The 71,707-nt window shown below is 46.7% G+C and overlaps 2 protein-coding genes across 3 annotated transcripts in view; one reads left to right on the top strand and one right to left on the bottom strand.

Moving 5' to 3' along the window:
- The first annotated feature begins 14,049 nt into the window (after positions 1-14,049).
- On the top strand, positions 14,050-24,837 carry rpl8 (ribosomal protein L8). 2 transcript variants are annotated; one of them, XM_086006660.1, is made up of 6 exons: positions 14,050-14,150; positions 14,783-14,929; positions 16,774-16,915; positions 19,168-19,386; positions 20,076-20,191; positions 24,622-24,837. In XM_086006660.1, exons 2-6 carry the CDS (start codon positions 14,792-14,794, stop codon positions 24,778-24,780), a joined length of 774 nt encoding a protein of 257 aa, XP_085862786.1. In that variant the 5' UTR covers positions 14,050-14,150; positions 14,783-14,791; the 3' UTR covers positions 24,781-24,837. The 2 variants fall into 2 exon arrangements, with proteins under 2 accessions (XP_085862786.1, XP_085862787.1); XM_086006661.1 differs by having other exon boundaries at positions 14,124-14,146.
- Positions 24,838-65,686: 40,849 nt separating this feature from the next.
- Positions 65,687-71,707, bottom strand: part of usp9 (ubiquitin specific peptidase 9) — a 244,275-nt gene continuing 238,254 nt past the window's right edge. The window contains exon 42 of the mRNA XM_086007397.1: positions 65,687-67,485. Coding sequence (XP_085863523.1) covers positions 67,351-67,485 — 135 coding nt within the window. The 3' untranslated portion in view covers positions 65,687-67,350. The remainder of the gene's footprint in view (positions 67,486-71,707) is intronic.

Raw genomic sequence — 71,707 nt, 5'->3', positions numbered from 1 at the left:
CGTCTTACCTTTTAATCTATTTTCCCAATCCGCTCGACTCAATTCCGCTCTCATACCTTCATAGTCTCCTTTATTCAAGCTTAGCATGCTTGTTTGAGATCCAACCTTCTCACCCTCTAATTGAATATGGAATTCAACCATGTTATGGTCACTCATTCCAAGGGAATCCTTTACTAGGACATTTTTAATTAATCCTGTCTCGTTACACAGGACCAGATCTAAGGTTGCTTGCCCCCTGGTCGGTTCAGTTACATACTGCTCAAGAAACCCATCCCTAATACACTCAATGAACTCATCCTCAAGGCAGCCCTGCCCAATTTGATTTGTCCAATTAATATGATAGTTAAAATCCCCCATAATTATAGATGTTCCCTTATTACAAGCCTCAACTATTTCCTGATTGATACTCCGTCCAACAGAGTTGCCACTGTTCGGAGGCCTATAGACTACGCCCACTAGTGTTTTTTTCCCCTTATTATTCCTTACCTCCACCCAAACTGTTTCATTATCCTGATCTTTTGACCCAATATAATTTCTCTGTATTACAGTGATTCCTTCCTTTATTAACATAGCCACCCCACCTCCCCTTCCTTCCTGCCTGTCCTTCCTGATCGTTAAATAACCTGGTATGTTTAATTCCCAGGCATTGTCACCCTGCAGCCATGTTTCTGTAATGGCCACAAGATCATACCCATATGTAGTTATTTGTGCCATTAACTCGTCTATTTTGTTACGAATGCTACGTGCATTCAGATAGAGAACTTTCAAATATGTTTTGTGACACTTAGTTCCTGCTTTTGCCCTTTTTATTACTTTACCTTTTACTCCATACCTTCTGCCCCTTCCTGACACGCTCTGGTTTTTAATTTCCCCACTGCTACCTAAGTCTATGACCTTCTCTGTTGTCATTTTTATTATTTGCTCTCTAGGAACCTCCCCCCCACTAGTTAGTTTAAAGCCCTCTCTACAGCCCTAGTTATATGATCCGCCAGGACTCTAGTCCCAGCACTGGCCAAGTGAAGCCCGTCCCAACGGAACAGCTCCCTCCTGCCCCAGTACTGGTGCCAGTGTCCCAGGAAGCAAAACCCATTTCTCCCACACCAGTCTTTGAGCCACGCATTTAACTCTCTAATTTTATTTGTCCTAGCCAAATTCGCTCGTGGCTCAGGTAATAATCCAGAGATTATTACCCTTGTGGTTCTGCTTTTTAATTTGGCCCCTAGCTGCTCAAACTCCCTCAGCAGAACCTCCTTCCTTGTCCTATCTATGTCGTTGGTACCAACATAGACCACGACAACTGGATCCTCCCCCTCCCACTCCAAGTTTCTCTCCAGTCCAGAGGAGATGTCCTTAACCCTGGCACCGGGCAGGCAACACAGCCTTCGGGACTCTCGCTCTCGGCTGCAAAGAACTCTATCTATCCCCCTAACGATACTATCCCCTACCACTACAACATTTCATTTAACTCCCCCCACTTGAATGGCCCCCTGCTCCACGGTGCTGTGGTCAGGTTGCTAATCCTCCCCGCAGTCCCTGTTCCCATCCTCACAGGGAGTAAGAGCCTCGAACCTGTTGGACAAGTGCAAGGGCTGCGGCTCCTCCAACACTACCTCCTGGATCCCCGTACCTGCCTCACTTCTAGTCACGCCATCCTGACCCTGGCCACGGACTACATCTGAATTAATTAATCTAATTGGTGTGAATACCTCGTGATACACAGAGCCCAGGTAACTCTCCCCCTCCCTGATGTGTCTCAGTGTTTGAAGCTCGGACTCCAGCTCTTCAACACGGAGCCGGAGTTCCTTGAGCAGCCAACACTTACTGCAAATGTGATCATCGTGAGCATCAATGGTGTTCACCAGCTCCCACATATTGCAGCAGCAACACATCACCTGATCTCCCATTCTATGTAATTAATTACATTTATTAATATTATTCTTAAATACCCTCTGCCCCGATTCTAGATGGTGACTATCACACCTTAGAAACTATAAACCAAAGAGATTTAAGCTTAAAAAGGGAGAAATACTTACCAACCAATCACTTACCCGCTTTCTGGTGACGTCACACTTGGATTACTTTTTACCTCTCTCCTTCCCTCTGAGTTCCGAGTTCGGAGACTGGTAAACCTTACCTGGTCTCTGGGACTTTTATAGCCCCGCTCTGCCGCTCGAGATTCCCGCCGACGCTGTGAGGCCTTACCTGGTCTCTGGGGCCTTTTATAGCCCCGCTCTGCCGCTCGAGATTCCCGCCGACGCTGTGAGGCCTTACCTGGTCTCTGGGGCCTTTTATAGCCCCGCTCTGCCGCTCGAGATTCCCGCCGACGCTGTGAGGCCTTACCTGGTCTCTGGGGCCTTTTATAGCCCCGCTCTGCCGCTCGAGATTCCCGCTGACGCTGTGAGGCCTTACCTGGTCTCTGGGGCCTTTTATAGCCCCGCTCTGCCGCTCGAGATTCCCACCGACGCTGGTGGTGAGCTGCCTTCTTGAACCGCTGCAGTCCATGTGGTGAAGGTACTCCCACAGTGCTGTTAGGTAGGGAGTTCCAGGATTTTGACCCAGCGACGATGAAGGATCGGCGATATACTTCTAAGTCAGGATGGTGTGTGACTTGGAGGGGAACTTGGTGGTGGTGGTGTTCCCATGCGCCTGCTGCCCTTGTCCTTCTAAGTGGAAGAGGTCGCGGGTTTGGGAAGTGCTGCCGAAGAAGCCTTGGTGAGTTGCTGCAGTGCATCTTGTAGATGGTACACACTGCAGCTATGGTACGCCGGTGGTGGAGGGAGTGAATGTTTAAGGTGGTGGATGGGGTGCCAATCAGGCGGGCTGCTTTGTCCTGGATGGTGTCGAGCTTCTTGAGTGTTGTTGGAGCTGCACTCATCCAGGCAAGTGGAGAGTATTCCATCACACTCCTTACTTGTGCCTTGTAGATGGTGGAAAGGCTTTGGGGAGTCAGGAGGTGAGACACTCACCGCAGAATACTTAGCCTCTGATCTGCTCTTGTTGCCATTGAATGTCAAAGTGATGTGGTTAGACTCTCGCTTGTTGGAGATAGTCATTGCCTGACACTTCTGTGGCGCGAATGTTACCTGCCACTTATCAGCCCAAGCCTGAACGTCCTCCAGGTCTTGTTGCATGCGGGCATGGACTGCTTCATTATCTGTGAAGTTGTGAATGGCACTGAACACTGTGCAGTCATCAGTGAACATCCCCATTTCTGACCTTATGTTGGAGTTAAGGTCATTGATGAAGCAGCTGAAGATGTTTGGGCCTAGGACACTGCCCTGAGGAACTCCTGCAGTGATGTCCTGGGGCTGTGATGATTGACCTTCAACCACCACAACCATCTTCCTTTGTGCTAGGTATGACTCCAGCCAGTGGAGTGTTTTCCCCCTGTTTCCCATTGACTTCAGTTTTACTGGGGCTCCTTGATGCTAGACTCGGTCAAATGCTGCATTGATGTCAAGGGCAGTCACTCTCACCTCACCTCTGGAATTCAGCTCCTTTGTCCATGTTTGGACCAAGGCTGTAATGAGGTCGGGAGCTGAGTGGTCTTGGCGGAACCCAAACTGGGCATCAGTGAGCAGGTTATTGGTGAGTAGGTGCCACTTGATAGCACTGTCGATGACACCTTCCATCACTTTGCTGAAGATTGAGAGTCGACTGATGGGGCGGTAATTGGCTGGGTTGGATTTGTCCTGCTTTTTGTGGACAGGACACAGCTGGGCAGTTTTCCACATTCTCGGACAGATGCCAGTGTTGTAGCTGTACTGGAACAGCTTGGCTAGAGGCGCGGCTAGTTCTGGAGCACATGTCTTCAGCACGATAGCTGGGATTTTGTCGGGGCCCAAAACCTTTGCTGTATCCAGTGTGCTCAACCGTTTCTTGATATCACGTGGAGTGAATCGAATTGGCTGAAGACTGGTGGGGACCTCGGGAGTAGGCCGATATGGATCATCCACTCGGCACTTCTGGCTGAAGTTGGTTGCAAACGCTTCAGCCTTGTCTATTGCACTCACGTGCTGGGCTCCACCATCATTGAGGATGGGAATATTCTTGGAGCCTCCTCCTCCCGTTAGTTGTTGAATGGTCCACCACCATTCACAACTGGATATGGCAGGACTGCAGAGCTTTGATCTGATCCGTTGATTGTGGGATCGCTTAGCCCTGTCTATAGCATGCTGCTTCTGCTTTTCAGCATGCATGCAGTCCTGTGTTGCAGCTTCCCCAGGTTGGCACCTCATTTTTAGGTACGCCTGGTGCTGCTCCTGGCATGCTCTTCTACACTCCTCATTGAACCAGGGTTGGTGGTAATGGGAGAGTAAGGGATATACCGGGCCATGAGGTTACAGATTGTGGTGGAATACAATTCTGCTGCTGCTGATGGCCCACAGCGCCTCATGGATGCCCAGTTTTGAGCTGCTAGATCTGTTCTGAACCTATCCCATTTAGCACGGTGGTGGTGCCGCACAACACGATGGAGGTTGTTCTCAGTGTGAAGACGGGACTTCGTCTCCACAATGACTGTGCGGTGGTCACTGCTGCCAATGCTGTCATGGACAGATGCATTTGCGACAGGTAGATTGGTGAGGACATAGAAACATACAAGATAGGAGCAGGAGTAGGCCATTCGGCCCCTCGAGCCTACTCCGCCATTCAATGAGATCATAGCTGATCATCCAAATTCAGTACCCGGTCCCTGCTTTCTCCCCATACCCCTTGATCCCTTTAGCCTTGAGAAATATATCCAACTCCTTCTTGAATATATTTAATGAATTTGCCTCTACTGCCTTCGGTGGTAGAGAATTCCACAGGTTCACCACTCTCTGGGTGAAGAAATTCCTCCTAATTTCTGTCCTAAATGGCTTACCCCTTATCCTTAGACTATGACCCCTGGTTCTGGACTCCGCGGCCATCGGGAACATCCTTCCTGCATCTAGTCTGTCCAGTCCTGTTAGAATTTTATAAGTTTCAATGAGATCCCCTCTCATTCTTCTAAACTCCAGCGAGTATAAGCGCAATCGACCGAATCTCTCCTCATACGTCATTCCTGCCATCCCAGGTATCAGTCTGGTGAATCTTCGCTGCACTCCCTCCATGGCAAGAACATCCTTCCTCAGATAAGGCAACCAAAACTGCACACAATACTCAAGATGTGGTCTCACCAAGGCTCTGTACAACTGCAGCAAGACATCCTTGTTCCTGTACTCGAACCATCTCGCTACGAAGGCCAACATACCATTTGCCTTCTTAACCGCCTGCTGCACCTGCATGCTAACCTTCAGCAACTGGTACACAAGGACACCCAGGTCTCGTTGCGCTTCCCCTTCTCCCAATCTATTGCCGTTCAGATAGTAATCTGCCTTCCTGTTTTTGCCACCAAAGTGGATAACCGCGCATTTATCCACATTATACTGCATCTGCCACGCTTCTGCCCAATCACCCAACCTGTCCAAATCATACTGGAGTTTCTCGGCATCCTCCTCACAGCATACACGCCCACCAAGCTTGGAGATATTACATCTAGTTCCCTCGTCTAGATCATTTATATATATTGTGAATAGCTGGGGTCCTAGGACCGATCCCTGCGGTACCCCACTAGTCACTGCCTGCCACTTGGAAAAAGACCCGTTTATTCCAACTCTTTGCTTCCTGTCCATCAACCAGTTCTCTATCCAAGTCAGTACCTTGCTCCCAATCCCAGGTGCCTTAACTTTACACGCTAATCTCTTATGCGGGACCTTATCGAAAGCCTTCTGAAAGTCCAAATACACCACATCCACTGGTTCTCCCTTATCTATTCTACCAGTTACATCCTCAAAAAATTCCAGTAGATTAGTCAAGCATGATTTACCTTTTGTAAATCCATGTTGACTTTGTCCGATCCTGTCACTGTTTTCCAAGTGCTCTGCTATTACATCTTTTATAATGGACTCTAGCATTTTCCCCACTACCGATGTCAGGTTTACCGGTCTATAATTCCCCGTTTTCTCTCTACCACCTTTTTTGAATAGTGGGGTAACATTAGCTACCCTCCAATCCATGGGAACTGTTCCAGAGTCTATCGAATTTTGGAAGATGACCAGCAATGCATCTACTATTTCTAGGGCCACTTCCTTAAGTACCCTAGGATGTAGATTATCAGGCCCTGGGGATTTATCGGCCTTCAATCCCGTCAATTTCCCTAACACCATTTCCCTACAAATACTGATTTTTTTCAGTTCCTCCCTCTCATTAGACCCTATGTTCCCCGACATCTCTGGGAGGTTATTTGTGTCCTCCTTTGTGAAGACAGAACCAAAGTATGTATTTATTTGGTCTGCCATTTCTTTGTTCCCCATTATAAATTCCCCTGATTCTGAGTGCAAGGAGCCTACGCTTGACTTCACCAATCTTTTTCTCTTCACCGATCTTTTTCTCTTCACATATCTATAAAAGCTTTTACAGTCAGTTTTTATGTTCCCTGCAAGCTTACTCTCATACTCTATTTTCCCCCTCTTAATTAATCCCTTTGTCCTCCTTTGCTGAATCCTAAACTGCTCTCAATCCTCAGGTTTACTGCTTTTTCTAGCCAATTTATATGTCCTCTCCTTGGATCTTATGCTATCCCTAATTTCCCTTGTTAGCCACAGTTAAGTCACCTTTTTTTGTTTTATTGTTACGCCATACAGGGATGAACAAATTCTGTAGTTCATCCATGCGATCTTTGAATGTTTGCCATTGCCTATCCACCGTCAACCCTTTGAGTAACTGATATACCTATCAATTCATCCAATGAAAAGCGACGAGTTAAGATAGTAACTATAGGTTTTTATTGGCTAAATGACAGAGCCCACCCTCGTGGGTGATCGGGTCCAACAAGGAGGAATACCAGCCAGTCGACCACCTTTATACCTGGGCAAGCAGGCGGAGCCATGGGCGGAGTCAGCTGTGGTCAGCCCAGGTATAACAGCGTGACAAGAGGTGACCTTGTGTAGTGATACAACAGTGTAAACAGTGATAACCATAGTGTAACGATAGTGAACGATAAAAGTGGTTTACCACATTCACCCCTTGTTTAGATTTGAGTCCGGCGGGGTGAAGTGTACTACCAGTTCAGGTATGTCAGTCTGTCCGGAGGCCTCGTAAGTCTTTCTGATTGGCGCAGCAGCGGTGGCGGTGATGCAGTATCCGATATTAATGCTGATGTCTGCGTGGTCGGCGAAGGCTCGTGGGGTTCCGGCATGCCGTCTACCTGGGCTGGATTTGGGGGGGTGGTGGGGGGTAACGATGGTGTCTCAGGGGTGCCCGAGGGTGCAAGGTCTCGTAAGGAGACTGTGTCCTCCCACCCGTCTGGGTATGCCACATAGGCGTACTGGGGGTTGGCGTGCAGGAGGTCCACCCTCTCGACCAGGGGGTCCATTTTATGGGCCCTCACGTGCTTTCGCAGCAAGACGGGCCCCGGAGAAGTCAGCCATGTTGGTAGCGAGGTTCCCGTAGTCGACTTCCTGGGGAAAACAAACATTCGTTCATGGGAGGTGGCGTTAATGGCCATGCAAAGCAGTGACCGGATGGAATGCAGCGCTGCCGGGAGGACTTCCTGCCAGCGAGAGGTTGGCAGGCCCTTAGACTTTAAGGCTAAGAGAACGGCCTTCCAGACAGTCGCGTTCTCTCTTTCCACCTGGCCGTTCCCTCGGGGGTTGTAGCTGGTGGTCCTGCTTGCAGCAATGCCTCTCGCTAGTAGGAACTGGCGAAGTTCCTCGCTCATGAAGGATGAGCCCCGGTCACTATGTATATAGTTCGGGAACCCGAACAAGGCGAAGAGGTCGTTCAGGCATTTGATGACCGTGGTACTGGTCATATCTGGGCAGGGGAAGGCAAAGGGGAAACGGGAATACTCATCAATGATGTTGAGGAAGTACACATTACGGTCAGAGGACGGGAGGGGCCCCTTAAAATCGATGCTCAAGCACTCGAAGGGGCGGCTGGCCTTGATCAGGCTTGCTCTGTCCGGCCTAAAGAAATGCGGTTTGCATTCGGCACAGGTTTGGCAGTTCCTGGTCATGGTCCTGACCTCCTCGATGGAGTACGGCAGGTTGCGGGCCTTAATGAAGTGGTAAAGTCTGGTGACCCCGGGGTGGCAGTGGTCATTGTGGAGGGTCTGCAGTCTATCAATTTGCGCGTTGGCGCATGTACTTCGTGATAGAGCATCTGGGGGTTCGTTCAGTTTACCAGGCCGGTACAAGATATCATAATCATAGGTGGAGAGCTCGATTCTCCACCTCAAGATCTTGTCGTTCTTGATTTTGCCCCTCAGCTTGTTATTAAACATAAAAGCGACCGAACGCTGGTCGTTGAGGAGGGTAAATCGTTTGCCTGCCAGGTAATGCCTCCAGCGTCATACTGCCTCCACGATCGCCTGGGCCTCCTTCTCGACCGAAGAGTGTCGGATCTCAGGGCCCTGGAGGGTCCTTGAGAAGAAGGCCACAGGTCTCCCTGCCTGGTTAAGGGTTGCAGCTAGGGCGAAGTCGGATACATCGCTCTCCACTTGGAAAGGGATAGACTCATCTACCGCGTGCATTGTGGCCCTAGCAATGTCTCCCTTTATGAGGGAGAAGGCTGCGCACGCTTCTGCCGTCAGGGGGAAGGAGGTGGACTTCATGAGGGGTCTGGCTTTGTCCGCATAATTCGGCACCCATTGGGCATAGTAAGCGAAGAGCCCCAGGGTTCTCTTCAGTGCCTTTGGACAGGGGGGAGGGGAAGCTCCATGAGGGGGCGCATTCTTTCGGGGTCAGGGCCGATGACTCCGTTCTCTACTACGCAGCCGAGGATGGCAAGACGCGAGGTGTTAAACACACATTTCTCCTTATTGTAAGTGAGGTTCAGCCGTTCGGCCGTACGGAGGAATTTCTCCAGATTAACATCGTGGTCCTGCCGGTCGCGGCCGCAGATGGTGACGTTATCTAGATAAGGGAACGTGGCCTGCAGCCCGTTCTGGTCAACCATCCGGTCCATCTCCCTTTGGAAGACCGAAACCCCGTTGGTGACGCCGAAGGGAACCCTAAGGAAGTGGTAGAGGCGGCTATTCGCCTCGAAGGCGGTATACTGGCGGTCCTCAGGGCGGATAGGGAGTTGGTGATAGGCCGGCTTAAGGTCGATGGTGGAGAATACCCGGTACTGTGCAATCTGATTGACCATATCAGATATGCGGGGAAGGGGGTATGCGTCCAGCTGGGTGTACCGTTTATGGTTTGGCTGTAGTCGATGACCAGGCGGTTTTTATTGCCGGTCTTAATGACTACGACCTGGGCACGCCAGGGGCTGTTGCTCCTCTCGATGATGCCCTCCTTCAGGAGACACTGCACCTCACAGCTAATAAAAGCTCTGTCCCCGGCGCTGTACCGCCTGCTCTTGGTGGCGATGGGTTTACAGTCGCGGGTGAGGTTAGCGAACAGGGAGGGGGGCGCGACCTTGAGGGTGGATAGACCGCAGGTGGTACGCGGTGGGCGGTTTAAAGGCTGCTGGTTGTCAACTGTGAGTGGGGGGAGGGGTCCACCGTATGCCAAAGTGACACTTTGAAGGTGGGATTGGAAGTCCAGCCCTAGTAGGACGGCAGCGCAGAGCTGGGGCAGGACGAGGAGTTTAAAATTTTTATACTCCGTGCCCCTAACCGACAGGGTCACAACACAGTAGCCGCTGATGTCTGTAGAATGGGACCTCGACGCCATCGAGATCCGGTTGCGCATTGGCCGGACAGTGAGGGAGTAGTGGCTCACCGTGTCTGGATGGATGAAACTCTCCGTGCTTCCGCTGTCAAACAGGCAGGTCGTGGCGTGGCCGTTTACTTTGATGTCCATCATGGACTTGGACAGGTGATGCGGGCAAGCTTAGTCCAGTGTGACGGAGGCTAGTGTATGGCTGAGCGAGCTGCTGTAGTCTGTGGGTGAGGCGGTGGTCGGGTCTGGAGACAAGGTGGCGGACGAGTGTGGTGGACAAAATGGCGGCGCCCACGACGTTGAATAAAATGGCGGAGAAGATGGCCGCCCCCACAACTCACATGAGGCCCTGCTGGCGTCAGTGGCCTTGATCAAAGATGGCCGCCCCACGACTCACACGAGGGGATACTGGCATCTGTGGCCTTGATAAAAGATGGCCGCCCCCACAACTCGCATGAGGCACTGCTGGCGTCTGTGGCTCTCCCCCTGCAGGCCTTCGCGAAGTGGCCTTTCTTGTGGCAATCGGAGCAGGTCGCGTTTCTTGCAGGGCAGCGCGTCCTCGGGTGTTTCGCCTGGCCACAGAAGAAGCAGCCGGCGGCCCGATCGCGGGGCTCCGATGTCGCAGCCGGTACCAGGGGTGGCGGTCCCGATCGGTTCTGGGACGCCGACGCTGAGGTAGGTCCCAGAGGCGGCGGTGCGAGGGGTATTGCGGCCGGGGTCGGGCCCGAGTCCCAGGGTCGCGCAGCACAGTACCTGGAATACGCCTCGAGGTCCCGATGGGCCACTTCCAGAGAGCGAGCGAGGGCTGCAGTTGTATTCAGGTTGAGGTCCTTTGATTCGAGCAGTCTTTGCCGTGAGTAGTCGGACCGAAGGCCTTTCACGAAGGCATCGCGGATATTCCCTTCAGTATTTTCTGCCGCCGTTACAGCTTTAAAGTCACAGTCCCTGCCGAGTGTTTGTAGCGCCCGTAAAAATTCATCTACAGACTCTCCTGGCTGTTGCGAGCGGGATCTTAGGAGATGTCTGGCATACATAGAATTTACTGGGCTCCGGTACTGCTCTTTCAGCAGATTGAGGGCGTCCTCGTATGTAGTAAGGTCCTGGATGAATGCAAATACTTTAGGGCTCACTTGGGCGGTCAGAACTCTTAGTTTGGATCCCGGAGGCACGCCGGATTCTCCCAGTTAGGATTCGAAACAGCTCAGCCAGTGTTTGAAGTCGAGGGCTGAGTTCGCTGCCTGTGGGTTTAGATCCAAGTACGGCGGTCGGAGGGCTCGCAGCCAGGCCGGCTGCTGTGGCTGTTGTAGCTGGCCGTTTGGCTGGTCGTTTGGCTGCTCCGGTCCACTCATTTCAAAATTTAGCCAATAAAATTGATATACCTATCAATTCATCCAATGAAAAGCGACGAGTTAAGATAGTAACTATAGGTTTTTATTGGCTAAATGACAGAGCCCGCCCTCGTGGGTGATCGGGTCCAACAAGGAGGAATACCAGCCAGTCGACCACCTTTATACCTGGGCAAGCAGGCGGAGCCATGGGCGGAGTCAGCTGTGGTCAGCCCAGGTATAACAGCGTGACAAGAGGTGACCTTGTGTAGTGATACAACAGTGTAAACAGTGATAACCATAGTGTAACGATAGTGAACGATGAAAGTGGTTTACCACAGTAACATTCCCCAATCAATCCTACCCAACTTGCGCCTCATACCATCGTAGTTTCCTTTATTTAAATTCAGGACCCTAGTCTCTGAGTCAACTACTTCACTCTCCATCTTAATGAAGAATTCTATCCTATTATGATCGCTCCGACCCAAGGTGAAGTAGATTTTTCCCTCATGTTGGTTCACTCACCAGCTGTCGCAGGCCCAGACTGGCAGCTATGTCCTTCAAGACTCGGCCAGCAGTGGTGCTACCGAGCCACTCTTGGTGATGGACATTGAAGTCCCCCACCCAGAGTACATTCTGTGCTTCAATATGGAGGAGTACTGATTCATCAGCTGAGGGAGGGTGGTAGGTGGTAATCAGCAGGCGGTTTCCTTGTCCATGCTTGACCTGAAGCCATGAGACTTCATAGGGCCTGGAGTCAATGTTGAGGACTCCCAGGGCCACTCCTTCCCGATTATATACCACTGTGCCACCACCCCTGGTGGGTCTGTCCTGCCGGTGGGACAGGGGATACTCAGGGATGGTGATGGAGGAGTTCGGGACATTGGCTGAAAGGTATGATTCTGTGAGTATGACTATGTCAGGCTGTTGCTTGACTAGCCTGTGGGATAGCTCTCCCAATTTTGGCACAAGTCCCCAGATGTTGGTGAGGAGGACTTTGCAGGGTTGACTGGACTGGGTGTGCCATTGCCATGTCCGTAGCCGGTGCCAGTGCCGAGGTCGATGCCGGGTGGTCCGTCCAGTTTCACTCTTATTATTTTATTTTGTAGTGGTTTGTAACAACTGAGTGACTTGCTAGGCCATTTCAGAGGGCAGTTAAGAATCAACCACATTGCTGTGGGTCTGGAGTTATATATAGGCCAGACCAGGTAAGGACGGCAGATTTCCTTTCCTAAAGGACATTAATGAACGAGATGGATTTTTACGACAATCCGATAGTTTCATGGTCACCATTACTGATACTAGCTTTTTATTCCAGATTTATTTAATTAACTGAATTTAAATTCCCCTGCCGTGGTGGGATTTGAAGTCACGTCTTCTGGATTATTAGTCCAGGCCTACTGGATTAGTAGTCCAGTGACATTACCACTACGCTACTGTTCCCTATTACAGAGATAGGGAGGGGCGAGGCCATGGAGGGATTTGAAAACAAGGATGAGAATTTTGAAATTGAGGTATTGCTTAACCGGGAGCCAATGTAGGCCAGCGAGCTCAGGGGTGATGGGTGAACAGGTGAAAATAAGATAAGGACTGTCGGCCTTGGCTCAGTGGCAGCACTCTTGTCCCAAAGTTAGAAGGTTGAGGGTTCAATTCCCACTCCAGAGACTTCCGGACTAAATATCGAGTTCAACAATTTCAGATCATAACCTTGGCCCCTATTACTTTTTTACTTATAATTTTTTCCACCCCTTTGTTTTGGGTCTTCCTTCCCCCCCCCCTTTCCTTTTGTTTCTCTCTCCCACCTGGCAGCTGTCTCCTATCCTGCCAGTACACTTCACACCTAATCTCAGCTGTTCTTTGTCTCCACTGGCCCATTACCATCTCGTCTGGTTTTGAATACCTTTTATTGTCTCTTTTACTTCTTTTGTTCGATCGCAGCCCTGCCTTCGATCTATTTTCTTTTCTTTCCAGTTTTGAAGAAGGGTTTCGACCCAAAACATCAACTCAAATTTCTCTCCACGGATGTTGCCTGACCTGCTGAGTTTTTCCAGCAATTTCTGTTGTTATTTCGGATTCCCAGCATCTGCAATATTTTGCTATAGTACTGAGGGAATGCTGCACAGTCGGAAGTATCATAAGTATAGGCACTATTCGATTATGATTGGTGTTAAGGGATAAATGTTGACCGAGAACTTCTTTGCGTGTTTTTACATAGTGCTATGAGATCTTTCACAGCGGATATCCCTTATCACCCAGTAGCCCCCCTCTGGTTTGTCGTGGTGGCTCAAAGACTGAGGGAACAGTGGACCAGTGCAGAATAAAAGCATCATGACTGCTGCCAGGATTCCAGGCATTCACCATCATGATGTGCTGAGCATGGTCGTACACCAACTGCACATTCAGCAAGTGGTAACTTTTGCGGTTGCGGTACATCTCAGCATTTAGATGGGGCGCCTGCAAAGTATGGGGAAGCCCACTATCCTGGCAAAGCCACGTGCAGATGGGACATCGATTTAATATCTCAGCTAAAAGACAGCACCTCAGACAATGCCACACTCCCTCAGTACTACCCTGAAGTCAGCCCAGTCTCTGGAGTGGGGCTGGAATAACTCAGAATTAGAGAAGTGCTACCACTGAGCTAAGGCTGACACATCAATACAGTTCTGAGAGAAAAGAAGTCTTAATTTCAAAAAAGTAGTTTATAAAATATTCATAATGCATGCCCTTAATAGCGGGAAGAAATTGATGCTTATTTGGTTAATGGAGCTCTTTAGCAGTAAATCTGGACCACCTGTGAAACGGGAATAGTTCGAAACAATGCTGCTGACTGACAGCTTGAAGGCCGCAGACCGCCTTCAGCACAAAGGCCGAAAGACTACATTTCCCATCATGCAGCGCCGAATCCACGTAACCGCGACGCCCCGTTAATTGCAAAACGCTTTTAATTTGGTTTTTTTTGACAAAGATTAGTGTTCATAATATTCAAAACTATTGCCGTTCATTTTTCGAGCATTATTTGTGGATAATATAATTGTGTTCAGAAAGAACAGTCCGTTCCGGTCCGGAACAGTGCACAGTCCGGAAGAAGTCGTCGCGTGAAGGCGAGGCTTTCCTTTTGCACAGACCCCGGCTGTAGGTAGGAAAATGGCGAGAGCGGTGGCAGTGATAATCCGACTGTAATCTGTCATTTAACCAGCCATCCGTCTCATATTTTCCCAAAATATGAATCCTTGTTTTGTAGACGCTGCTGCTGTGAATATAGTTTATCAAATATCCGCATTTATGGCAGTTTAAATTATCTTTCGATCGAGGTTCCTGCTCTAAGTAACACGGAGCCGCCTGTGCTACGACGCTGTAATAACGATGAACGGCTACTCATCGTTTTAGCTTCCCCCCCCTCGTTTGTACTTTATTTGCCACTTGCATGAATTGGGGGTTTAATTGACTCGTGTAGGAAAACGGGAGGGAGGCGGGAAGAAAGATAAATTGAATTCAGACTTCGATTTCTTGTAAAAAGCAGGCCTGGGTAATTGCGTTTATGTTACTGTTAATCTTTGAAAACATATTTATTGCACACACTTGTAGTTTTACGTTCAGGTGACTACATTTCAGTTTTGTTGAAAGACTATAATGCGAGTGGGAAACGCATATGTCATTTTAAATGGAAGCAAAATATTGACATTTTTGGAGTTTTGTGTACCAACCTGGTCGTTTTAACTTGTGCAACAGCTGTATAGCAAAAAATCACATTTTAAATTGTATTTACAGTAGTGTACAATGGGTCGTGTAATCAGAGGACAGAGAAAGGGTGCAGGCTCTGTCTTCAAAGCCCATGTGAAACACAGGAAAGGTCCTGCAAAGTTGAGAGCTGTGGACTTTGCTGAACGTCATGGTTACATCAAGGGTATTGTCAAGGCAAGTATTCTGTAAGAAGGAAAACTAACTTTGAATTTCCATTTTTTTTAGTTAATCTAGTTAAGTTAATCTTTTTATCTATGGAGTATTGTTAACGGTTCTCTCCTCCGGTACTGTCCCCCTTTTCCTCAAATCTGCTGTCATCACACCTCCCCTCAAAAAAACCAACGCTTGACCCCCTCTGTCCTTGCAAACTACCGCCACATCTCCAACCTCCCTTTCCTCTTGTCCTTAAACGTGTTGTCGCCTCCCAAGTCTGTGCCCATCTTTTCATAACTCCATGTTTGAATCCCTCCAATCAGGTTTCTGCCCATGCCACAGTATCGAAACAGCTCTCGTTAAAGTCACAAATAACATCCTTTGTGACTGTGACAGAGGTAAACTATCGCTTCTCGACTTGTCTGTAGGTTTTGACACGGTTGACCACTCCAACCTTCTCTAACGCCTCTCCACTGTCGTCCATTCTTATCTAATCGTAGCCAGAGAGTCACCTGCAGTGGCTTCTCTTCCTGCTCCCTCATCGTTACCTTTGCTGCCCCCCAAGGATCTATCCTTGGCCCCCTCCTATTTCTCCTCTACATGCTGCCCCTTGGCGACGTCATCCGTTAGTTTCCACATGTACTCTGACAACACCCAGCTCTACCTCACCACCACTTCTCTTGACCCTTCCACGGTCTCTAAATTGTCAGACTGCTTGTCTGATATCCAGTACTGGGTGAGCAGGAATTTTCTCCAATTAATATTGGGAAGACCAAAGCCATTGTTTACGGTTCACGCCATTGACTCCATCCCGCTCCATAACATCTGTCTGAGGCTGTACCACACTGTTCTCAACCTTGGTGTTATATTTGACCCTGAAATGAGCTTCCGACCACACATCCGTGACATAACTAAGACTGCCTATTTCCACCTCCGTAACATTGCCCATCTCCGCCCCTGCATCAGCTCATCCGCTGCTGAAACCCTCCTCTATGCCTTTGTTGCCTCTAGACTTGACTACTCCAACGCACTCCTGGCTGGCCTCCCATGTTCTACCCTACGTAAACTTGAGGTCATCCAAAACTCTGCTGCCCATGTCCTAACTCGCACCAAGTCCTGTTCACCCATCACCCCTGTGCTCACTGACCTACATTGGCTCCTGGTTAAGCAACGCCTCGATTTTAAAATTCTCATCCTTGTTTTCAAATCCCTTCATGGCCTCGCTCCTTTAGAATCATAGAATGGAAGAAGGCCATTTGGCCCGTCGAGCCTGTGCTGGCTCTCTGCAAGAGCACCTCAGCTAGTCCCACGCCCCCACCTTTTCCTTATAGACTTGCAAATTTTTTTCTTTCAGGTACCTATCCAACTCCCTTTAGAAAGCTGTGATTGAGTCTGCCTCCACCACCCTTTCCTTATCTCTGTAACCTTCTCCAGCCCCACAACCCCCCAAGATATCTGCGCTCCTCTAATTCTGCCCTCTTGAGTATCCCTGATTAGAATCGCTCAATCATTGGTGGCCGTGCCTTCAGCTGCCTAAGCTCTTGAATTCCCTCCTATACCTCTCCGCCTCTCTACCTTTCTTTCCTCCTTTTAAGACGCTCCTTAAAACCTACCTCTTCAACCAAACTTTTGGTCACCATCCCTAATTTTTCCTTATGTGGCTCAGTGTCAGATTGTTATATAACGCTCCTGTGAAGCGCCTTGGGATGTTTTGCTACGTTAAAGGCGCTTTATAAATACATGTTGCTTTTTTATAAGGATAAAAAGCATGGAACACTTCTCTAAAACCACAAACCGCGTCTTAAATGGGTAAATTCCTGGCAGAATTAATTAAAAAGTGATTATATTCCTGGTTTGTTTTGCAGGATATTATTCATGACCCTGGTCGTGGTGCTCCTCTAGCAAAGGTGGCGTTCCGTGATCCTTACAGGTTCAAAAGAAGGACTGAGCTGTTCATTGCAGCTGAAGGTATTCACACTGGTCAGTTTATCTACTGTGGCAAGAAGGGTAAGTTGAGAGAAAAATATATAATTACCCTTTTATTAAAAATAAGTGCTTTGTGCTCCTGAAAGTTTTGTGCGTTTATCTAGTAAATAGCTTAGTCGTGCAAACCAGGAAGGCCTTGGGTTAATCCCTGGTCTGTACTTAGTTAGCTGCCAAAAAAGAGTAATGAGCAAGAAAGGTGCTTAGACCGTAAAGAATGCATTTCAGATTGGCCCGGTACAGAGACAATGATTTTGAGTTTAAAATTTATTACGTGCTGGAATTGCAGCTCCTTACTGTGCATTTGCTGGATTTCATTTTAGTGGTTACAGAAAAGATATAAGCTGCTCCAGCCAACATATGATGGCAATCTGAAGAAAGAAAGCATTTTTTTCAACAACAAAAAAACTTAAATATGTGGCCATCAGTAACAGGTTAAGTACAGTATCTAATGCTCTATTTTGGAGGTGGCCAAAAAGTATATGATTAGACGATTCACTTGTCTTCAGAGGTTTAGCTATAACTTTGACTAATGCACCATAATGCTTATGTGTAAAGGAGAATCTTTTGTTTAAACTACTACCCTTTTTCATACAAAAAAGTGTTTTTAATGCCATTTTTACCCTTTGCCTGGAGACTCTCCAATAGGTTTAGTACCCTGGTGGATTGCTCTAGTATCACTTATAGAAAGTGTTCTGGAATGCCTTTACTTCCAACAGCAGGAGTGCAGTTTCAGACCAGCCTGAGAGTTGCCCTGGAACTGCTCAATCCTGGGAAGTCATACTGATTTCCAAAGATCTGGTGGCCTCCAAGCCATTCAGAAGTCACCTCTGTGTTTGTATTGGAGCTGATCTGGAATGTATGGCGTGGGTCCCTGTAATTGATGTAGTTAAAGCAGCGAGGAGAGCGGGAGCTCTTACTCCAGGATCTTGCGTGATGTTGCTAAAATAGATTTCTTTTAATAAAAAAAATGGAAGTATCTAGTAAGTCTTAGATTAAAAAGATGCGTCAACAAAATAAAGTTGTGAAAGACCTAAGTTTATGCATTCAGTTCCAAAACTTTGACTTAAGCTCTTATAAAATGTGTATAGGGGGCAGCACAAATCACACTTTGAAGCATAACATTTCCTGTAACGCTATTTCTGTCATGCCCGTCTTGCATTGTCCCAGTTGCAATGAAACTTATCGATCACGTTACATACCTCCTGAATCCTCTAAGCTTTGACTCCGAGAGATGATGCTGTGCTCCACCAGAGTTTGTAAAATCCGGCCTTTGGCCAGATGTCCAAGAGCTCGCCCCCCACCCCCCCCGAATGCCCTGAAGCCTTCACTCCAAAGTCCCCGAGCACCATCTCGACTGCCTTGCATTCCTTGCCGCTGCCAGCAACTGACTTGAAGTTCTTAGTGTTTGTGTTCTTAAAATTTTCCTTGCAGTTTTAAAAGTGCTTTTAAAACAGATTCTTGGAAATGACTCTTGGCACTGTAGGAGAGGTGGGTGGGATTCTGACAAGGATTTTCTTCTCTCGCTCTGTACCCAAGTACTCATACCTTGTCTGCCCCTGAGAAAACCCTCATCGCATTCTTCCCCCAACAGTGCACCCCTACAGTGCTCACAAGCTGACCCAACCTATGAGCAATGTTCCCTTTAAGCTGTGCGGCTGAGCCGCTCTCTGGACCTCCTGCGCAGCTGGCTTTTCAATGGGGAAAAACCGAGCATGCGCGATATTTTGAATGGGCCGCGCAGCCCCTTAAAGGGGGCACGCACCCAAAAAAAATAACAGGAACATTGCCTATGAGGCCTTGAAACCCCCTTCCCAGTGCTTATAAATACCTGGGTTGCCTGACCCGGTGTTCCCACATCTCAAACGTTCTCCTGGTTCACCCAGATCCTTGACGTCCTTTTCTCTCTTTCTCCAAGCCTACTACACATTTCTTGCATTGTACTTGGAGCATATAAACTTCTATCATCCCCCTGTATCTTCGGCTTTAAAAAAAGAGTCCTACTGTACTGCATTTCTTGAACTGGCTTCTGCTCAGCAGTGGAGTGGGAGCACTGCTGCATAGAAGAACAAACTGGCTACAAGAGGCTGGGCAATGGTGGCTGTCTTTGTGTACTTGTCCCATGCATATATTTATAGTTTTATATATAACTTTCATGATTGGTTCCTAATTGAGCATTGTAACTGTAAGCAGTGTAACTATGGAGAGTATTTGTTTGATATAATTGTGCCAAAACTGCAGACTCAAACTTGTATTAAAATCTTTCTTGCTTGCAGCTCAGTTGAACATTGGAAATGTCCTCCCTGTGGGCACTATGCCAGAAGGTACCATTGTGTGTTGCCTGGAGGAGAAGCCAGGTGACCGTGGTAAACTTGCCCGTGCCTCTGGTAATTATGCCACAGTCATCTCCCACAATCCTGAGACCAAGAAAAGTCGTGTCAAGTTGCCATCGGGTTCTAAGAAAGTTGTTTGCTCTGCTAACAGGGCCATTGTTGGTAAGATTTAATTTACTCCTATTTGTTAATTTTTAAAAAGTTAACCCTTCCAAAAACTTTAGAACTATAAAGATATTTATTGAAATCGTTCTTAGTTTATGTAACTTGTAGATGAACAAGAAGTTGAGCTATATCCAAAACTTGGAAAAGAAAACACTTTGGTTCAGGGTTAACATTTCCCGCAAATCAAAATAGCACTCCAACCAGAAATTGATGGGATCTAACTCTGCATTAGCATCTATAGTACTTCGATAACTTATCTGTATCTTTTGTCCATGTCAATTTTTCTAACTCTGATTGCCTGAGATGAGCTGCAACCAGGTGATACACAGAATACTTCTGTGTAAATATTTACACAAAAATGAAAATGGTTTAAAGTTGAAATGTTTAAACAAAATGCACTTTTATCATCTTTTAATACATTGAGTTTTTGCATGTTGTAAAGTTACTTGTATTTGCTTCTGATTTAATCAATGGTATGTGTAAAGACTTGTAATAAATTGAATTACAGTATCTCTAGTTATGTCGCAAGTGCTACAATAAAAGTAATGAGCAAGTAACTTTTTTGTATCTGGGACCCCTTTATTGAAGTGATTGCGGTAGTAACGTTAGAACGGGTAACCGAGGCTACTTATCGTACAAATCACTTTGTTGAATATTGCTAGCCGAATATTTTACTTTGATTGCAGGTGTTGTTGCTGGTGGTGGTCGTATTGACAAGCCCATACTGAAGGCAGGTCGGGCTTATCACAAATACAAGGCCAAGAGAAACTGCTGGCCACGTGTCCGTGGTGTGGCTATGAATGTAAGTTTAAATAGTAAAAGAGGACAATTGTTAAATGTTGCCACTGATGGTCCACCTCCTGCTCTCTCGGCCCAATTCTCACTAAACTGCTGACCACCCAACTTCCCGTCCTGCTTGCCGACACTGTAACTGGTTCCCTTTCCTCAGCTACTGTTTCCTCTCCCTTTCAAAGTCACAGTCATTACCCCTCCTCAAAAAAACCCACCCTCGACCCCTTTGTTCCTGCAAACTGCTGCTCCATCTCCAACCCCCTTTCCTCTCCCAAGTCTTTGAATGTGTTGTTGCCTCTCATCCGTTTCCCATTTTTCCTGCAACTCCATATTTGAACCTCTCCAATCCAGCTTTTTTTTCCCCTCTCAAGACACTAAAATGGCCCTAAACTAAGTTACAAATCACATTGTGTGTGACTATTGCACTATCCCTCCTTGTCCATCGTGGTTTCTCTGCAGCCCGTGCCGTGGTTGACCACATCATCTTCATCTAACAGCTCCTCCTCCATTGTCCAAAATTGGACTATCCTCACTTTGTTCCCCTCATCTATCCAATTGTAGCCAGAGAATCTCCAACAGTGGCTCTCTCCCCACTCTCTGCACCATTGCCTCTGGAGTCTACATCAATTTATCATGGCCCCCTCCTATTCCTCATCTACATGCTGTTCCATGGTAACACCATCCACAGACATGGCATCAAGTTCCACATGTACAACCCCCCTCCCTGACACACTTGGGTTGAAGCTGACTGTTTACAACCTTGGTGTCCCTCCAAGAACTCTGTGATCCTCCAATTCTGGTCTCATGCACCCCTACTCCCTTCGCCCCACCATTGGCGGCCGTACCTTCTGCCATCTACGTCCTTTGCTCTGCAATCCCCTCCTTAAACCTCCCGCCTCTCCACCCCCTCCTCATTTAAGACTCTCCTTGAAACCTACCCCTTTGACCAAGCTTTTAGTCACCCTTCCTAATCTCCTTTTTGGCTTGGTTACGCTGTTCTGAAGTGCTTCAGAACATTTTTCTACATTGGAGGAGTTGTATAAATACAAGCTGTTGTTAGTAACAAACTAATGTAAAACATCATGTGATTATAATCTTTGCTTAGTTGAGTTTTCCATGTCCATTTGCGTGCGTGCTTTGGCTGCCGCTCCGGGTCCGAGCCCATCACTTCTATTTCCCTGTCTCCTCCACCTTCAGCTCCAACAAGAAGTGTGAGGAGCTCATGGACTTCTTTGTCACTTAAGATTGAGACCATCTGTTCAGCTGCTTGCTTCCCTCTCTTTCCTCTAAGGTTCCCCCCCCCACCCCAGCCCTGAACTCGCATCTTTCTCTAGTTTTTCTCTCCTATCTCCCAAATGCCCTCCAAGCTCACCTTGTCCATGAAACCCACCTCATGCTCCCTCAACCCTAATCCCACTAAACTGCTGACCACCCAACTTCAATTCCTGGACCCCATGTTAGCTGATATTGTTAACGGTTCTCTCCACAGTTACTGTCCCCCTCTCCTTTAAATCTGCCGTCATCGCCCCTCTCAAAAAACCCACCCTTGACCCCTCTGTCCTTGCAAACTACCGCCCCATCTCCAATCTCCCTTTCCTCTCAAGTCCTCGAACATGTTGTTGCCTCCCAAATCCGTGCCCATCTTTCCATTAACTCCACGTTTGAATCCTTCCAATCAGGTTTCTGCCCTTGCCACAGTACCAAAACGACATCCTATGTGACTGTGACAATGGTAAACTATCCCCCTCGTCCTTCTTGACCTGTCAGTAGCCTTTAACATGGTTGACCATACCATCCTCCAACGCCTCTCCACCGTCATCTAGCTGGGTGGGACTTCACTCGCATTCTTTTCTATCTGAGAATCACCTGCAATGGCTTCTCTTCTCGCTCCTACACAGTTACCTCTGGTGTCCCCCCCATGGATCTATCCTTGGCACCCTCCTATTTCTCATGTGTGCTGACGACATCCAGCTCTACCTCACCACTCTCGGCCCCTCCACTGTTTCTAAATTGTCAGACTGCTTGTCAGACATCCAGTACTGGATAAGCAGAAATTTCCTCCAAATAAATATTGGGAAGTCCAAAGCCACTGTATTCAGTTCCCACTACAAACTCTCTTCCCCAGCCACCGACTTCATCCCTCTCCCTGACAACTCTCTGTGGCTGCACCAGACTGTTCACAACCTTGTTGTCGTATTTGACCCCGAGATGAGCTTCCGGCCACCAACGTTCCCTCAAAGCTGCGCGGCCACACAGTAATGGGAAGGGTCCCGTGCAGGCAGCTCACCGGCTTTTACCTTTAAATTTCCACGCATGCGCAGTACTTACAAGAGAGTGCACAGTAAAAGAAACAGGCCGCGCAGAACAAAGTGCAGCTTACAGGGAACATTGCCACCACAAATCTGCGCCATCACTAAAACCGCCTATTTCCACCTCCATAATATCGCCCGACTCCACCCCTGCCTCTGCTCTTCTGGTGCTGAAACCCTCGTCCATGCCTTTGTTACCTTTTAGACTTGACTATTCCAACGCACTACTGGCTGGCCTCCCATCTCCCACACTCCATGAACTTGGGGTCATCCAAAACTCTGCTGCCTGTGTCCTAACTCGCACCAAGTCCTGTTCACCCATCACCCCTGTGCTCGCTGTCCAACATTGGCTCCCAGTTAAGCAACGCCTCGATTTTAAAATTCTCATCCTTGTTTTCAAACCCCTCCACGGTCTTGCTCCTCCAGCCCCACAACCCTGCGAGATATCTGCGCTCGCCCAATTCTGGCCTCTTGAGCATCTCTGATTTTAATCACTCCAGCATTGGCAGCCGTGCCTTCAGTTGCCCCTAAGCTCTGGAATCCCCTCCCTAAACCTCTCCGCCTCTACTCTTTCCTCCTTTTAAGACGCTCCTTAAAACCTACCTTTGACCGAGCTTTTGGTCACCTGCCCTAATATCTCCTTATGTGGCTTGGTGTCAAATTTTGTTTGATAATCGGGCCTGTGAATCGCCTGGGGATGTTTTACTATGTTAAAGGCGCTATAAAATACAAGTTGTTGTTAGTGTAATTATAGTATTTGGTCCCCTGAATTAATTTTAACTGCTTTGATCAATAATTAATTATTTATTACAAGCGACGTTCCCCTTGAGCTACGCAGTAATCTGGAGGGCCCGCGCAGGCTGGCTCACCGGCTTTTAAATGAGAAAACCATGCATGCGCAGAAATTTGAATGGGCGACACAGCCTGTGAAAGGGGCTGTGCACCCAAAAAAAACTAGAGGGAACATTGATTACAATTATCTTTAATCTAAAATCTCTTATGGAATTTAGTGATGGATGATTAGGGAGAGTTCCAAACTTGCTCTGGTATAATTCTCTCGCTGGCAGTTGTCTCGTTTAAGCTTGTGAACCATTCACAATTGCTGCTGCTTTAACTGCGTGGAAAATTTTCATACTAAATTGTTTGACTGGAGGAGAAGTACACCGTCTTCGCCTTTGTGGTCTTAAGCATGGAAACAGCTATGCAATGCACAACTCTCTGAAGGCTTGAGAGACAATGCGAAGGGGGGAGAAATTCTTTTATGGTTACATTAAACTGGTTGATGTGGAAAAGCAGAGGGATTTGGGGATTCAGGCTCAAGACCTTAAAAGCAGCACCTCAAGTAGATAAGGCCATAAAAATGCTAACCTAATACTGTATTTAATGACGAGGTACAGAATATAAAAATCGACGTATTGGTGAATCTATATAAAATCTTAGTAAGACCACAGTTGGAGTAGAGAAGTAGTAGTCTGGACTCCACATTATAGGAAGGATGTTGAGACAATAGAGAGGGTACAGTGTGGATTCGCTATGATGCTGTTTCATTCGAAGAGATTAAAGTGCTGTATGATGGAGGTGTTTAAAATTATGAAGGAATCATGGAAATTTAGGCACAGAAGGAGCCCATTCGGCCCATCATGTCTGCCGGCTGAAAAAGAGCTATCCAGTGTCATCCCACTTTTCAGCTCTTGGTCCATAGCCTATAGAATCGTAGAAATTTATGGCACAGAAGGAGGCCATTCGGCCTATCGACACAGTAGATAAAAACTTTTCCAGTAATGTGAGGGCTAGAACAAGGTGACAGATATACAAGCAAAAGTAAGAGATTTAAGACGAGGAGCGGGAGAAGCAGCGTTGTGAGGCTGTGAAATGCATTACCAGAGTGATTAAAGACCATGTCAATATTTAAGTATAGGTGGGATAAGTGGTTGGGGAGGGTGGGGTAATGGAATATGGGAACAGGATGGGCAGTTGAATTAAGACTACTCGTGTGGAGAGTAAACACCAACATGGGCTGAGTGGTCTGTTTCCATGTTGTAATTTCTATGTAAGTATCGGTGTATATTGCATTCACCTACAAGAATTGTGCAGTCAGAGATTTGTTAACCCATCTTTTTTTCTTCCACAGCCTGTAGAACATCCTTTCGGTGGTGGTAACCATCAGCACATTGGGAAGCCGTCCACCATCAGGAGAGATGCTCCAGCTGGTCGCAAGGTCGGTCTCATTGCTGCTCGTCGTACCGGTAGACTGCGTGGTACCAAGACTGTCCAGGAGAAAGAGAATTAATTTCTTCACGTAATATATATGTGCATATTTGTCACAATAAAAATGATTTAAAATTCATTTTGTTTCTTGTGTAAAACTGGCTGTTCCTGTTAATGTTATTTACAAGTCATTTTTTTTTAAAGTTTGTCTAGATTTTTTAAAATATACCTTGACCATCTATATACATCCAGATTTCAAAACAAAAAAGCAAGTAAGCCATCCATCCAAAATGTAACATTCATAGTCTGCTACAATGTTAAGTGTCTTTAAAAATGACTGCTCTCCATGATTCAGCAAGTTTAGCCAGCGAGTAGCTGATTTATACAGACCAAATTAAAGCCTTGTTCTGTTATTCACTGATCTCAATGGGCATAACTGAGGGTTTCTTCAGCCTCAGTGCTCCTAGGTTAGGGAGAAGAAAAGTGGTGACACCCCCCCCCCCCCCCTGCTGAAAGAATTATTTGTGTAGAACGCAGCAAGGACACACAAAATAAGGGCAGCATTGGGCTCTGCTGCAAAGGTGAATGGCCCATGACACTCTCGGTCTAAGCTCACATGGCTGCTGGTGCAGATGGAACTACTAATCTAGCATGAAGAAGTGCTGGCAGAAATTTAGGGTGGTGAAGGAATTAAAAAATCTCAATTATAAAATTAGATTTCAGTTTGAGAAGGCATGGATTTATATAACATCTTGCTACAGCTCATGTCAAAGCATCTCCTATTGCTTTGAAGCGTAGTGACTTGTTCTGTAATCAAATATCAGTCATTTTGCATACAGCAAGATCCCACAAACAGCATTGAGATTTTTAACGGTCTTTATTGAGGAGGGAATGGTGGCCAGGACACTGGGAGAACTCTTCAAATAGTGCCATGGGATTTTTGTCTACCTGACACAGTAACAGGCAGACATGGTCTTGTATGACAACACTGACCAACATAACACCCTCACTGCATTGAAGTGTTATGCTAAATTATGTGCAGACTCATGGGTGAGTGTTACCAATTGAAGTATGCTGACATGGCTATAGTCACTGAATTTATAAATAGGCTTTATTGAAACTTTTTTGTAAGTAGCATATTCTTTGTGAGTCTGGTGAATGTTGACTGGCTATATTAATGACCTAGATGAAGGGACCGAGTGTACTGTATCCAGGTTTGCTGACGATACAAAGCTAGGTGGGACAGTAAGCTGTGAGGAGAACACAGTCTGCAAAGGGATATAGATAGACTGTGAGTGGGCAGTATGGTGGCAGATGGAGTGTAATATAGGGAAATGTGAGGTTATTCACTTTGGTAGGAAGAATTAAAAAACACTTTTTAAATGGTGAGAAACTTTCATGTGTTGTTCAGAGGGATTTGGGTGTTGTGCACGAAACACAAAGCTAGCATACAGGTACAGCAAGCAATAAGGAAGGCAAATGGCATATTGGCCTTTATTGCAAGGGGGTTGGCATATAAGAGTAAGGAAGTCTTGCTACAATTGTACAAGGCCCTGGTGAGACACCACCTGGAGTACTGTGTACAGTTTTGGTCTCCTTATCTAAGGAAGGATATACTTGCCTTGGAGGTAGTGCAACGAAGGTTCACTAGATTGATTACTGGGATGAGAGGGCTGTCCTGAGGAGAGATTGGAGAATGGGCCTATACTCTGGTTTAGAATGAGGTGATCTCATTGAAACATACAAGATTCTGCAGGGTACAGGGTAGATGCTGAGAGGTTGTTTCCCCTGGCTGTAGTGTATAGACTAGGGGGCATAGTCTCAAGATAAGGTGTAAGCCATTTAAGACTGATGAGGTGGAATTTCTTCACTCGGTTGTGAATCTTTGGAATTCTCTGCCCCAAAGGGCTGTGAATGCTGAGTCTTTGAGTATATTCAAGGCTGAGGTACAGCAGATAGATTTTTGGACTCTAGGGGAATCAAGGGATATGGAGATAGGGCGGGAAAGTGGAGTTGAGGTTGATGATCAGCTATGATCTTATTGAATGACGGAGCAAGCTCAAGGGGCCGTATGGCTCTTATTTCTTATGTTTTTATTTGACTGAGACTTCGCAGCAAAGCATAATCCTGTGTTCAGCTGATTCCTATACACATAGACTTTAGATTTAGAACAAGGCTCTGGATAGTAATTAAAGCAGGGACTGTTTGATATGCTCTTAAAATTAGCGCATTGATTTCTAACATTAAAATTTGAGTAGGTTAGATTTGATTGCATGTAATGGAGTAGCTGAGAAAGAAAGACTTGCATTTATATAGCGTTTATATTTCACAACTTCAAGATGTCCCAAAGCACTTACAGCCAATGAAGTAAGCTGAGGAGTTTAGAAGGAATCACACCAACACTTTGCACACGTGCTGTATAAAGAGTCTTTTGTATGTTCACCGATTTGCTTCGTAACTGAACAGCCACAACCTGTACCCAGCTCCACTATGAAATTGTCCTGTGTGATTGTTTCTGTACTTCACACCTCACATTCTTGTTGATCCAATTGCCGAGTAGGTATTTGTGAGAAATTCAACCTTGCAGTGCTGCATAACAGTACTCTAATGTGCTGTGTGACTGGGCTATCTTATGAACTCCAATTGCCACCCAATCTGTTGATCTTTGGTAGAATTTTATCTTAACAGGTCGAAGCATTTCTTGTGCTATTAAAAATGTAGAAAGTGGTAGTGAACAGTGTTAATAGTTCACTCAGCAATTGTCAGTATGCTAAAGGCTTCAAATACATTGCATACTGTGACAACTTTGCTTTTATAATTGTTTATATTATTCTTGTATATTTTATTCTCCATTTCCTTTATGTCGTGCACTATTCCTCAGCCAAGGGAGCAAGCACACCATCTGATTCCAGGTTGTTGCAAATGGTACCCTGTAACCCATTGCTATGAGATGCTTGATTGGTGGAAGTTGATTTACACACTGACTTTCTCACCTGTGGGGAAATACCTTGACTGACATTTCCCACTGAGGAGCTGGTCAAGAATGGGAACTTGCAGCGCAGTGAATGTGGATGAAAGCATATTCTAAGATGATTGTACTCTAGCTCTGTACCAACACTGCTGCTAATCAAATCACTGTAACCTGGGTATTGACCAAATCTTTTATCACCACTACAAAAGCAAAAACAGATTTCACACTGCAGTGATCAACCAAAATAGAACCCTTTGATTTGGATATGTGCCATTTCCTCCTGCAATAGGAAACAAGCCCAATGGATGCAGATTATGTTCCTAGTCATGTAGTCTTACGTTCCTAATATGCATTAGGTTATAATTAGCTACATTAATCTATATTGAACATCTATCTGCTTTTTCTTAGTCCGCTTGATTTTTTAGCCCTAACCAAAGGCATAAATGACATTCTCTGACTGCGACCATGGTGTATCACTGCAGCCTTTGACACAGCTGATCACATTGTCCACCTCCAACACCACTCCTGTTTTCTGTCTCAGGGAGACTGTCCTTGCTTTGTTCCACTCTTACCTATCACACTGTAGCCTTTGACACAGATGACATCCAGTCAGGGAATGAAATAAACATGGCTACATAGAGACCAGGATTTAAACTAAATATTGCTGGATATAACACATTTAGGAAGGAAAGGGAAGGAGGGGAGGTGGAGTAGCTGTACTAGTTGAAGCTAACATAATGGCGGTAGAAAAAAAGGATGCAACTAGCAGTAAGATACAGAATTCATAGGGACTGAGTTAAAAGGTAAGAAGGGATCCATCATCCTAATAGGAGTATACTATAGACCACCAAATAGTGGAAGGGAATTGGAGGAAGAACTATGTAGGCAAATCTATGAGGTTAGTAGCAGGCACAGAATAATAATCATGGGAGATTTCAACTACCCCCAAATAAACTGGCAGGAAGAAGTAGCGAAAGGAAAAATGGGAATCGAGTTTTTATAGTGTATACAGGATTCCTTTCTCATTCAGTACGTAAGAAATCCAACAAGAAAAGAATCACTGCTGGATCTTGTAATGGGTAATGAACCAGAACAGATAGGAGAAGTAAGAGTAGGAGATCATCTTAGTAGCGATCACAACATAGTAAGGTTCAAGATTAGGATCGAGAGTGACATAAGTAGGACACACACTAAAGTAATACATTGAAAAAGAGCAAAGTATGAGGAAATGAGGATGGAACTAAAGGTGGTAAACTGGGAGAAAAATCTTGAAAAACAGACAGAAAAACAGTGGGAAATCATTAAAAGGGTAAGAACATAAGAAATAGGAGCAGGAGTAGGCCATTTGGCCCTTCGAGCCTGTTCCGCCATTCAGTAAGATCATGGTTGATCTGCTACCTCAACTCCACCTTCCCGCACTATCCCCATATCCCTCGATTCCCTTAGTATCCAAAAATCTATCAATCTCTGCCTTGAATATACTCAATGACTGAGCATCCACAGCTCTCTGGGGTAGAGAATTCCAAAAGATTCACCACCCTCTGAGTGAAGAAATTTCTCCTCATCTCAGTCCTAAATGGCCAACCCCTTATTCTGAGACTGTGACCCCTAGACTCCCCAGCCAGGGGAAACATCCACCCAGCATTTACCCTGTCAAGCCTTTTAAGAATTATATATGTTATATGTTTCAATGAGATGTGACTGATGACACTCAGCTCTACCCCTACACTGCCTCTGTGTTGTCAGACTCTGATATTCAGTCTTGGATGAGCCACAATTTATTCCAGCTAAACATTGGAAAGACCAAAGCAATCGTCTTCAGCCACAGCCTGTAATTTGTAAAAACTCTGTACCCTTACCACTGATTTAATTCCCCTCCTTGACCACTGCCTCAGGCTGAATCATACTGTTCGCAACCTCGGTGTCCTATTTGAGCTTCCAACTCTAAACTTCAGCTCAACCAAGGCTCTGTTGCCTATATCCTAACCTGCACCAATTCCACTCATTCATCACTCCTGTCCTCGCTGACCTACTTTGGGCTCCTGGTCTCCCAATGCTTCAAATTTAAAATTCTCATCCTCATATTTAAATTTCTTCATAACCTCACCACTCCCCATCTCTAATCTCCAGTCCTACACATTCTTCCCCCAAAATCCTTTGTCCCTTGGCTCCTGTGAATCAACCCCTCCCTTTGCCCCACTGTTGGTGGTCGTTTATTCAGTCGCATAGATCCCATGCTCTGTATTAACATCCCTAAACACCTCTGCCTTTCAACCTCCCTCTTCTTTCAAGAGCCTCCTTAAAACCCAGCTCTTTGGCCAAGCTTTTGGTCACCCCTCCTAATTTTATCTTCTTTGGCTTGGCATCCATTTTTTGATTATGCCTGTGAACCGCTTTGGGACTTTTATATTAAAGGCACTATATAAATGCAAATTGTTTTCTCTCTCTCTCACATACACACATTTCACTTCAGTCATGATTTTGAAATTTGTCACCTTGTTTCTCAAAACTATTTGAAGAAAAGCTACTGAACACAAAGTGCTGGGAAGTAAAGAGAAATATCCGATCAGTACAGCTGTCTGGTACTGATGCATTCCAGGAAGTTTGGTACATTACACATCCTGCGACTGTAGCATAATTCAAATTCAGCTCAGAGTCACAGCTCTTGGCAAAAATATCAAGTCTAAGTCAAGGCTTTTGGGAGATAGAGGCCCTCAAGTAAATACTTCAATAAAGTCATTACAATACACTAAAGACAATTCAATGGATAAACATAATTATTTGAAATATGTAATTTTTTTCAATCCTTTTGTTTAAAACCCTTATTTTGGATATTTAATTTCAGTTATAAAAAAAATTCAGAAAGCATTTTGAGTGATTTATGGGAACTCTGGCGAGATGTGCTGATCAGCTGGCTGATGTCTTCACCGCCATCTTCAATCTGTCATTGGCCCAGGCAGTAGTCCCTACATGCTTCAAGACCGCTACCATTATTCCTGTGCCAAAGCAAACGGCTGTGACGTGTCTGAACGACTATCGACCTGTCGTACTCACACCCATCATAATGAAGTGTTGAGAGACTGGTCCTGGCTCACATCAAAGCCAGTGTTCCCGCCTCTCTTGACCAACACCAGTTTGCCTATCGTGCAAACAGATCAACGGAGGATGCAATCACAACTGCTCTACACTCTGCACTGAATCACTTAGACGGTAAAGAGACCTACATCAGAATGCTGTTCATAGACTACAGCTCAGCATTCAACACTCGTCCCCAACAAGCTGGCCACCAAACTCCACACTCTTGGCCTGAACACTTCCCTCTGCAACTGGACCCTGGACTTCCTAACAAACAGACCCCAGTCTGTCAAATTAGATAACCACACCTCCCCCCCCCCGACCCTGAACACGGGGGCCCCACAAGGATGTGTGCTGAGCCCCCTCCTCTACTCCCTCTTCACCCACGACTGTGTAGCTGTTCATGGTTCCAACACCATCATCAAGTTTGCGGATGATACCACGGTGGTAGGCCAGATCACCAACAACGATGAGTCAGCCTACAGGGAGGAGGTCCAGCATCTCGTGAAGTGGTGCGCCGATAACAACCTGGCTCTTAACATCAAGAAAACCAAAGAAATCATTGTGGACTTCAGGAAGTCTAAAGGCGGAAGTCACACCCCCATCCACATCCATGGGGCTGTGGTGGAAAGGGTGGACAGCTTTAAGTTCCTCGGAGTCCACATCACGGAAGACCTCTCCTGGTCCCTCAATACCTCCTCTCTGGTGAAGAAGGCCCAGCAGCGCCTATATTTCCTAAGGAGGCTGAAGGGATGGAACCTGTCACCCCTGATCCTCTCTAACTTTTACGGTGACTAGCGGGGTGCCACAGGGATCGGTGCTGGGGCCTCAACTATTTACAATCTACATTAATGACTTGGATGAGTGGACCAAGTATAATGTAGCCAAGTCTGCAGATGATACAAAGATGGGTGGGAAAGCAAGTTGTGCAGAGGACTCAAAGAATCTGCAAAGAGATATAGACAGGCTAAGTGAGTGGGCAAACATTTGGCAGATCGAGTATAATGTGGGAAAGTGCGAGGTTATCCACTTTGGCAGGAAAAATAAAAAAGCAAATTATTATTTAAATAGAGAGAGATTACAAAATGCTACAGTTCAGAGGGACCTGGGGGTCCTGTGCATGAGATACAAAAAGTTATCATGCAGGTACAGCAAGTAATCAAAAAGGCAAATGGAATGTTGGCCTTTATTGCAAGGGGGTTGGAGTATAAAAGCAGGGAAATCCTGCTACAACTGTACAAGTTATTGGTGAGACCACACCTTGAGTACTGCGTACAGTTTTGGTCTCCTTATTTAAGGAAGGATATACTTTCATTGGAGGCAGTTCAGAGGCGATTCACTAGGTTAATTCCAGAGATGAGGGGGTTGAGCTATGAAGAAAGTTTGAGCAGGTTGGGCCTATACTCACTGGAATTTAGAAGAATGAGAGGTGATCTTATTGAAACATATCAGATACTGAGGGGGCTCGACAAGGTAGATGCAGAGAGGATGTTTCCCCTCGTGGGGAAATCTAGAACTCGGGGGCATAGTTTCAGAATAAAGGGCCGCCCTTTTAGAACTGAGATGAGGAGGAATTTCTTCTCTGAGGGTCGTAAATCTGTGGCATTCTCTGCCCCAGAGAGCCGTGGAGGCTGGGTTATTAAATACATTTAAGGTGGAGATAGACAGATTTTTGCAAGATAAGGGAATGAAGGGTTATGGGGAGCGGGCAGGGAAGGGGCTTTGAGCCCAAGATCAGCCATGATTTTATTGAATGGCGGAGCAGGCTCGAGGGGCCAAGTGGCCTATTCCTGCTCCTATTTCTTATGTTCTTGGATGCGGGGGAGGTGCCTGAGGATTGGAAAGTGGCAAATGTGACACCATTGTTCAAGAAAAGGTGTAAGGACAATCCTAGTAACTACAGGCCGGTCAGGTTAACATCAGTGGTGGGTGAAGTTTTAGAAACAATAATCAAGGAAAAAATTAACAGGCATTTGGAAAGGTTTAAGCTAATTAAGGAGTGCCAACACAGATTTGTAAAAGGCAGATCATGTTTGACTAATCTAATTCATTTTTTTGATGAAGTAACAGAGAGGATTGATGAAGGGAATGCAATGAATGTTGTCTACATGGGCTTTCGGAAGGCGTTTGACAAAGTACCATATAGAAGGCTGGTTAACAAAATCGAGGCTCATGGAATAGATGGGTCCGTGGCAGCTTGGATAAGGAATTGGCTTAAGGACAGAAAACAGCGAGTTATGGTAAATGGCTATTTTTCAGACTGGAGGATGGTAGACAGAGGTGTTCCTCAAGGATCATTGCTGGGGCCACTGCTTTTTTTGATATATATATATAAATGACCTGGATATTGGAATACAGAGTAGAATTTCTAAATTTGCCAATGACACCAAACTTGGGGGTTGAGGGGTGATTTGATAGAAGTGTACAAGATTATGACGGGTTTGGATAGGCTAGACGGGGAAAGGCTGTTCCCACTAGTTGATGGTACAAGGACTAGGGGGGAGGCGGTGGCGTAGTGGTTATGTCACTAGACTAGTAAGCCAGAGGCTCAGTCAAATGGTGTGTCTTCCGTCTAAAGGCGGAAGACACACCCCCATCCACATCCATGGGGCTGTGGTGGAAAGGGTGGACAGCTTTAAGTTCCTCGGAGTCCACATCACGGAAGACCTTTCCTGGTCCCTCAATACCTCCTCTTTGGTGAAGAAGGCCCAGCAGCGCCTATATTTCCTAAGGAGGCTGAAGGGATGTAACCTGTCACCCCTGATCCTCTCTAACTTTTACCGCTGCACAATAGAGAGCATCCTGACGAACTGTATCACAGTATGGTATGGCAGCTGTAGCTACTATGACCGGAAAGCCCTGCAGCGGGTAGTCAAAACTGCCCAATGCATTACCGGCACCCGGCTACCGACCATTGAGAACATCGACCAGAAACGCTGTTTACGGAGGTCACTGACCATCATCAAAGACCCTACCCACCCCAGCCACAGTTTGTTCGCCCCCCTGCCATCTGGGAGACGCTACAGATGCATTCGCACCTGAACGACCAGATTTAGGAACAGCTTCTTTCCCAGGGCTGTCATCCTACTAAACTCCACAAATAAACTCTAAAGCCTGCACATCTGCCAATGCACTTTATTATGTTTATGTTAATGTATTACAAGCCAAATGAATGTTGAATGTTTAAATGTCTTAATCTAAATGTACACTGTCGGGAGCCGCAAGCCTACATTTCGTTGTACTGCACTTGTGCACTAAAGTTGATTGTGCAATAATAATAATAATAATAATCTTGTGGCAATATAGTCTAACTGTAAAATAACAGCTATTGTGTATCACAGTTTGATATATTTAATGTGGGTATTTTCAATCACAGTGCCACCAACAAGAGTAAAGTACTATATAATGCAGGAGTCTTTGGGTAATCAACAGTGGGAACCCTGGCCAATTTATTCTTCCCTAACCTGGGTTGCTCAAGTCAATTGTACGGTGATGGTCTGCTGAGTTAATTACTACGGATTGAACTGACCATTCTTATTGTGTGACTCAGCTACTTCACTAGATAAAACTGCTGAGCCATGTATTTATTTCGAAGAGAGGTGCTGGAGAAGTAGATCTGGGTGCCATCAGCGTACATTTGGAAATTGACCCCATGTATACAGATAATGTCACCTAAGGGCAGCATGTAGGTGGAGAAGATGAAGGAGCCAAGCAAAGATCCTTGGAGAACTCAGGAGGTAATGGTGCATGGGCAAGAAAAGAAGCCATTGCTGGAGATGCTGTGGTTATGATTGGATATGTAAGAGGGCAACGAAGCAAGGGCAGTCCCACTGAGCTGGACAATGAAGGAGAAGTGTTGGAGGAGGATGGTGTGGTTAATGATGTCAAAGGCTGCAGAGGTCGTCGAGGAGTGCTAATGGACTATAATCCAAGTCTCAGAGAAAGTCATTCATGACTTTGGTTAAGACCGTTTCAATGCTGTGGCAGGGACAGAAATCTGATTGGAGAGATTCAAACAGTGAGTTCTAGGAAAGATGAGGCGACCCATTCAAGGACTTGAGACGAAAGGGAGATTGGAGATGGATCAGTAATTTGCAAGGACAGGGTTCTTTAACGGAGTGAGGTGCTGACAATGGTTATAAAAGAGACAAAGACAGTATCTGAGGAGAAAGAACTATTTATGTCAGCGATCATGGGGGCTAGAAAGGGAAGTTGGGTGGTCAGCAGTTTAGTGGGAATGGGGTCAGGGAAAAATGTGGTGGGTCTCATGGATAAGATGAGCTTGGGGAGGGGAATATGGGACAGATGCTAGAGAGATGCACATTCAAGGCTAGGGGAAATGGGGGGGAGGGGAAGCAGTAGATGGCATCTATCTTAGTGACAAAATAGTCGAGAAGTTCCTCGCATTTGTTGGTGGTGAGCAGGGAGGAGAGGTTTAAGGAGACGGTTGGTGGTGCAGAATGGCCAAGGGGAGCGGCTATCTTTGAGTGAGGCCCAATAATGCTCGATTTGGTCCAGCTCGATTTGGTGATGAATGTTGTACACACGATACAGTTATACCTGTGCCGTCTTGAACTTAATAGAACAAAGGTGGGGGCCATACCAGAGGGATGGGTGACGATAAAGGTTTTGTTAGGGACAAGGGAAGCAAAGGTGGGTGCGAGGGTGTAGGTGAGCTAAACGATGGCTGCATAGGCATCACGGAGAATGGCAGGCCAAAGGCTAGGCAGTTGAGAGTTTGAAAGTTCAGTTGTAAGTGACTTTTGTGGAGAGTTTTTTCCGGGGTGAACACTGAAGGAAGTGAGATTGTAAGTGGGTAGCGGAAGGGGAGTGGTGGGGATACATGGAAGTGGTTGGAGATGGTCTTGTCAATGATCAAGACCTTGGCAGTAGAGAGGCTATGGGAGATGGCAATGTTGAGGGGGTAGCTATGAATATGGGATGGGGTGTTCATATGTAGGAAGAGATAGAGAACGAACAGGAGGGCAGTGCAGAGGATAGAGGGCAAGAGTGACTCAGATGGAAATTGAAATCACCGAGGATGACTTTCTGCTAAGTGTAGAGACCGATGGAGGACATAGAGGAGAAACTCATGGCGGGACTTTGAAAAGCATTCGACAAGGGTATTAAAAGGCGATGCAAGAGGGGAATGAACAAGATGAGGTGTGAGAATAGAAGTGATGTTCCCCAGGAATCTGTACTGGGGCCTCAACTTTTCATTATATATTAATGACTTGAAGTTTTTTTTAAATATTTGTTCCTGGGATGTGGGTGTCACTGGCAAGGCCAGCATTTATTGCCCATCCCTAAATTCCCTTGAGAAAGTGGTGTTAGCCGTTTTCTTGAACCGCTGCAGTCCGTGAGGAGAAGTTACACCCACAGTGCTGTTAGGTAGGGAGTTCCAGGATTTTGACCCAGCGACGATGAAGGAACAGCGATATATTTCCAAGTCAGGATGGAGTGTAACTTTGAGGGGAACTTGAGGTGATGGTGTTCCCAAGCGCCTACAGCCCTTGTCCTTGTCCTTCTAGGTGGTAGAGGTCGCGGGTTTGGGAGGTGCTGTCAAAGAAGCCTTGGTGAGTTGCTGCAGTGCATCTCGTAGATGTTACACACTGCAGCCACAGTGCGCTGGTGGTGGATGGGGTGCTGATCAAGTGGGCTGCTTTGTCCTGGATGGTGTTGAGCTTCTGGAGTGTTGTTGGAGCTGCAGTCATCCAAGCAAGTGGAGAGTATTCCATCACACTCCTGACTTGTGACTTAATGGTGGAAAGGCTTTGGGGAGTCAGGAAATGAGACACTCGCTACAGAATACCCAGCCTCGGACCTGCTCTTGTAGCCACAGTTTTTTGGGGCTGGTCCAGTTAAGTTTCTGATCAGTGATGACCCCCAGGATGTTAAATGTCAAGGGGCAGTGGTTAGACTCTCTCTCGTTGGAGATAGTCATTGCCTAACACTTGTGTGGCACGAATGTTATTTGTCACGTATCAGACCAAGTCTGAATGTTGCCCAGGTCTTGCAGCATGCGGGCTTGGACTGCTTCATTAACTGGGGAGTTGCAAATGGAACTGAACACTGCAATCATCAGCGAACATCCCCACTTCTGACCTTATGATGGAGAGAAGGTCATTGATGAAGCAGCTGAAGATGGTTAGGCCTAGGACACTTCCCTGAGGAACTCCTGCAGGGATATGCTGGGGCTGAGAGGATTGACCTCCAACAACCACCTTCCTTGTGCTAGGTATAACTCCAGCCAATGGAGACTTTTCCCCCTGATTCCCATTGACTTCAATTTTACTAGGTCTCCTTGATGGCACACTCGGTCAAATGCTGCCTTGATGTCAAGGGCAGTCATTCTCACCTCCTCTGGAATTCAGCTCTTTTGTCCATGTAATTGTAGTGTCCGCGCATCAATAACACACGGACTGCAGGAGAACAATAATAACAGGTATTTACTGAACAGAGGGTATGCTGAAGCTGAAAGTACAGAAGCCTGCTATGGCTTTATATACAGGTGTGGTCACTGCCGGTACTACAGTATAAAATCAGTTCTCTCTTAAAGGTACATACACAACAATTCCTCCCCTTTTAGATAAACAGTGCAGAACATTCATTTAACAATTAAATAATAACTAATTACAATTACAATTTTCTCTGTACTATATACATCAACTGAAATAATCATTTATAAATTTAGTCTTTGAGGAGGCTTCCTGATCCTGACTGGATAGCGCCTTTCTCGAGTATCCTGTTCTTGCGGCGGAGTCGATTCTGGCTCATTGTCATTGGCTGGTTCGTCAGCTTCCAATACCACTGATTCTGAGGTAGACGCAATCTGTACTTCAGGTTCATTACCAGGTGCACATGCTCGTGGTATGGATTTGGCTTGTTCCTGTGACTCGAGAATCTGGTCAGCATGGTGTCTCACGATGCTCTCTCCAACGTCCACTGTGTACATTAGTGGTCCCTGCTGTGTGCATATCGTTCCTGGCTGCCATTTTTCTGTTCGGTAGTCACGGGCCAAGACTGGTTGCCCTATCTTGAAGCTCCTGGTTGGCTTCTCATTGATGTGCTGGAATTGCTTATCCTCAACATCTCGTCTTATGTTTGGTTTGAGCAAATCCAGGCGACATCTTAGCCTTCGGCTGAAGAACATTATGGCTGGAGCTTGGTTGGTGACTGCATGTGTCGCATTCCGGTAAGCAAACAAGAAATTATCCACCTTGTGTTGTAGTGGTATGTCGTCATTATACATCGCCTTTATTGCCTTTTTAAAGGTCTGAACAAACCTCTCAGCCAATCCATTTGTGGCTGGATGATATGGGGCAAATGTGTAATGTTTTACCCCATTATTCCTCAGAAACCTCCGGAAATCCTCGGACACAAACTGTGGTCCATTGTCGGAGCAAATCTGTTCTGGCAAGCCATTCCTGGCGAAGATGGTCCGTAGGACTGCAATAGTTTTCTCCGTGGTGGTGGCGGACATTTTGATGACCTCTGGCCATTTCGAATGGGCATCCACGGCGATTAAAAACATCGAGTCCATAAATGGACCAGCAAAATCAATGTGTACCCGTTGCCATGGAGATGAGGGCCACTCCCATGGATGTAGCAGGGCCTGTGGTGGAGCGTTTTGGACCTTCTGGCATCCTGTGCATCTCTTGGTCATATCCTCAATTTCTTTATCGATTCCCGGCCACCACACAAACGCCCTGGCTAGGCTCTTCATTTTTACCCCTCCCAGATGACCCTCATGAAGCTCATTGAGCACTCTATCTCTCAACTTGGGTGGAATTACCACTCGGGATCCACACATCAAGGTCCCCCGGCACACTGACAGCTGTTCTCTCCTTGGCGAGAATGCTGGCAACAGTGAGTCGCCATGTGCTGGCCATCCCTTCACCGTCAAATCATAGACCCGAGTGTGTGTCGGGTCATTTCGGGTTTCCTTCTCTATACTTGAGTTTGTAACAGGTAGACATTCGACTATGGTCGCATGGAATATCTCAACAGGGTCCACTGCAGGTGCTTCCTCTACCGTAGGCAACGGTAGGCACGACAGCCCATCAGCGTTTCCATGCTGTTTCATACCCTTGTACTCTACGTCGTACTGATGTGCCCCTAGAAAAAGGGACCATCTTTGCTGCCGTTGCGCCTCATCACCGGAACGCCCTTCTTTGGGTTAAAAATGGAGGCCAGAGGCTGATGATCAGTCAGTAGGGTGAATTTCTGCCCGTGCAGATAGTGATTGAACTTCTTCACCCCCCACACCAGGCTGAGGGCCTCCCTGTCAATCTGGGCGTAGTTACGCTCGGCTGAGGTTAACGAGCGCGACGCAAAGGCTATTGGCCTCTCTGAACCGTCAAGGAATTTGTGCGACAGCACCGCTCCAATGCCGTAGGGCGACGCATCACATGCCAACCGAATCGGTAGTGTTGGATTGTAGTGGGCCAATACTTCTTTTGAAGTGATTAGGCATTTACATTTCTGAAAGGCACGCTTACACTCATCACTCCATTTCCATGTTACTCCAGTTTGCAGCAGGGCGTTCAGTGGGTGCAGAATTGTAGATAAATTCGGCAAGAACTTATGGTAGTAGTTCACCAACCCGAGGAACGACCTCAGTTGCGACACATTTTCCGGTGCTGGAGCCTTGACTACTGCCTCAATCTTGTCTGGGGACTTATGCAACCCCTCCTCATCAATCATGTGGCCACAATACGAGATTTGTCTCCTGAAAAACTCGCACTTGGGGCAGTTGGCTCATAGCCCATATTCTTGCAATCTAGTGAGCACCTGCTCCAGGTTGGCAAGGTGTTCACTGTCATTTTCGCCCGTAACCAGGATGTCGTCCAAATAACATTGGGTCCCCGGGATCCCTTGCAGGACTTGTTCCATCGCCCTCTGCCAAATAGCCGGGGCTGATGCTACCCCGAATACCAGTTGGTTGTACTGGTAAAGACCTTTGTGAGTGTTTATCGTGAGGTATTTCCTAGATGCTTCTTCCACCTCCATTTGTAGATACGCTTGGGCCAGATCAATCTTAGTGAAGCGTTTCCCTCCAGATAGTGAGGCGAAAATATTTTCTATCCGTGGAAGTGGATATTGTACTGTGTGCAGGACTGGGTTCACAGTTACCTTGAAGTTCCCACAGATGCGAACCTTCTTCGGCTCCCCAGGCATGCTGCTCAATGATTTCTTCATTACAGGAACGATGGGTGTGACCCACTCGCTCCAGTCCACCTTGGACAGCACACCCGAACGCTCCAGACTCTCCAGCTCTGCTTCAATGGCTGGGCGGATCGCGTACGGTACCGGTCTGGCCTTAAAAAATTTTGGGTTTGCGATATCTTCGATTTTTATCATTGCCTTTACTCCTTTTAGAGTCCCAAGTCCTTGTTGGAACACCTCTTTCGCGTCAGTTAGAATTTTTGACAGTCGTCCAGGTGTGACGTCGTCATCCTTTTTGTCAGCCACAGTTAGCGCCTGAATGGAATGCCAATCCAATTGTATTTTTCGGATCCATTCACGTCCCAATAATGGTGGTCCTCCATCTTGTAGTATATATAGATACAGTTTCTGTGTTTCCTTGCCGTTGTATTTAACTGGCACCCTTATTTTTCCTCTGGGGTAGACTTTTTGCCCCGTGTATGTCTTCAATACAATGGATGTGTCCTTCAAGGGTATGTGTGAGAATAGCCGCTCATAGTCTCATCGATTCATGACAGTTAGGGCTGATCCTGTGTCCAATTCCATCTTTACTTGGGACCCTGCTATCATGAGGGTGACCCAAATGGTTCGGTGATCCTCCTTTGCGAGCACGTTGTGTAACTTTAGACAACTTAGTCTCCTGCTCCCGGAGTCATTATCACTCTCCTAATCTTCTGAACTACTGTCTGTCATTTTTTTTACTTTCTTGTACTTTTCCTTAGTAGTTCTTTTAGTGTTGGTTTTCTTTCCCGACCTGCAGACTCTTGCTATGTGTCCCACTTTCCCACATTGCCTGCATACTTTGTCCTTAAACCAGCAGTCCTTCTGATCATGGGTTGTTCTGCCGCAGCGATAGCACTTTTCTGCTCCATATGCCATTTCGTTAGCGCTATATTCTTGTGGTTTCTGTTGTATTTCCGCAGCTCCCCGTGCTGCTGCTTCGTAGGATACTGCCACGCTGAAAGCCTGTTCTAGCGTCAGGTCCTTTTCCGAAAGTAGTCGTTTCTGGGTTCCTTCACTCTGGAGCCCGCAGACAAACTTATCCCTTAAGGTATCTGCCAGTCCTGCTCCGAACTGGCAGTGCTTCGATAACTTGCGTAGTTCCGTAAGATAGTCAGCATTGCTCTCATCTTTGTGCTGGTTTCTTTTATGGAACTTGACTCTTTCTGCTATCAGCAGCGGTGTAGGGTTTAGGTGTTCCTGTAAGATATTAACAATCTCTTCAAAACTTTTCTTCATTGGTTTAGCTGGGGTAATTAAATTCCGCAATAGGCCGTATGTTCTCGCGCCCATCAAATTTAATACCGACGCCTTCTTTCCATCGGCCACCTCATTTGCCTTGCAGTACACTTCAATTCTTTCCACATACGTGGTCCAGTCTTCTATTTCGTTGTCGAAAGCAGTGATACTGCCACTCTTCGGCATCTTGGGTCGTTTAAAATGGCGCCTCCCGCGCTTTTCCTTCTTCCTCAATGGATTAAAATGGCGCCTCCCGCGCTTTTCCTTCTTCCCCAATGGAATAAAATGGCGCCTCCCGCGCTTTTCCTTCTTCCCCTTGCTGCCAACGCTGCTCCTAGCGTTCCACAGGGTAATGGCGGCACCCCGCGGCTTCGGCGCATCTCTCTTTTCCTTCCCCTCATTTTATTTTCTCTACGCTGCCCGGTTCTTGAGCACCGACCGCGCCCTGTGCGCTCCACCCTCTCTCTCTCTCTTTTCCTCCCGACGACGCTGCACGGCCCCTTTGCAGAGCCGCTCGATCGAGCTCGGGCCCGCCGCAGTCCGGAAGGGTCAGCGCACTACCTGCTACCAGCATGATTTGCTGGAACACCTTGACTGGGGAGCCAAGCCCAGCTCTCCACAGCCTCCCCTGCGATTCCCCGAACTCCGATGGATCACTGGGCGGTTGCCCGCGGTTGACGCCCGTTGCTCTGACTTCGACCTCCAAGAAGCTTCTTTTCAGGGAAAGATCCCCGTGAGGTGATGCAGTACTGCAGGTGAGTTTGAACCTGCTCATCGCCAGTGTAGTGTCCGCGCATCAATAACACACGGACTGCAGGAGAACAATAATAACAGGTATTTACTGAAGAGAGGGTATGCTGAAACTGAAAGTACAGAAGCCTGCTATGGCTTTATATACAGGTGTGGTCACTGCCGGTACTACAGTATAAAATCAGTTCTCTCTTAAAGGTACATACACAACAGTAATGAGGTCTGGAGCCGAGTGGTCCTGGCGGAACCCAAACTGAACATTGGTGAGCAGGTTATTGGCGAGTAAGTGCTGCTTGATAGCACTGTCGCCGACACCTTCCATCACTTTGGTGATGATTGAGAGTAGACTGATGGGGCTGTAAGAAATCGTGCATTGAAAGAAATAATAGTCTGTTACAGGTTCCCTGGACCAGCAGTTTGCCTAAGTTGATGACACAGAAAAATTCCAGTCATGTCAGAAAAATGGCTGTGCAGAGAGCTGAATTACAAGGTCAGAACACAAAAGCAGGCCTTCGAGTGGGCATAGCTAGGTCTGATAAGGGATGCAGCAAAGAGCTGTAGAATAAACAAGCTGTCTACAAGAGGGCAACAAGACCTTTGGAACAGAGAAGGAGGAAAATGACCTCATGAGGCTGGGAGGGGACTGTCATCAGTAGCCTCTCCCTTGTAATTGGACAATAGGATGGGGAACAAATGATTGACACCAGGTAATCACCAGCCCACCGAAATAACTATAAATATAGACGACCGAGAGGGGAAATCAGGCAGTTAGGGGCAAAGGCTTCCCCGAGGTGGCTACGGCCTAACACCTTGGTCAAGTTTAGCCTCTGAGGTGGCTGATGGCCTAACACCTCCAACAACCGTCCATCCGGTTGTTTCGTTCCATTCCAGGGCCATAAATCACCCTCATCTGTCACGGGTTGTATATCTACTGTATCTATTTCAATCGCATGTAGTAATATCTGATTATGCTTTAAACTGTAGCTCTTTAATAAAAAGCCTTACAACTCCCAAGACCCTTTGGGTAATCTGTGTGTGACCTGTGATCCAAATTTTACAGGCGGTAATTGGCCAGATTGAATTTGTCCTGCTTTTTGTGGACAGGACATACCTGGGCAGTTTTCCACATTGCCAGTGTTGTAGCTGCACTGGAACAGCTTGGCTAGTTCTGAAGCGCAAGTCTTCAGCACGACAGCTGGGATGTTGTCGGGGCCCATAGCCTTTGCTGTATCCAGTGCGCTCAGCCATTTCTCGATATCACATGGAGTGAATCGAATTGGCTGAAGACTGGCTTCTGTGATGGTGGGGATGTCAGGAGGAGGCCGCTATGGATCATCCACTCAGCCCTTCTGGCTGAAGATGGTTGCAAACACTTCAGCCTTATCTTTTGCACTCGCGTGCTGGGCTCCGCCATCATTGAGGATGGGGATATTCATGGAGCCTCCTCCTCCTGTTAGCTGTTTAACTGTCCACCACCATACACGACTGGATGTGGCAGGACTGCAGAGCTTTGATCTGATCCGTTGATTGTGGGTTTGCTTAGCTCGGTCTATAGCATGCATGTAATCCTGTGTTGCAGCTTCCCCAGGTTGGCATCTCATTTTTAAGTACGCCTGGTGCTGCTCCTGGCATGCGCTTTTGCACTCATTGAACAAGGGTTGGTCCCCTGGCTTGATGGCAATGTTAGAGTGAGGGATATGCTGGTGCATGAGGTTACAGATTGTGGTGGAATACAATTCTGCTGCTGCTAATGACACAGTGCCTCATGGATGCCCAGTTTTGAGCTGATAGATCTGTTCTGAATCTATCCCATTTAGCACAATGGAAGATGTCCTCAGTGTGAAGATGGGTCTTCGTCTCCACAAGGACTGTGCGGTGGTCACTGCTACCAATACTGTCATGGACAGATACATCTGCGACAGGTAGATTGGCGAGGACGAGGTCAAGTAGATTTTTCCCCTCGTGTTGTGATATACCTATCAATTCGTCCAATAAAAAGCGACGAGTTAGGAACGTAACTAAAGGTTTTTATTGACTAAATAACAGAGCCCACCCTCGTGGGTGATCGGGTCCAACAAGGAGGAATACCAGCCAGTCGACTACCTTTATACCTGGGCAGGTAGGTGGAGCCATGGGCGGAGTCGGAGGTGGTCAGCCCAGGTATAACAGCGCGACAAGAGGCGACCTCGTATCGTGATACAACAGTGATAACGGTGATAACAATACAACAGTGATAACTATAGTGTAACGATAAAAGTGGTTTACCACATTCACCCCTTGTTTAGATTTGAGTCCGGCGGGGTGAAGTGTACTACCAGTTCTGGTATGTCAGTCTGTCCGGAGGCCTCGTAAGCCTCTCCGATCGTCGCAGCGGCGGTGCTGCATTATCCGGTGTTAGTGCTGGTGTCTGCGTGGTCGGCGAAGGCTCGTGGAGTTCCGGCATGCCGTCTACCTGGGCTGGAATTGGGGGGGGTGGTGGGGGGGGGTAAAGGTGGTGTCTCCGGAGTGCCCGAGGGTGCGAGGTCTCGTAAGGAGACAGTGTCCTCCCGCCCGTCTGGGTAAGCCACGTAGGCGTACTGGGGGTTGGCGTGCAGGAGGTTCACCCTCTCGACCAGGGGGTCTGTTTTATGGGCCCTCACGTGCTTTCGCAGCAAGACGGGCCCCGGAGAGGTCAGCCAGGTTGGTAGAGTGGTTCCCGTAGTCGACTTCCTGGGGAAAACAAACATTCGTTCATGGGGGGTGGCGTTAACGGCAGTGCAAAGTAGTGACCGGATGGAGTGCAGCGCTGTCGGGAGGACTTCCTGCCAGCGGGAGGTTGGGAGGCCCTTAGACTTTAAGGCTAAGAGGACGGCCTTCCATACCGTCGCGTTCTCTCTTTCCACCTGGCTGTTCCCTCGGGGGTTGTAGCTGGTGGTCCTACTTGCTGCAATACCTCTCGCTAGTAGGAACTGACGGAGTTCCTCGCTCATGAAAGAGGAGCCCCGGTCACTATGTATATAGTTTGGGAACCCGAACAAGGCGAAGAGGTCGTTCAGGCATTTAATGACCGTGGTACTGGTCATGTCTGGGCAGGGGAAGGCAAAGGGGAAACGGGAGTACTCAACAATGTTGAGGAAGTACACGTTACGGTCAGAGGACGGGAGGGGCCCCTTAAAGTCGATGCTCAGGCGCTCGAAGGGGCGGGTGGCCTTGATCAGGCTTGCTCTGTCTGGCCTAAAGAAGTGCGGTTTGCACTCGGCACAGGTCTGGCAGTTCCTGGTTATGGTCCTGACCTCCTCGATGGAGTAGGGCAGGTTGCGGGCCTTAATGAAGTGGTAAAGTCTGGTGACCCCGGGGTGGCAGAGGTCGTTGTGGAGGGTCTGAAGTCTATCACTTTGCGCGCTGGCGCATGTAATTCGTGACAGAGCATCGGGGGGTTCGTTCAGCTTACCTGGCCGGTACAAGATATCATAATCGTAGGTGGAGAGCTCGATTCTCCACCTCAAGATCTTGTCATTCTTGATTTTGCCCCTCAGCTTGTTATTAAACATAAAAGCGACCGAACGTTGGTCGGTAAGGAGGGTAAATCGTTTGCCTGCCAGGTAGTGCCTCCAGCGTCGTACCGCCTCCACAATCGCCTGGGCCTCCTTCTCGACCGATGAGTGTCGGATCTCAGGGCCCTGTAGGGTCCTTGAGAAGAAGGCCACCGGTCTCCCCTCTTGGTTAAGGGTGGCGGCTAGGGCGAAGTCGGATGCATCGCTCTCGACTTGGAAGGGGATGGACTCATCCACTGCGTGCATAGTGGCCTTGGCAATGTCTCCCTTAATGAGGGAGAAGGCTGCGCACGCTTCCTCCGTAAGGGGGAAGGATGTGGACTTCATGAGGGGTCTGGCTTTGTCCGCATAATTGGGCACCCATTGGGCATAGTAGGCGAAGAGCCCCAGGGTTCTCTTAAGTGCCTTAGGGCAGTGGGGGAGGGGTAGCTCCATGAGGGGGCGCATTCTTTCGGGGTCGGGGCCGATGAGTCCGTTCTCTACTACACAGCCAAGGATGGCAAGGCGCGAGGTGTTAAACACACATTTCTCCTTATTGTAGGTGAGGTTCAGCCGTTGGGCTGTACGGAGGAATTTCTCCAGATTCACGTCGTGGTCCTGCCGGTCGCGGCCGCAGATGGTGACGTTATCTAGGTAGGGGAATGTGGCCTGCAGTCCGTTCTGGTCAACCATCCGGTCCATCTCCCTTTGGAAGACCGAGACCCCGTTGGTGACACCGAAGGGGACCCTAAGGAAGTGGTATAGGCGCCCATTCGCCTCGAAGGCGGTGTACTGGCGGTCCTCGGGGTGGATAGGGAGTTGGTGGTAGGCCGACTTAAGGTCGATGGTCGAGAATATGCGGTATTGTGCAATCTGATTGACCATGTCAGATATGCGGGGAAGGGGGTATGCGTCCAGCTGGGTGTATCTGTTTATGGTCTGGCTGTAGTCGATGACCAGGCGATTTTTATCGCCGGTCTTAACGACCACGACCTGGGCACGCCAGGGGCTGTTGCTCCCCTCGATGATGCCCTCCTTCAGGAGACGCTGCACCTCAGAGCTAATGAAAGCTCTGTCCCCAGCGCTGTACCGCCTGCTCTTGGTAGCGACGGGTTTGCAGTCGGGGGTGAGGTTAGCGAACAGGGAAGGTGGCGGCACCTTGAGGGTGGATAGGCTGCAGGTGTTACGCGGTGGGCGGTTTAACCTTCGCTGGTTGTCGACTGTGAGTGGGGGGAGGGGTCCACCGTATGCTAGGGTTACACTTTGGAGGTGGGATTGGAAGTCCAGCCCTAGTAGGACGGCAGCGCAGAGCTGGGGGAGGACGAGGAGTTTAAAGTTTTTATACTCTGTACCCTTAACCGACAAGGTCACAGCACAGTAGCCGCTAATGTCCGTGGCGTGGGACCTCGATGCCATCGAGATTCGGTTGCGCGTTGGCAGGACAGGGAGGGAGTAGTGGCTCACCGTGTCTGGGTGGATGAAGCTCTCCGTGCTTCCGCTGTCGAACAGGCAGGTCGTGGCGTGGCCGTTTACTTTGATGTCCATCATCGACTTGGACAGGTGGTGTGGGCGGGCTTGATCCAGAGTGACGGAGGCTAGTGTGTAGGTAAGCGAGTCGTTGTCGTCTGCGGGCGAGGCGGTCGTCGGGTTCGGGGGCCCGGTGGCAGTCGGGCGTGGTGGGTAAAATGGCGTCTCCCACGAGGTAGGACAAAATGGCGGAGAAGATGGCTGCCCCCATAACTCACGAGGCACTATTGGGGTCGGTTGCCTTGATCAAAGATGGCCGCCCCCATGACTCACGTGTGGGGATACTGGCCTCAGTTGCCGTGAAAGAAGATGGCCGCCCCCACAGTTCGCATGAGGCACTGCTGGCCTCTGAAGATCCGCTCCTGCAGGCCTTAGAGAAGTGGCCTTTCTTCCTGCAGGTTGCGCAGGTAGAGTTCCTGGCTGGGCAGCGCGACCTCGGGTGCTTCTCCTGGCCGCGAAAGAAGCAGCCGGCGGCCCAATCGCGGGTGCCCGATGTCGGAGCCGGTACCGGGGGTGGCGGGCCCGGTCGGGTCCGGGACGCCGACGCTGAGGTAGGTCCCGGGGGCGGCGCTGCGAAGGGTATTGCGGTAGGGGTCGGGCCCGAGTCCCAGGGTCGCGAGCAGTACCTGGAAAACGCCTCCTGGTCCTGATGGGCCACCTCCAGGGAGAGAGCGAGGGCTTCAGCTTTGTCCAGGTCGGGGTCTTTAGCTTCAAGCAGTCTTTGCCGTGAGTAGTCGGACCGTAGGCCTTTCACAAAGGCATCGCGGATATTATCTTCCGTATTTTCAACAGCCGTCACCGCTTTAAAGTCACAGTTCCTGCCGAGTGCTCTTAGCGCCCGTAAAAATTCAGCTACAGACTCTCCTGGCTGTTGCGGGCGGGATCTTAGGAGGTGCCTGGTGTACATGTAATTTACCGGGCTGCGGTACTGCTGTTTCAGTAGGTTGATAGCGGCCTCGTATGTAGTCGTATCCTGGATGAGTGCGTATACTCTCGGGCTCGCTTGGGCGTTCAGAAGTCTTAGTTTGGATCTCTGCGGGGCGCCAGATTCTTCCAGGTAGGATTCGAAGCAGTCCAGCCAGTGTTTGAAGTTGAGGGCTGAGTTTGCTGCCTGTGGGTTTAGATCCAGGTACGGTGGTTTGAGGGCTTGCAGCCAAGCCGGCTGGTGTGGCCCGGTGTCTGAAAGCTGCTGTGGCTGTGCTTCTGGGAGGGCTCCTGGCTGGTCAGTAGTAGACATCTTTAAAATTTAGTCAATAAAATTGATATACCTATCAATTCGTCCAATAAAAAGCGACGAGTTAGGAACGTAACTAAAGGTTTTTATTGACTAAATAACAGAGCCCACCCTCGTGGGTGATCGGGTCCAACAAGGAGGAATACCAGCCAGTCGACTACCTTTATACCTGGGCAGGTAGGTGGAGCCATGGGCGGAGTCGGAGGTGGTCAGCCCAGGTATAACAGCACGACAAGAGGCGACCTCGTATCGTGATACAACAGTGATAACGGTGATAACAATACAACAGTGATAACTATAGTGTAACGATAAAAGTGGTTTACCACATGTTGGTTCAGAACTCAACCAGCTCAGTCAGTAGTGGTGCTACCGAGTCACTCTTGGTGATGGACATTGAAATCCCCCACCCAGAGTACAGTCTGTACCCTTGCTACCCTCAGTGCTTCTTCCAACTGGTGTTCAGCTGAGAGAGGGTGTTAGGTGGTAATCAGCAGGAGATTTCCTTACCTATGCTTGACCTGAATCCATAAGACTTCATGGGGGCTGGAGCCAATGTTGAGGGCCATTGCCTCCAGACTGTATACCACTGTACTGCCACCTCTGGTGGGTCTGTCCTGGTGATGGGACAGGACATACTCAGGGATGGTGATGGAGGAGTCTGGGACATTGGCTGTAAGGTATGATTCTGAGAATGACTATGTCAGGCTGTTGCTTGACTAGTCTGTGTGACAGCTCTCCCAATTTTGACACAAGTCCCTAAATGTTAGTGAGGAGGACTTTGCAGGTTCGGCTGGGCTGAGTGTGCCGTTGTCGTGTCAGAAGTGGGTGCCGACGTCAATGATGGTGGTCCATTCGGTTTTATTCTTATTGTTTTCTGTAGGGGTTTGTTGCAACGGACTGGCTTGCTAGGCCATTTCAGCGAGCAGGTAAGAGTTAACCACATTGCTGTGGGTCTGGAGTCACATACAGGTCAGACCAGATAAAGGACACTCTTGAACCAGAGGGTTTTATGACAATCCAATAGTTGCATGATCAGCATTACTGATACGAGCTTTTAATTAACTGAATTAAATTCCCCAGCTGCCGTGGTGGATTTGAACTCATATCTCTGAATCATTAGTCCAGGCCTCTGGATCACTACTCCAGTAACAAGCACTATGCTACCGTTCCCGAATGAAGGAATGTCGTTGTATTTCCAAATTTACTGATGACACTAAGTTAGGAGGCAAGGTAAGTTGTGTCGATGAGAGCAGGAAGTTATAAAGGGACATAGAAAAACTGAGTGAGTGGGCAAAATTGTGGCAGATGGAGTTCAATGTGGGGAAGTGTGAGGTCATCCACTTGGAATCTGAGAAAGACAAATCAGAATACTTTCTTAGTGGTGAGGGACTGGGGGGGGGGGGGTGGGGGAGGGGGGCTGGAGCTGCAAAGGGATTTAGGTGTCCATGGACACAAATCACCAACAGCTAGCACACAGGTACAAAAAGTAAACAAAAAGGTATAGATAAACTATTTCAACTGGTGGGAGAATCCAGAACAAGGTGGCATAATCTTTAAATTATAGCCAGGCCATTTAGGAGCGAAATCAGGAAGCACTTTTTCCACACAAAGAGTAGCAGAAATCTGGAACCCACTCCCCTAAAAGGCTGTGGATACTGAGTTAATTGAAATTTTCAAGACCGAGATTAACAGATTTTTGTTGCGTGAGGGTGTCAAGGGATATGGAACAAAGGCTGTAAATGGATTTGAGGTACAGATCAGCCAGGATCTAACTGAATGATGTAAAATGCTCGATGAGCTGAATGGCTTACTCCTGTTCCTACAAGGTGCCATGAGTAGAATAAGGGACCAAGGTGTGACTTGGTGATATGAGCCACACCTCCACCACAGCAGTTTGCATGAGGCAGGTGGTGGAAAGTATAGGCAAGCAGGGAGGCTTCAATAAGGGGCAAGGTGTCATCATTTTTGAGCCATGTTTCAGTAAAAGTCAGGATATCAATGTTATCAAGCATAATAAGGTTATGGATGGCAAGGGCCTGAAAGTGAACTGATATTCTGGAGGTAAATGCAGAGGGGCGGTGATTGCTAATCCTCTGGCAGAGTCCAAGAGGACACTGGGAAGGAAGGTTCGCGAGAGAGGATGGAAAGAGACAGTGATGGGTGCCTTGATGGGCCCTTCAATAAATATGAAGGAAGGCACAGAGGGTAAATATATACTTATTCAAAGGTGATTTAAACCTGGGTTGGCTGCAGGCGAGTAGGAAGGCAGAGGAATAGTGATGACTTGAGGAAGATATGAAAAGGTGGCAGGAAAGGGAGGAGGGCAGGAAAAAAGGGCCTAATGTGACCAAGAGGAAAAAATGTAATGGGCTCAGGTCCAAAGTGGGAGCCAAAATGTGCAGAGAATGGACACAGAGGGAATTCCAGTTATATGAGGATGGCAAAGATTAGGCGAGACATTGTCGTGGTTGTAAAGAGGGGGCAGGAAGTAGGCAATATGAAAGAGCCCCAAGTTAAAATCTGGGGCCTTTTGGTGGGATGCAGTCAACTTGTAGACAACAACTTGCAGTTATATACCGCCTTTAACGTAGTAAAATGGCCAAGGTGCTTCACGGGAATGCAATCAGACCAAAATAGCATCAAGCCAAAGGAGGTGACATTAGGACAGGTGATCAAAAGCTTGGTCAGAGGTAGGTTTTAAGGAGCGTCTTAAAAAGGTGGAGAGGCAAGGAGATTTCGGGAGGGAATTCCAGATCTTAGGGCACAGAGACCAATGGTTGGGCTGGGGGGGGGGGGGGTGGGTGTGGGGGTGAGGAGGAGGAGAAAGTGGGAGATACACAAAACGCTAGAGTTGTTAGAAAGCAGAGTTCTTGGAGGGTTTAAGGGCTGGGGCATGTTACAAAGTTAGGGACGGGTGAGACGATGTAGGGATTTTAACACAAGAATGAGAATTTCAAATTGGAGGCGTTGTGGACTGGGAGCCAATGTAAGTCAGTGAACACAGGGGTGATGGGTGAATGGGAGGCTGGCCCAGAGAGCATTGGAATAGTCGAGTCATGAGTTAATAAAAGCAGGGGCAGAGACCGACGATATTACATAGGTGGCGGTAAGCGGGCTTTGTGATGGAGAGGATATGGGGCGAGAAGCTCAGCTCATGGTCAAGTAGGACACAGAGGTTTCAAACAGTCTGGTTCAGCTTGATAGTAGACAGGGAGGGTGATGAAATCAGTGACTCGGGAACAGAGTTTGTGACGAGGGCTGAAGACAATGGCTTAGGTCTTTCAAGTGTTTAATTGGAGGAAATTCCATCTCATCCAAGACTGGATATCGAACAAGCTGTCTGACAACACAGGCAGTGGAAGAGTCGAGAGAAGTGGTGGTGCAGTAGAGTTGGGTATCATCAGCGTACATGTGGAGCTTGACGTTGTGTTTCCTGAGGATGTCACCGAGGGGCAGCAGGTAGGTGAGAAATAGGAGGGGGCCAATGATAGATCCATGGGAAACTCTAGAGGTAATGGTGCGGGTGACAGGAAGAGAAGCCATTGCAGGAGATTCTCTGGCTGTGACTGGATAGATAAGAGTGGAAGCAGGCGAGGGCAGTCCCACTCAGCTTCACTACTGAGGAGAGGCATTGGAGGAGGATGGAGTGGTCAATTGTGTCAAATGCTGCAGACAGGTCGAGAAAGATGAAGAGGCATTTTTGATTAGGGCAGATTGGAGAGGTTCAAACCTGGATTTGCAGGAAAGATGGGTATGATTTGGGAAGTGACAGCATGTTCAAGGATTTGGGAGGTTGGAGACAGGGCAGTAGTTTGCAAGGATAGAGGGGTTAAGGTGCAGTTTTTGAGGGATGATGACGGCAGATTTAAAAGGGCGGGGCACAGTACCCGAGAGGAAATTGTTTACAGTATCAACTAACATGGGGGCCAGGAATGGAAGCTGGGTGGGCAGCCAGTGTCCTGTCAGCTTGGATTGTCCATGAATCAGTGGCCAGATTCAGAGAAAGTTTTGGAGAAAAATGACTTCTGATTATACACTTGTTTTGGTCTTTGTGTTCTATAAACTTAGTGTACTAAACTGGGAAATAGATTGGGCGGGGGGGGGGGGGGGGGCGGGTAGAGATTCTTCATTTGTCTCACCAATTCTGAATAAAACTGAATTTTAAAGCAACTACATTATCTCCCCGTTTTGTTGATGGAAAAGATCAATGCTAATTGCAGACATCCGAGACAAAGATTCTAATTTCTAACATCAGAAGGGGGAGAAAGAGGACGAGAAAGAGAAATTCATGATCTGAGGACACACCTGTTGTGCTCTAAAAAGTGTATGAAACAGGAGGGAAGGGAGAGGGACTTCAATTAGTGTTTTAATCTTTAAAAGACTTGAATTCTGAAGCCAACAACTGTAAATCTGTCTTGAAAAGGCCAATGCTAATCATATACATCTGTGAGACATACAAATTTCTACTACCTTGGGAAGAGAGACAAAGACACAAATACAGAAAGGCAGCCAGTTTCTTCATTCATTCCAATTTGTATTAAAAATTGAATACTTGACAAATAAAGCCTCATGAAAACAAATGGGAGAATAATGGGGGGGGGGGGGGAAGGGGTTGAGTGGGAAACTGGGTTAATGGCGATGGGGATTCTGTCCTCTTGGCACCCATCCTTCGAGGTGGGGGGGGGGGGGGGGAAAAGAGTTTTAAAAAAAAATTCATTGATGGGATGTGGGCGTCGCTGGCTGGCTAGGCTTGCATTTAGTGCCCATCCCTAATTGCCCTCGAGAAGATGGTGGTGAGCCGCCTTCTTGAACTGCTGCAGTCCATATGGTTTAGGTACACCCACAATGCTGTTAGGAAGGGAGTTCCAGGATTTTGGACCAGCGACAGTGAAGGAACGGCGATAACAGGTCCAACTCAGGATGGTGTGTGGCTTGGAGGGGAACTTGTAGGTGGTGATGTTCCCATGCGTCTGCTGCCCTTGTCCTTCTAAGTGGTAGAGGTCGCGGGTTTGGAAGGTGCTGTTGAAGGAGCTTTGACGAGTTGCTGCAGTGCATCTTGTAGATGGTACACACTGCAGCCACAGTGCGCCGGTGGTGGCGGGAGTGAATGTTGGAGGCGGTGGATGGAGTGCCAATCAAGCGGGCTGCTTTATCCTGAATGGTGTCGTGCTTCTTGAGTGTTGTTGGAGCTGCACTCATCCAGGCAAGTGGAGAGTATTCCATCACACTCCTGACTTGTGCCTTGTAGATGATGGAAAGGCTTTGGGGAGTCAGGTGAGACACTCGCCACAGAATTCCCAGCCTCTGGCCTGCTCTTGTAGCCACAGTATTTATATGGCTGGTCCAGTTCAGTTTCTGATCAATGGTAACCCCCAGGATGTTGTTAGTGGGGGATTCAGCAATGGTAATGCCATTGAATGTCAAGGGGAGATGGTTAGACTCTCGCTTGTTGGAGATGGTCATTGCCTGGCACTTGTGTGGTGCGAATGTTACTTGCCACTTGTCAGCCCAAGTCTGAATGTTGTCCAGGTCTTGCTGCATATGGACACGGATTGCGTCAGTATCTGACGAGTCTCGAATGGTGCTGAACAGTGTGCAATCATCAGCGAACATTCCCACTTCTGACTTTATGATGGAGGGAAGGTCATTGATGAAACAGCTGTAGATGGTTGGGCCTAGGACACTGCCCTGAGGAACTCCTGCAGTGATGTCATGTGATTGAGATGAATGACCTCCAACAACCACAGCCAACTTCCTTTGTGCTAGGTATGATTCCAACCAATGGAGAGTTTTCCCCTCGATTCCCATTGACTTCAGTTTTGCTAGGGCTCCTTGATGCCACACTCGATCAAATGCTGCCTTGGTGTCAAGGGCAGTCACTCTCGCCTCACCTCTTGAGTTCAGCTCTTTTGTCCATGTTTGGACCAAGGCTGTAATGAGGTCAGGAGCGGAGTGGCCCTGGCGGAACCCAAACTGGGCGTCAGTTAGCAGGTTATTGCTGAGTAAGTGCCGCTTGATAGCACTGTCGACGACACCTTCCATCACTTTGCTGATGATTGAGAGTAGACTGATGGGACGGTAATTGGCCGGGTCGAATTTGTCCTGCTTTTTGTAGACAGAACATACTTGGACAATTTTCCACATTGCTGGGTAGATGCCAGTGTTGTAACTGTACTGGAACAGCTTGGCTAGGGGCGCAGCTAGTTCTGGAGCACAAGTCTTCAGTACTATTGCCGGAATGTTGTCAGGGCCTGTAGCCTTTGCAGTATCCAGTGCTTTGGATTGTATGATTAAAGGTGACAGCAGAGCAAGGGAGTTGGGGAGGATATAGGGATTGACTAGGTAGTTCAAAGGGGAAGTTAGTGGTAGTGATGGAATGATAGGAAGGTGAATGGGTAGTGGGGAACATGAGTGATGGGGAAGGGGATGAGAAGGGAGCCACCAAAACATTTCCCCTGCAATCCCTATCCTAAATGCAGACGTAGTAGATTCTTTCCCAACCAAATCACCTACCAAAAAGGAAAGAGACAAAAGAAGCAAAGAGAAAGAGACAGATGTAAAAGGGGAGACACAAAGAGAATCAGCAACATGATATCAGAGGAAGGTAAAAAGTGACTATACTGTGTGCAATGCTATGGGAGATCATCTAGTTATTATGTTAAATATAGTACATGGGGCACATGTTTCATTGAAAACTTTCACAGTAACGATGCTCCTCTGGGCAAACCCATTTCACTGCATCTACCACCAATTACATCTGTAAGTGGTGCTGTGATAGAAGTCTTTCCTGTCAAGGGTGTTACACCTTGCCTGTCGCACTCACCCAGCCTGGCATCCCACACAGAAGTAATTGAACTGGGTAGGGCTTCAAATAGTATTTCCTGCTCTACAGTGAAAAATTAAGGCAAAATAATGAAAACATTTTAGTAAATTATTCTGCACTTGCAGACACAGGCTTTTGAAACAATTTCTGTCCTCCAATTCTTTGAACTCCCATCTCTCTGCATCATTACCAACACTAATGATCCGGCCACTTCACACGCTAAAATACGAACCTTGCCCCAGCAAACGATTTTCCAACAATCAGAAGTTTATCTAAAATCAGTGAAATAATGCAATTAAGTAATTCTGAATGTGAAGTCATAGGCCGATAAAACACACCCCGATCTTTAATTCCGTGAACACCATGGCTGCCAAACGGCAAAATTATCACCCACCAAGGATCACGTCAGCCTTGGCTCAATGGTAGCACTCTCGCCTGGAGTCAGTAGGTCATGAGTTCAAGCCCAACTCCAGAGATTTGAGCACATAATCTCAGCTGACACTTCATTGCAGTATTGAGGGAGTGCTGCACTGTCGGAAGTGTTGTCTTACAGATGGTGTTAAACTGAGGTCTTATCTGCTCTCTCAGGTAGACGTAAAAGATCCTCTGGCATTATTTAAAAAGCAAGGAATTCTTTTGGTGCCAGGACTAACATTTATCCCCATTGAACAATATCATAAGCAGATTATCTGGTCATTTATCTCATTGCTAGTTGTAGGACCTTGCTGTACACAAATTGGCCACCACATTTTGCTACAACAGTGATTACACTTCAAAATACTTAATTGGCTGTGAAGCTTTTTGGAATGCCGAGGTTGTGAAAGGAGAGTTCTTTCTCCCCCCCCAATGAAAACATATGGCGTCTCATCATGACTGAACTTCACCACCACAGCACCATACCTCAACAAAGAGCCGATTGGTGAAGGGAGCTAAAGTGTTCCCCCACATGATAGGAATTTGGGGATCTGGGAAAGTTTAGCTGCCATCCTCCTTTCTCCTCCTCATGCCCACTCAGATGAAAATCTGGGACAGCACTCCCAACCGAGAGAATTCACGGAACAGGAGTAGGTCATTCAGCTCAGAACTTATTCCGCCATTCAATGTGCTACCAAATTAAGTGCACCTCGTTATCTTTTAATAGGCTGTTGCATTTCAGTATATTTCCAATATAATTTAAGACTATTAATGAGCAATTGGTGCAGACACAGACAAAAAGGAGCATAGACATGAGTAGGAGAATGAGTTGCATTATTTAGTCACCTGATCAGTAGTAGCCAACAGTCATGGGGCAGAGCAGCTCTGATCTTATTCTAAATTCGAGAGTAAGGTGGTTAAAATCCATTTTGGCTTTAAGAAATTAATACCAGTTTTTGGCCCTCCAAATGTGAAATAAAATCATGTGCTGTTGACTCCCTCTTCTACGTAGAAACAAGAAACTTTCAGCAAATCCTCACAGCTATTTGAACATGCCACCAAATCAGGAATGACTCAATAGTTAGTGGAGTGCACTGCAACTGACTGGTAGTGATTTTTTTTCTGATTATATTTCTACACAGCAGTAGCTAAAAGATGGGATATGACAAATATCAAATATATTGCTTTGTAACACAAGTATACAGAGCAATTGTAGCGGTTCGTGTAGATCGCCACTAAATAAGAGAGTTTGACTTCGACAAACTATAAATAAGTTGTTTATTTACAGGAACAGGCTAATTACAGCAGGTAAGATGGCTGACTGTAGGAGCACCGTGGTGTAGGTCTGGTCCCAGCGGGGACTCCACGAGGACCGAGTTCGCAGTCCTGTGGGGAGCGTGATGACGTCATCACGTTGCTCGCGATTCCCGCGCTTAGGGCGTCACGTGATGCGCGTCGTTGCATCGCTGGCCGTTGAGGCCGAGGTCGCGAGGCCGGGCTGTGCCGGTGCTTGCCGCGGGAGCGGAAGATCGCGTCGCTCCCGTTGGCTGGCCGTTGAGGCCGAAGACACTAGGCCGGGCTGTGCCGGCGCACGCCCATCACGTTGTATGTGACGTGACGTCAGCACGCTAGGGTGCGTCTTAAAGGGGCAATGGCCCCAACAGGTAAGTTAAAAGGGCAACGGCCCCAAAAGGTAAGTTAAAGGGAATTATGTGTCTCAATGTAAGGGACAACCAGTGGTACCGCCACACAATCTTCATACTTTTACCAATTTGGATTCAGCTGCAACAGAGAATATACATTTTGGGAGACCTGGTTTCTAATACTCCGTTAGCGATCAGAACTGACAATCCTGGACAAATGTTTCCACTGTAACTCATGGCTACTTTAGTCAATTGTAATGCTCCTATCACTGCCCAGGCTAAGATCGGCTAAGATCTGCACAGGCTGGGGATTGAATTTGGGACTGTAATGTCAGGATTGGGGGGTGGGGTGGGGGAGGAACAGAGGCAGGTGGTGAAAGAGTATTCAGTGGAACGCCCCAGAGCTCGATGTTGGGACCACTACTGTTTCGAACTTGCATCAATGACTTGGATTCTGAAACATAAAGCAAATTGAAACCCAAGTCAATGGGGCAGTGGAATGAAAGGAGCCAAGAAATGACAGAATAAGTTAAACAAATGCAGGTTCAATTTAAAACAGTCAAGTGTACAGTACTGCACACAGGAAGGAAAAATGGGCAACATGCATATTTCATGGTGTTGAAATAGCCAAGGATGAAGTTGAAAGGATCAACATATCCAGCCACTGTAAAGTAACAAAAACAATCAATAGAATGTTGAACTATATAGCTGACACAGTAGAATACAAGTTAGAGGAAGTTGTGATCAAACTGTACAGTGTTCTGATCAGACCACACACCTGGAGTTCTGTGCCCCGTTCTGGTCACCATGAAACAAGGCAAACAATCAAATGCTGCAGGCAATAGTGAAGATCCACAAGGGTGATCCCTAGTACCAGAAGTATGCATTACAAGGGATGACTGTTGAAAATTGGGCTCGTCACCCTGGAATGGTGGCATCCCGGAAATGATCTTTGAGGTACAAGAGATAATAAATAGGAAAGAGGTTAATCTGGAATACTAGTATAAAATAAACTGTGGGAATAAGACTAGATGACACAAGAGAGCTTCTAACCATTTCCCCATCACATTCAATGGCATTACCATCGTCAAATCCTCCACCATCAACATCCTGGGGGCTGGGGTCACCATTGACCAGAAACTTAACTGGACCAGCTACGTAGAAACTGTGGTTCTACAAGAGCAGGTCAGAAGAGGGTACAGAGAAGATTTACAAGGATGTTGCCGGGAGTGGAGAATCTTAGCTAGGAGGAAAGACTGGATTGGCTGGGTCTGTTTTCTTTGGAACAGAGGAGGCTGAAGTGAGACCTTAGAGGTGTATAAAATTATGAGGGGCATAAAGTGGATAGAAAGGACCTATTTCCCTTAGCAGAAGGGTCAAAAACCAGGGGGCACAGATTTAAAGTAATTGGGGGAAGGTTTAGAGGGGATTTGAGGGGAAATTTCTTCACAGAGGGTTGTGGGGGGTCTGGAACTCACTGCCTGAAAGGGTGGTAGAGGGAGGAACCCGAACCACATTTAAATAGTACTTGGATGTGCACTTGGGATGCTTTAACCTGCAGGGCTATGGACCAAGAGCTGGGAAGTGGGATTAGGCTGGATAGCTCTTAGTTGGCCGGCGTGGACATGATGGGCTGAAATGGCCTCCTTCCGAGCTGTAACTTTCTATGATTCTAAGCTGGGTATTCTGTGGCAAGTGACTCACCTCCTGACTCCCCAAAGCCTTTCCATAATTTACAAGGCACAAGTCAAGTGTGTGATGGAATACTCTCCTTGCGTGGATGTGTGCAGCTCCAACAACACAAAAAGCTCGACACCATCCAGGACAAAGCAGCCTGCTTGATCAGCACCCCATTCACCACCTTAAACATTTACACCCTCCACCACTGGCGCACCGTGGCTGCAGTGTGTCCCACCTACAAGATGCACTGCAGCAACTCACCAAGGCTTCTTCAACAGCACGTCCCAAACCTGCAACCTCTATCACCGAGAAGGACAAGGGCAGCAGGCGCATGTGAACACCACCACCTGCAAGTTCCCCTCCAAGTTACACACCATTCTGACTTGGAAATATATCGCCATTCCTTCATTGTCACTGGGTCAAAATCCTGGAACTCCCTCCCTAACAGCACTGTGGGGTACCTTCACCACACGGACTGCAGCGGTTCATGGCGGCGGCTCACCACCACCTTCTCAAGTGCAATTACGGCTAGGCAATAAATGCTGGCCTTGCCAGCGATGCCCACACCCTGTGAATGAATATATATTAAAAAAAGTTTAAACTAGCAAAGGAGGTTCTTCAGGCAGAGAGTGATGAACACTTGCAATGGAGAGCAAAGAAACAATTAAATGCAGATAATGAATGGGGAGTGTAGTGTTGTTCTGGATAGATTAATTACAATGGGCTAAACAGAATTTCGCTATCATAAGCATCATATGAACTGTTCAGCTCAGTCACTTACTAGGTAAACCCACTGAACCCATTGGGGAAGCAATGATGAAGCTTTATCTAATATAAATTTGCCCCATCTCCTTAGAAAATCTACTTGTTCCATCTGTGCTAATGTTGATGGTGCATCCTGACTTCCCTCACCCTTAACTTAGAGAATACAAGGACTCTGCTCTCTCTCCCACTGTGCATCCCATATTAAAAAGCCTCCACCACTCATTATCCAGCCCTATGTACTCCCTTCTTGATGGTTCCACTGTACATTCAGCTTCCTTTAGATCATGTACTTAGAGCAGCCTCATTCCTTTCAGAACATAATTGTGAAATCACTAAATCTTACTCTCCTTCAAAGTGATTTGATAGGGCAAAGGAAATTTAAGTTTCTTTCAAATCTTCAAAATGAAAGCTTCTTTATGTATTTTGCAAATCTAGCCAACCCCTCAATTTGTCTCATTTCAGATTTACCCCATCATGTATGGTACTCCTCGACATAATATTTCTTCCGATCTCAAATAGAGCTCCCATATGGACTCCATTGCTAAAGATGCCTGAGTTTCCCTTTTTATGCCCAACACTTGTTTTCTCCCAGCTCTGAACTCCTGTAAAGCAACAAGTCTGTCAAGGCTTGAATATTGCTAAATCTTTCATTTCTGGAGAGGAAAGCAGAATTATTGAATAGTAAATCTTCTCACATCTAGCCTCCAACCTCCTGCTTTGCCACAATGATTCTCGTCTATTTTTTCAATCCAGCTAGTTATTATTTTTCAACTTTCCTCTCTTCGAAACTCCAAAGACACAGCTAAAAAAATGTTATGTTCTCCAGATTTTAAGACTGCCTCTCTTTCACATAGCTTTGATTTTCCTAAAAATGCATTAAGTAGCTGAATCAAATCTGTAAGTTTCCCACTTGATCTTTAGGAAAGTGATCATTTGACAAAAAAAAAAAATCACAACACATAAGTAGTCTTGCTAATTTTTCTTACCTTCCCACTGGCATTCAGTTCCTTGGACACCGACTGCCTTCCAGTACCATTAATCATGACAGTCTTGACAGCGATTGCTGTCAAGGCATCACAGCCGAACATGACCCAGTCCACTCGCACATTTCCAGCAGGGGTCACTGGATAGCAATCAAGAGTGGGAATCTGGCCATTTTTTCTCACTAATCTAGCAGTGGAGGTCAATTGTGTATCTTGTTAAAAAGGAATATAATTGACTCAGTAAGTAAATGCACCACATAGTATGCATTCAAGTCATAAAACTAAAGTCAATTTCTTGTCTGTGCTGAGTTAGTCGATGTCAATGAGGGCATTAGTGGGGCCACTACACTTGTCGAGTCAGAGATATGAATGAAGGGGATGGGGTGAAATCGTGTTCTTGCTTCTGATGCTTATCTAGTAATCCTTGCTGAAATGCACATCTGTGGATATTAGACAAGGACAGTGCCAGACTCAGATGTGCTGCCACTAAAGTCTGAATGCGGTTTAAACAGAGTGCTGAGAGTTGGGTGAGTCAGGGAGTTAGGTGAGGAGTGGAAGGAGGAGCTCCCTTGCTTCGCCTGTTTTTTCTTAACTTTTCACCCTGTAGGAATTGGTTCTTACTTTACACCAAGGAAAGAGTCCAAGAGCGGGAGCAGTCAAACAACAACTGCGAAACCGCTAAAGTGACGTCACAACTAGGGAAGGAGCTGATTTAAGTAGGACTTGGGGAGTATTTCTACAGTCCAGTCGTTAAAGTAAAAGTAAGGTCTCTAGTTTAAAGTAGTGTTTAAAGGGAAGTAAGGTCCCTAGTGCATTTAATATTCTTTAAAGGAAGTAAAGGGAGTAAATTAAGGGTAGGACATGGCAGGGCAGCTCGGCAGTGTGGAGTGCTCCTCCTGTGCTATGTGGGAAGTCAGGGACACTTTCGGTGTCCAGGGCGAACACATGTGCAGGAAGTGTCTCCAGCTGCAGCTACTCAAAATCTGCGTTTCGGAGCTGGAGCTGCGGCTGGAGTCACTGTGGAGCATCCGCGAAGCTGAGATCTTCGTGGATAGCACGTTTAACGAGGTGGTCACACCTGCACAGGCAGAGAGGAAATGGGTCACCGCCAGACAGAGTAAAAGAACTAGGAAGGTAGTGCAGGAGTCCCCTGGATCCATCTCCCTCTCCAACAGATTTTCCATTTTGGATACTGATGGGGGAGATGGTTTCTCAGGGGAATGTAGCAAGAGCCAAGTCCGTGGCACTACGAGTGGCTCAGCTGCACAGGAGGGGAGGAAAAAGAGAGGGAGAGCAATAGTGATAGGGGATTTTATCATAAGGGGAACAGATAGACATTTCTGTGGCTGCAGACGTGACTCCAGGATGGTATGTTGCCTCCCTGGGGCCAGGGTCAAGGATGTCACTGAATGGCTGCAGGGCATTCTGAAGGGGGAGGGCGAACAGTCGGAGGTCATGGTTCACATTGGTACTAACGACATGGGTAGAAAAAGGGATGAGGTCCTGCAACACGAATTTAGGGAGCTAGGTACCAGATTAAAAAGCAGGACCTCAAAGGTTGTAATCTCTGGATTACTCCCGGTGCCACGTGTGTGGCTAAAGAGTTGGTGCAGGAGGGAGGGCTTTAGTTTCCTGGATCACTGGGTCTGCTTCTGGGGAAGGTGGGACCTGTACAAGTCGGACGGGTTGCACCTGAATCGGAACGGGACCAACATCCTTGCGGGGAGGTTTGCTTGTACTGTTGGGGCAGGGGTTTAAACTAACTTGGCAGAAGGATGGGATATGGAGTGGAGCTATAGTAGGGGGTGATGCACAGCCAAATATAGAGGAAAAAACAAGTCAGCCTGGAAGGCAGAGCAAATATGTAACGGCACAAGGGAGTATGGCAAGGCTGGATGGCATTTATTTTAATGCAAGGAGTCTTGCGAGAAAGGCAGATTAATTGAAGGTGTTGATGAACACATGGGAGTGTGATATTGTTGCTATCACAGAGACATGGTTGAGGGAGGGGCAGGACTGGCAACTCAATATTCCAGGGTATAGAATCTTCAGGTGAGACAGAGGGGGGCGTAAAAGAGGAGGGGGTGTCGCAATATTAATCAAGGAGTCAATTACTGCTGTAAGGAGGGATGATATCTTAGCAGGTTCTTCGAATGAGGCCATATGGGTAGAACTTAAAAACAAATAGGGGGCAAGCACTTTGCTGGGAGTGTACTATAGCCCCCCAAACAATCAGGGGGAGATAGAGGAACAGATATGTAGGCGAATCTCAGAAGTGTAGAAATAATAGGGTAATAATAGTAGGGAATTTCAACTTCCCCAATATTAACTGGGATAGTCAGAATGTGAAAGGCTTAGAGGGTGCGGAATTATTAAAGAGCATCCAGGAGAGCTTTTTGAGCCAGCATGTAGAAAGTCCGACAAGAGAGGGGGCAATACTGGACCTAATTCTAGGGAATGTAGCCAGGCAAGTGGTAGATGTGTCAGTGGGAGTGCATTCTGGTGACAGTGGCCATAATTTGGTGAGATTTAAGGTAGTCATGGAAAAGGACAAAGATGGACCGGAAATGAAGGTTCTAAATTGGATGAAGGCCGATTTTAATATGATAAGGCAGGATCTAGCCAAAGTGGACTGGGGTCAGCTACTTGTAGGAAAATCCACATCAGAGCAGTGGGAGTCTTTCAGAAAAGGAAATAGAGAGAGTACAACGCCAACATGTTCCCGTAAAGGTCAAGGGTGGGACCAACAAGCCCAGGGAACCCTGGATGTCAAGGGATATACAAGAATGGATTAGGAAAAAAAAGGGAGGCTTTTGGCAGATACAAAGGACTAAAAATAGCAGAAGCCTTAGAGGAGTATAGAAAGTGCAGGGGGGTACTTAAAAAAGAAATTAGGAGAGTGAAGAGGGGGCATGAAAAAACACTGGCAGGCAAAATAAAGGAAAATCCCAAGGTGTTTTATAAGTATATTAAGAGCAAGAGGATAACCAGGGAAAGAGTAGGGCCCATTAGGGACCAAAGTGGCAATCTGTGTGTAGAGCCGGAAGATGTAGGTGAGGTTTTAAATGAATATTTTGCATCTGTGTTCACTATGGAGAAGGATGATGTAGGCATAGAAATCAGGCAGGGGTATTGTGATATGCTTGAACAAATTAGTATTGAGAGGGGGGAGGTACTAGCAGTTTTAGCAGGCTTAAAAGTGGATAAATTCCCAGGCCCAGACGAGATGTATCCCAGGCTGCTGTGTGAGGCAAGGGAGGAGACTGCAGGGGCTCTGACACAAATTTTCTGAACCTCTCTGGCCACAGGGGAGGTGCCAAAGGACAGCTAACGTAGTACCATTATTCAAGAAGGGTAGTAGGGATAAACCAGGGAATTACAGGCCAGTGAGCCTAACATCAGTAGGGAAATTATTGGAAAAAATTCTGGGACACAGAATTAGTCTCCACGTGGAGAGGCAAGGATAGTCAGCATGGCTTTGTCAGGGGGAGATCATGTTTAACCAATTTGATTGAATTTTGAGAGGGGGTGACTAGGTGCGTGGATGAGGGTAGTGCAGTTGATGTAGTCTACATGGACTTCAGTAAGGCTTTTGACAAAGTCCCACATAGGAGGCTGGTCAAGAAGGTAAGAGCCCATGGGATCCAGGGCAATTTGGCACATTGGATCCAAAATTGGCTTAATGGCAGGAGGCAGAGGGTGATGGTTGAAGGTTGTTTGTGAGTGGAAACCTGTGTCCAGGGATCAGTGCTGGGTCCTTTGCTGTTTGTAGTGTACATTAATGATTTAGATATGAATGTAGGAGGTATGATCAGTAAGTTCGCAGATGACACAAAAATTGGTGGAGTGGTAAATAGCGAGGAGGGAAGCCTCAGGCTACAGGACGATATAGACGTGTTGGTTAGATAGGCAGAACAGTGGCAAATGGAATTTAACCCTGAAAAGTCAGGTGATGCATTTTGGAGGACTAACAAGGCAAGGGAATACACAATGAATGGTAGGACCCTAGGAAGGACAGAGGATCAGAGGGACCTTGGTGTGCATGTACATAGATCCCTGAAGGCAGCAGGACAGGTAGATAAGGTGGTTAAAAAGGCATATGGAATACTTATATTCTATGCCTCGGCTAATGAAGGCAAGAGCAGGGAGGTTATGATGGAGCTGTACAAAACGCTAGTTAGGCCACAGCTGGAATACTGTGTGCAGTTCTGGTTGCCACACTATAGGAAGGATGTGATTGCATTGGAGAGGGTGCATAGGAGATTCACCAGGATGTTACCTGGGCTGGAGCGCTTCAGCTATGAAGAGAGACTGGACAGGCTGGGGTTGTTTTCCTTAGAGCAGAGAAGGCTGAGGGGGGACCTGATTGAGGTGTACAAAATTGAGAGGCATAGATAGGGTAGATAGAAAGGAACTTTTCCCCTTAGTAGAGGGGTCAATAACCAGGGGACATAGTTTCAAGATAAGGGGCAGGAGGTTTAAAAGTGATTTGAGGAAAAACATTTTCACCCAGAGGGTGGTTGGAATCTGGAACTCACTGCCTGAAAGGGTGGTAGAGGCAGGAACCCTCACAACATTCAAGAATGGGATTAGAATAGACAGGGCCTGATGGCTGGTGCTGACATGATGGGCCTCTTTCTGTGCTGTATAACTCTTGACTCAAATAACCCACTAGTACTTACTATTCAGGGTCACACAAAGAATAGTCACATGGACAAAGTGTCATCACCTGCAGAATCACATATCCAGAGAGATAGGATGAGAAAAAAATAGGAAAAGTGCTATTTTCTTCAATTAGAATTAAACAGAATTGTAGACATTTACACTCATCTCAACTGGGGAAGTAAACATCCATCAGAGGTCGTAACATTCACATTACTCCATACTACCATCATACAATTATAATGTCAAATCTCAATCGTATTAAAAGCTTACTATAGAGAATGCATTTGTGGTATTCCACTGCTAAAACTGTGTCCTTCAAAATTTTGTTTTGGCTTGCTTAGAAATTTTAGGAACTATTTAAATAATGTCAAAGAGCACATATTCCGAAGGTTGTGGTTGTTGTCCTTACAAATTCCCACAATTCACTACAGTTTAATTCTTAAGGTTTACACACCCTTCAGAAATTCAGCACATTGACAAATGAAATGACAGACAAAATGTTCACTGTGTCAATAATTCAATTTCTTTATTGTTGCTAGGGGGAGTTTAGTTGTAAGTATACCTCTGTGCACAAAAAAATACCAAGTGAAAGGTCACAGTGCGACTGTAGTTTCAGAATTCAACGCCAGGTCATGGCCAAAACAAAAGCCAGCAAAACTTGGCATGGAACTCCGCACAGTCATTTTTTTCTTTTTTTAAATAAGAACACAGGACAAAATGTTCCTTTTAATTCATGTTCTTTTTTTTTGAATTCAGCAAAATAATTTCTATAAAATAAAACTGCAAAATATTTAAATATAATAGGGTGGGTTGAGTCTGTTTTGCAGGGGTATTTGGTTTGAGACAAATTCCAAAAAATACACATTCAAGTTACCAATTTTTTTCTTTTTTAAATACAGTATTTACTGATGATTTCCTCAAAATCCATAAACAAAAGGCTAGTTTTGGAATTGAGAATCCTGCAAGAATCATGACTAACCAGCAGTTTTTCTTAAAATTACAACCCTGCTTATATCTGAATTAGGTCGACAGGATGGGCAAGGAGCTATGACAATTTCTTGCTTTCAAGTAGAATTGTGAATGCAACAAACTAGCGAGCTGCCCCCACAGTGGCAGTCATGTACATCTTTATTTACTTCTACTTCACTGGGCTGCAGTAGGAGGGAAGTTTAGAAGTTAATCTAAGTAAGCTCTACCAAGGAAATAAAACAAGCACACCGAGTACTGTCTATTATGCTCCAGGCATCCTGGCATAGCAACTGTTGCATATATTTTTTTTCCTTTAAATTCCTATAATTCAAAACTAATAATCCTTTATCCCACCCATAGACTGCCAAATATTAGATTTGAATATATGTGCAATTGAAAGCCACTTATACTCACATTTTTCTCCAATTGAACCATCAAGGTGTAACAAAAAAGAAAAAGCTCTGAGCAGAGCATTTGTTGCTCAGGGATTAAAAAACTGCTGTCATTAGGATCATCTTTTTTCATTGGCTACACTAATCGGATGTGAAGCCATGCTAAATGTTACAGCATAACTAGAGCTTCAAAATGATTCAACTAATACCAGAATGAAAAAAGGCAATGAAAAAGAGTTCCAGATCAACATTACATCACCATTGTCCCACATCAACCAAATGTTAAAAAGTCACCATCAAATAACCCAAAGTAAAAGCAACTCCGGTGGCATGAGTTAACATGTTTTTTTTTGTCTGGTTGACATGGCCATGTATTTCGAAAATAATCTGATCCACACTGCCATTAGGCAGATAACCCTCAACGCTGAGCACAGCTGATAAAGCAAAGATTAGATTTTGTGTGTTTTGTAGGTCTGCAACACTCCTCAAGCAAATCAGCATCGCTGAGGATTTAACAGTCAAACATTAATATACTATATACACCTTGCCATTTATACATTAGCATCAGGCCATTTATTACAAAACACTATACACTTTTCCACTGCAGGCAGGTTATATGTCAACAGCATTGCTCTGCAGGGCAGACAGTGAATAGACTCTCTCCACTCCAGGTTGGACAGTTTTTTTTTAAAAAGGTATTTCTTTCACTGGTGTAGACGGACCCAGAGAAGGTTGAACTGTAAGGCCTGGGCATGTGCTTGAGCCAGTGTCTTTATCAGGTACATTGGAGAATTATCTGCAAGTTAATCTTTTGCCTGTGATGCGGGAATGTCTTCGCTGCCTTCCCAATTTTCTTGTGCTCGCTGACCTGTTCGCTGAGGGTTGTTCATATGGTGCGCCACTGGGCCGGTGTATGGCTGACCATGCACATGGTTATTCTGTGAATCAAAAAAAGATTAAGGAGGTTGCATATTTTGTGTGGCAGTGCATGAAAAGTAACATTCAGAATAGGTTTAAATAAAACTAAATCAGTAAGCAAAGTAGTGCAATAGCACATAATGCTGATGTAATGTGCACTGTGACAAAGTTCCCAATCTCATTTGGATTGTTGGGGAAGGTATACAGCACAGCAGTTCACTTTCTCACAGGTGAAAGGAAGACGGATGAGAAGAAAAGAGGAGGAATAAAAATTCAAATCAATCCATCCTGTTCTTGTACAGACTGGAACACAATAGGGATAATATATTCAGCACAAGGTACATTGCCATCTTTGTCTTTTGGAAATAACCTTTAAGGTAAAGCGATGGGCAAAATAACTTATGATAGTCTATTTGGAGTAGGGCTTGATCCCAAAACCAGAGACTTAGAACACAATCTAGGGCTGACACTTCAGTGCAGTACTGAGGGAATGCTACATCTCTGAAGGTGCTGTCTTTCGGATGAGACATTAAACCGAGGCCCCGTCTGCCCTCTGAGGTGGACATCGAAGATCCCATGGCACTTCTCGAAGACGACCTGACCAGGGAGTTTTAGCACTCTGGGACATCCTGAGGTAGTGAAAGGCACATTTCTTTCTTCTTACCTGGTAGGGTGTCCTTCACTCAGTGATATACATTTTCCACAATCTTAGTGTGTGAAAGAAGCAGAATGAAGAAATACATTTTTTTTAAACTCTAGCTCATTTAAAAAAAAATTCTCTTTAGGCCTGTCTATACCATTTCCAGCCCGAGTGGATGTGCAAGACACCCACTTCCACGGTTAAATGTACCCTGGAATTGCTCAGTTTCTCAAATCTACATGAGGGAAGTGCACAGAAGCATCCCCCAATGACATAGCTGTAACGACAAACTCGGAGAAGAATCACAAACTTGCATCTACATCTTGCAACACCATAGTAAAGAAGGAACTTGCATTTATATAGTATTTTATCACATCCTTCCAAAACACTTTAGAACCAATGGATTACTTTTTTGAAGTGCAGTCACTACTGTTATGAAGCCAAATGCAGTCAATTTGTGCACAAGGTCCCACGAACAGCAAATGGACCAGATAATCTGCTTTGGTTGAGGGAGGAATGTTAGCTGGGACACCAAGAGAATGCCCTGCTCTTCTTTCAATAGTGCCAAGCATATCATGTCCATCTGAGAATGCAGACAGGGCCTTGGCTTCATGTCTCAACCGCTTCTGACGGTACAAAACTCCCTCATTACTTCACTAAGGTGTCAGCCTAGAATATGTGCTCAAGCTTGTAGTGGAGGTTAAACACAATACCTTCTGACTTAAAGGCAGTGTGCTATCAACTGAGGCAAGTAAACAGTGATGGCATACATTAGTACACTCGCCACCTTTTAAAGGACAATGCTTAACAGTTCTTAAAAATAAACAACTTCATCAGAAAGCGGTCCTAAATTATGACATAGAAAGCATTACTCAAAACCATGACAGGCTTGTGGTCAGGAAGTGTGCGCTGCAAAAACCTTGGCATTTTTTTTTACTAGTCAATCTCCTATGACATTGCACACAAGGAGTTGAGATTGTGCACTCTTCAGGTGAATCAGATGGAAAAAGAGGAATAACAGGGCTGAAGGAGGGCTGCGATGCTGGAGGGCAGGAGAGCCAGAATCAGATGATGATGGAAGATGGAGGAATAAACAGCAGGGCTAAAGGTTGCTGGAGGGAATGCAAGGGAGGGTTAAAGGCCTGGAGGAGAGAAAGGTTGAGTAAGGTTAGAAGCTGGGGGAGGGGAAATGAGAAAAAAGGTAGCGCCTAGTAAGGGGCCTGGTTGTTGGTTGTTCTGGGTTGGGGGGAAAGAGGGGAGAGAGAAATAAAGGCCGGAGGAATTGGCAGCACTGGTGAAAGCAGTGACACCAGTATGGCAAACCTGGCTAGCGTGAAACTGGAGGTATTTTGGGGTGGGGAGGAGATCAGGAAGGAGGTGGGTGGGGGGGGGCGGAGGGGAGAGATAAGAGGGGGAAATTGGGAGGGGGGAGGAAGAGGGGAAGAGAAGCAAGAAAACATTGGAGGAGGAGAGAAAAGGGAAAGATGGGGAGGATTGCAGATAGGGAAGATTGGGGAGAGGAGAGAGAAGGTTGGGGAGGAAGAATAGAGGAAACATTTGGGGGAAGAAGATAGGGAAAGTTAGGGGATGGTGGAGAAAGATGAGAAATTAGGGGGGAAGAGGGGCAGGGCAAATGTTTAAAAAAAAAGGTAGCTATGCAGTGCTGCTTGTGAAGTCCGCTTCCAAGTGGTTAGTTAAAGACGACAGCGCCCCTGTCCGAGCCAAGCACCTTTGCACAAAGTAGCAGTAGGAACGGCAGCAGCTAACAGGCCAACAAAACGTTGACCAGTGGGGATGGGGATCAGCCACGACCAAGAGACTGTTGACTTGAATATATAATTTGCACAGTGAGCCAGAGCAGCTGATCAGCAAGCAAGTGGCTTAGGATGGGCTGCTGAAGTACCAATGAGCGAGGGCCTGTAATGACTGCAAATATTTCACCAACTTAGCTATATTTAAGATAACCCTCCCCATAGCAGCCGAGAATAAGCTTCCAAAACTGATAACGGCTTAGGGAACCTAGCTGCTAGTCAGGTGAAACAGGCCAGGGGGGGAGAAAGAAGAGTAAGGCATAGCAGATTTAACGGAGGAGCAATTCCCAGTAATAAGACATGAAAACCTAAAAGGAATGAATATCTTTAATATTTAATACCAAAAATATCCAAGTTTAAAAGTTAAAGTTTAAAACCAACTTACCCGACAGGAAAAATCACGTAAAAAAAAAAATCAAGATGGCATCGAAGCAGGGAGAAACAACTCCGATTTGGTTCACAATGCCAACAAGTGGCCAACTTGTACAATTACAAATTATGACAACTATACCTACACACAGCATCTTCTGTGGTGCTGCGCAAGAAGATTCAAGACCAAGTGTAGTCTTCAAGTGAAGTGGGGTTCGAGGGTTGGGATAATTGGACCAAGGTATGCAGACATAATTCAATCTCATTTGAAATCATACATTCTGCCCTGATTTTTACATAAAACTTAGATATTATTTATAAATAGCAAAATTTATGGCAACTTGGGATGCAAAAAAGTAGAGTTGGTTGGAGCGGAGATCCAAAACTGAGATTCTGTAAGGCCGGCACTGGCAGAAGTGTAAAATTACAGCACGACAAGTGTCAGCTGCGGCTCAGTGGGTAGCACACTCGCCTCTGAGTCAGAAGGTTGTGGGTTCAAGTCCCAATGCAGGGACTTGAGCACATAAATCTAGGCTGAGACTCCAGTGCAGTGCTAAGGGTGTGCTGCACTGTTGGAGGTGCCGTCTTTCAGATGAGACGTTAAACCGAGGCCCTGTCTGCTTTCTCAGGTGGACATAAAAGATCTCATGGCACTATTTCGAAGAAGAGCAGGGAGTTATCCCCGGTATCCTGTCCAATATTTATCCCTCAATCTACACAACAAAAACAGATTATCTGGTCATTATCACATCACCGTTTGTGGGAGCTTGCTGTGCGCAAATTGGCTGCTGCATTTCCCACATTACAACAGTGACTCCACTTCAAAAGTAATTCATTGGCTGTAAAGCACTTTGAGAAGTCTGGTGGTCGTGAAAGGTGTTATATAAATGCAAGTCTTTCTTTCCTTCACACAGGCAGCTTTGTAAGATTTTTGTTATAGCTGCAAGATGTTTAATCTAACATATAGGTAGCTCTATATTAAAAATCGTACATCTATATACATTTCCTGTTGTCATGATTGTTTTCACAATATAATTTTTTAGATCTACATTTATGAAGGAAACTACGTACGCAAACTTGCCAAACTAATTGTGCAATTGTGGGTGACTGGTGAGTAGCTTTCTGTGACAGCTGGCAGTCATCTTGATTTTCCAGTGGTTAACTTTTACATTCGTGTGTCACCCTATAACGTTTCCAAAATTAAAATATATTTTAAGCTTTCCTAGTGTTTCGACCCTTTTCAACTAGGACCCCCCACTGAATAAAATTACAACCCCCAGACAATTGGACAATCTCCGCCTGCCCTTTCTCTCACCCACTTTCTGGTCATCCCTTCCAACCTTGCCACCATCTCCATAGCAATTTTCTGCTATTTGACTCATCCTGCTCATTCCCTTCCCCTCCTTCTCACTTCCTCTTCCG

Source organism: Somniosus microcephalus, chromosome 14 (genome assembly GCF_052327205.1).
Source record: "Somniosus microcephalus isolate GS21.2 chromosome 14, FLI_Smic_1.0, whole genome shotgun sequence".
NCBI classification, from domain to species: domain Eukaryota; kingdom Metazoa; phylum Chordata; class Chondrichthyes; order Squaliformes; family Somniosidae; genus Somniosus; species Somniosus microcephalus.
The sequence above is the reverse complement of the archived record's forward strand: the minus strand, read 5'-3'. Positions and strand labels throughout refer to the sequence as shown.

Excerpts from the sequence above, each read along its gene's own strand:
- rpl8 (XM_086006660.1), top strand. The coding sequence starts at position 14,792 with ATGGGTCGTGTAATCAGAGGACAGAGAAAGGGTGCAGGCTCTGTCTTC. Across the intron at positions 16,916-19,167 it reads TATCTACTGTGGCAAGAAGG|CTCAGTTGAACATTGGAAAT; the intron begins GTAAGTTGAGAG and ends TCTTGCTTGCAG. Across the intron at positions 20,192-24,621 it reads TCCGTGGTGTGGCTATGAAT|CCTGTAGAACATCCTTTCGG; the intron begins GTAAGTTTAAAT and ends TTTCTTCCACAG.